General features: G+C 43.0%; 1 protein-coding gene across 1 annotated transcript; it reads right to left on the bottom strand.

Moving 5' to 3' along the window:
- Positions 1-47,686: 47,686 nt before the first annotated feature.
- LOC147420874 (spermidine copper dependent amine oxidase 1-like) lies at positions 47,687-60,111 on the bottom strand. Its single transcript, XM_086505154.1, has 13 exons — positions 59,962-60,111; positions 59,456-59,850; positions 59,260-59,369; positions 58,538-58,843; positions 58,312-58,424; positions 57,871-58,201; positions 57,568-57,783; positions 57,233-57,469; positions 56,953-57,138; positions 56,731-56,871; positions 56,393-56,661; positions 48,369-48,450; positions 47,687-48,275 (listed from the first exon to the last, which is right to left on the bottom strand). Exons 2-13 carry the CDS (start codon positions 59,754-59,756, stop codon positions 48,147-48,149), a joined length of 2,421 nt encoding a protein of 806 aa, XP_086361280.1. The 5' UTR covers positions 59,757-59,850; positions 59,962-60,111; the 3' UTR covers positions 47,687-48,146.
- Between the last annotated feature and the right edge of the window lie 11,978 nt (positions 60,112-72,089).

Below are 72,089 nucleotides of genomic sequence, written 5' to 3'. Positions count from 1 at the left end.
GGATATGTGCATCAGAAGGCATGTCCGGAGGGTAGCATGGCAAAAGGTTGGTTGGTATCAGAGTCCCTAGTTTACATTGGAGAGTGGCTAGACGGATTTGATAAATCCCAAGACATGCTATGGAGAACCATAGATGATGATCACATATCTGGGATTTTCATGTGCAATCTCGGTGTTGAGAAGAAGATGACTGAAGATCTAGAGGCTAAAATCAATCCATTTTGCATGCTTCACAATCCAGTGATGCAAAAGTGGATTTCACAATATGAGGATGCAAAGCAAGAGCAACAAAGGGCGCGGATCAAGTGGAGATGGGAAAGATAACCACCGATGCATTATCCGGCGGGTCTGGAGAGCCTACCAACATTCATGAGCTTAAGATGGTTGCACAACCGATTGAAAAGCACACAACAGTGCGGTGAAAAAGTGACTGAGGAGGAGTGGGAGTACTCTTTGGATTGCACGACCAAGGTAACTTTGCAATGTACGACTAGTGACTTTCTACATGTTTGAATGGCCACTCATAATCTTTGTTGGTTGTAGTATAAGTCATACACAGCAGCATGGTGTAATGGTCGACATTTTAGGGTGGAACAAATCGACAAAAAGCGTTTTACTCAAGATTGTGGAATCATGGCAAAATTTGAACAATTTAGTCGACGACGGTCCTCTGATGTAGATCCTGTGGTGGCAGAACTCACTTATTTCGGCATGCTTCAAGAGATTTTGAGGATCGATTATAGAGGACTTTTTGTCGACTTGTTCGACGTGCAATGGTTCAAGATAAACATGGAGGGTTGCAACGCTACTATGCGTAGAGGAGAGTCTGGTTTCCTTGAAGTGGATTGAACTAAAAAATGGACCGACCTAAGAGACACTTTCGTACTACTCGAGCATTGTGAACAAGTTATGTGCTTGGAAGCTATCCAATTTTAGAAGTTATGTGCTTGAAAGCTCTCATGTAAGTTATGTGGCTCTGGCAGGTGATATTTCATCCTACAAAGTCTGCATCAAACTGATGGTACGTCATAGAGGTAGCCCCTCGTAGTGCACGGACGTATGAGGGCTACCATGTGCCAATCACAACGTCATCAATGGAGGAGATTGGAGAAAATGCTCAGTCAGAAGTCGTTGAGGTGGTGCCAGACGAGCATCAAGCTGCTACTCTCTATGGGGTACATGCAGAGGATCTACAAAATGAAACGGACGACATCTGCCTAAACGGAGAGCTCTACATAGATATAGGGAGTTATGTTGAGCTATGCGAGGATGAGAGAGAGACCTCTTAAAGCCATAAACATTGTATTTGAACAATTTTTCTCCGTTTTATAATATATATTGTATTCACGTGGATATACTTGAGAAATTTAAATTGTGTTTAATCATCATTGCGTCCACTCCAAGTACGTATGTTCCACGTATGTTCTCACAAGCAGGGACACTCCTCACCGACGAGCACTGCGCTCCGAGTGCGATGGAGACTGAGGCTGCAATCGCGAAGGAGGTGATCCGTCTCTTCTTATGAGCAGAGACGGATCACCTGCTTCCCAATTGCAGCCTCAGTTTCCATCACACTCGGAGCACAGTACTTTTACAAGATACGTAGAATGCACACGGGAGACAAACTCACAAGATTTTCACAGGAATCTCTCTACACAGGAACCCCTCCCTCTTTATGAGTCCTCTCTCTCTCTCTCTCTCTCTCTCTCTCTCTCTCTCTCTCTCTCTCTCTCTCTCTCTCTCTCTCTCTCACTCCCTCTCTCTCTCTCTCTCTCTCTCTCTCTCTCTCTCTCTCTCTCTCTCTCTCTCTCTCTACTTGTCCATGTTTTCTTCTCTATTCAATATTAAGATTAAATGTTCGTGTGTTTAATGTAGGTATGGATGATGATCAGTTTCTTTCTTCTTTGTCACCCTGGCAGACATAGTGGTATGAGGATCGTCATCGCTCTGGAGCACCATCATGTCGTTCTACTCCTTCAGCGTCTCCCTCTGTTTTGGAGCATTCAATGCACTCCGAAGCTTCGATGTCGACGAGACGATCTTCACACTCATCTAGGCACCGACGCTCTAGTGGTGGCGGCGGCGATTTTTGTGAGGATGCCGCCACTGATGCCTTGACACCGCTTCGTGTTCAACAAGGCTCTTTATCTTTTCCTTCTTTGCCCTCCCCCACACTAGCCACAGCATCGCCATCTACGCTAGGTTCTGCGCGGCTGACGACCGTTCCTGGCTACACACCACTACCTACTCCGAGAGTCACCCCAGTGACACTCTTCGCTTCGGGGCCCAGACTCCAGTGGAGACACCTGACGTCCATACCCCCATTGACATGCCGCTAGAGACCCCTGTCAAGACACCCAGGTTCACGCGTCACAATCAAGAGGGCTTGCCTTACACCGTCAACTTCAGCTACGACATCATCTTGGATGATGAAGGCAAAAAGGTGATCTCGTGCATGCACGGTCTTTGCTCTTAGGTGTTTAGACAGTACATACTAAACACTTGGATTGAAGTACCAAGTGAATTAAAAGACAAAGTCATCAACATGCTGCATGACGAGTTTCTCGTGTCAACACGGGATGGCCGCTTCAATGAAGACCTGATGAAGGTTCGAATGCACGAATATTGCAAGCACAAGTGTTCTGAAGTGCAAAAAGCAATAAATAATGGGTTGAACAGACCGGATTGGCTGGCCAAAGAAGATTGGAAGAATGCGAAGCGATCAGTGTGCAAGAATCCTGACAAGTGGAAGCAACAAAAAGAGGCAACCAAAGTGCCAGTAGAGTCACGGAGCTCGCACCACTTGGGCAGCGGCGGGTGGGCATCATTTGAGGCCGATTTTGTAAGTATTTTCGTATTTCTCTTTAGGTTTGATAGTTTAGGGTTTAGGGGTTTTTATATTCTAACATAATGGATTCTTTGTATGTTTAGAACAGTGGTCGATGACAGGACGTGACCCCACACCGTACGAGCACGAGTACGCAAGCAAAAAGGGCTTAAATGCCCTGATGGACATTCTGAGTTCTCACTACGGCATGGTTAGTATCCCAGGGAAGTCACCTAATAAAAATGTAACGTATCACATGAGTTCAACAAAAGGGTATTTAAAGTTCTTGAAAGTTATAGAAATATATATACAGAAGGGCATTATTTTTTCAAATTTGAAAAAAACTTACAGATTTTAAGAGAAAAGGGTATATTATATTCCTAAAAAAATTCACAGATAAGGGGTTTTACAAACATGTCTTGAATGCACGTGATATGGTAGTTTTACACATAGTGAACCCCCCGAGGTTAGTATTAGGGTTTACTCTTTTCTATTTGTTGTATTGTTTTGTAAATTATATGTTTATACTTACAGAAAGCTATCTTTTTTTTTTTTTGCAAAATCCGACAGATACGCCGCTTGGACGCGATGAGACGTCTGATTAGTCAGTCTAGCCGTAGCTAGATAGCATTAGTTTCCTTTTGTCATAGCATATGTATCATGAGATGAAGTGTCTTTTTGTAACTATTAGAAAACCATGTATATTTTCTCAATAATGACAATGGTGTTGTAACTGTTACATTTGTAAAGCTTAACAATCAAGTGATTTTACCTATGATGTGTACAATTGTCATTGATTTACTTTCATCAATTTACTTTTGTCAATTTTGTATCTTTATTCTGCAAACAATACTATGGATGATGGAGTTAATGGTTATATTGTCTTGTGAGTGACTACTTTGGGTCTATACCTAAGCTTGCACTTTCTTTCAAAGGTGAATTTGGGCTTATCTTGGATTCATTAAGGTTTACTCTATTATTGAAACATTCAATATGGTTGATGGTTGATAATGCCCTGCCATCAAAAAATTTTACTCTCGGGCGTCGCTATAAGCATCGCTATATAAGGCTATGCAAAGTCGCTTTATCGACGGTCTTAGCGACGCTGGGGATTATAAAAACCCAATGTATTTACGTCACTAAAAACGTCACAAGTGCACACAACCTCTTGTAGTGCTTCGTTGCAAGCAAGGGGCTTCTTCTCTCTTGCCTTGTCCATTTTGCACTCGAGGGTACAAACCTAACTAACAAAAAGTACACAAGAACTTTGCAAAGGGTAGTTCAATGTTTCCATGGCAAGGGGATGGAGATGAAGGATTGGACAAACTTTTGATGTCGAAGATGAAGGCAAAGAATGAAAAGCGTCTGTTTTAAGATGTCTCATGCTCAATGCCCCAGATCGTGCACAAAAGGACCAGGCTTGGAATTCAATCTTTCCCTTTCCTCTATTGAATGTATATTTTTATACATTACATGCATTCATGCTCGTTTTTTATAGGCTATTGAAGCTCCACGTTGACTATGCTTTCACAATGAAGCCATTGGAAAAGTCTCAGGAAGCGATTGAAAGGGTGGAGGCACTCTTGATTTCCATTAGTTGTCACGGTGAAAATGTGCCAATTGTTGCTACAAAGAACACAGGGGAGGCCCATGAAACTTCCCAACAAGTGTCAATGAGTGGAAAAAAAAGCCAGACACTTTTTGAAGAAAGTAACCCAAGGTCTATATGATGCTCAAAACAGCTTTAATCACAAGGCAAGTAACCTTTGGGAACTCTGGAAGGAATTATTCAAATCCACTACTGACAATGATTCAAATGGCGGGCTTCCAAACAAGCGCAAGCAAGCTTGGGCAACTTGTGATAAAATGGTCAAGCTTATGGGCTTTACCAGCACAACAAAAGAACAACGCCAATTCAAGAAGTCTTGGCAGATTTCACCAAGGTCTTCACCCTTTCTTGGGTGAAAATAACATCACACATTACATGGTAAGCCATGTCACATACTGAACTTAATACAAGAGATTTTTTTCATTGGTGAACTTATTACAGGAGATTTTTTCATTTAATAATGTGCATTGTTTTCTCTGTGCATGGTGCATTTTTTATGCACAAATATGGTTCGCTTGAGATTTTCAGCACTCAAGGCATGGAGAAGTCCCATTATCGAGCAAGAGGGGTGTACTTTATAAATACTCAACATGCTGGTGGTATGGTGCAATCTAATTATTTGGAGGAGATGTTCAATTGGTTTTTTCGCATGACATTTGCTCGTAAGCTCACAATGTAGCATGCCTGACAATCCAAGATTGCTAGGAAAGTGCGCAAATTGAGTCGTCAATAGCACAACAACAAGTGACAAATGTCACAAGGCCCCACCAAGCATGCTGCATGGTGCCAATGAAGAGTGCGACAAGGGTCAAGGTGGATTCTGTGCGAGTGACTACATGTCAGCGCAGGGTCCAACTCTCCTTTACATATTATTTATATATACTTTGGGACACCCTTTTAAAAAATAATAGTTTTTATAAAAAAATTAGTGTGAACGGGCTCTTTTCAATTGGGCTCTTTTAAAAAGGGCCCTTATAATTATCAGATCCACTCATAAACCACTTATTTCTTCAGCACATGTGAGCTCTTACCATACCCAATGGCGTGCACCAAAAAAATCGCCAAAGACCATCCACCGCTGCCAACAAAAACACTCTCCAAGGATGTGAGAAGTCGGTGTGGCTTAAAGGCACAAGGAAACGATCACGAACACTTGGCCTTTCTAGGCACTTTTCAAGCAGTGGGCATGGTAGTCGAGCCCAAGAGTCATCGGGAAAGAAGATTCATCATGTGCACAGCACCAAACACCACGACGTAGAGTTAAGCAACACGTCGAGTGCTGGCGAGAAAAGGAGGACCCAAAATCATTGGATTTTGACAGGGAGCAGCTGCCACGCCACCAATTGTAAGCAGGACCATCTAGAGCTCAGGTGGTCCATACAGATATTGATTCAGAGACACAGCCACCATGAAAGCGTGCTGGGATACCATGCACACACCAGGTGCTAGTGGGGGGGAAGACCCTACCTTGTGGCCAGGGAGCTCTCCCCACAGCACAAGATTGAGAGACAAGGGGAGAGGAGGAGTCAGAAGAGGCAGTAGATCCAGCACCAAAGCATGTAAATAGATGCAAATCAAAAAAATTCAAGAAGCCCAAACGTCGTCCACCAGCAAACATGCAAGTGCCCTCTAGACAACCTCAAAGGCGTCGCAAAATAGCAAGGGCATTTGCAAAAATTGGCACTACCAAAGACAATCGAGCTGCTAATTCAACGAGCCCCCTTTACTTGCACGGAGAAGGAGGTGCTCCAGAGCTATGGCAATCAATACATAATGCAAGCAATGGTGTTGGAGGTAATTCAAGAAGCCTAAAGAGTCCCACATCATTCTCTGTGTTGGAAGATACCAACCTCTGCGCCATACATGCAAAGAGAGCAACGATACAACCAAAGGACATGCAGCTTGCATGCCAATTGTGGTGGGACTTTAAGCATTAGCCAAAGTTACACCTACCTTTATGTATCACCCACCCTGTTTTTCTACTCGGATGATTTTGCAATGAAAAAATGATTGAGTGTTTTGTATCTACTGTCTCCAAAATCATTTGCCTTTTTGGCTTTAATGTGTTTAAGTTAAGTAATATCTATGCATTGAATAAACTTTGAGTCCACGAGTGTGAAGGGGGAAGGGAGATTGTGCATGAACAGTTAGATTCAAACTTTTTGAACTTAAAATGACTATTTCTGGTGTCTTGGAGTGCAGACAAGGCCAAAAAGGCCAAAATAGAACCCCTGTCACGCCCTTATGGCCACCCCTCTTTTTGCCTTTTTTGGCCTTATCTGCACTCCAAGACACCAAAAATGGTCAGATATTCTATAAAATCAGGTGTTTATGCAGCAACACAATGTAAATTTGACAATTTCTTTTGTACTCATATGGTTTTGCAATGACAAAATGATTGAGAGTTTTGTATCTACAGTCTCCAAAATCATTTTCCTTTTTGGCTTCTTAATGTGTTTAAGTGATATCTATGCATAGAATAAACTTTGATTCCACAAGTGTGAAGGGAGTAGGGAGTGATTCTGTGCATGAACATTAAATTCAAACTTAATATGACCATTTATGATGTCCTGGAGTGCAGACAAGGCCAAAAAAGGCCAAAAAGGGGGTGGCCACAAGGACGCACAAAGCCCCCTTTTGGCCCCTTTCTGGCCTTGTCTGCAGAAAAGCACAAGTGTAGCTTCAATTCAATTGTCCAAGAATCATTTCAACCCCAACAACCCCTCCCCACCCCCTTGAGAGCGGCCCCACTTATACTAAGTTGTTATAGCAAAAAGGACACGGCTTATTAAATCACAACACTAAGTTCATTAATTTACAAGACTCAAAGATCACATTGAACAGAAAGTACAAGATAGAGAGGCAATTCAATATTTATTTTATTACTTTTGAATGTTTTTTTTTACATCATACATCTGAAGAGCTCATAATTTTCTTTGCCATTTCTTGGTGCCTCTCTTGTGCACAAGGCAACTCCCCGGCCAGGAGGGAGTGCGCTATCGCTTGAGGGTCAGATGAGCCAATGGAAGCATGTATCCCTATCTAGGCAAGAACTTTTCCATGAAAGAGAGTGCCAAATGTTGTGCATACAAGGGATCTACGCACTAGGAACACAAGATGCGCAGTTTGGGCAATGGTGCACAAACACAAAACCTTGCTCATAGCTTCAATGACCATGTCATGAAATGGCCTTGGGGAGTAGATTCATTGTGTACAATGGCAACATCATCGGGGGGGGGTGGAGTTCCCCTATGTAATGTGCAAGGGAAGGCTGAGGTCCAAAGGCCATCCGCTAACTACCCATCCATGCTACAAACTCGTCAACCTCCAGGACATCCTATCATAAACCAATCAAGGGTAAGAAAAAGACAATTAAGGTTAGTAAAAACAACCTGGAAAGTAGGGTAGAGTTTACCTCCTGCTCCTTGTCCTCCTCCTCCCTATTTCCCTTTCCACCCAAGTCAACGCTTGATTTCATCGCATCCACGAGCTTTGGCTCATCAAAGGGGGGTTTTGTAGTGGAGTAGGCATCCTAGCCACCACAACCTTAGCTTGCGTGGCCTCGAAAAATTCCTCGGTCACGTGAAACTGCTCTGCTTCCAGGACCTTCGCACACACAACTGCAATAGTATCAGTAAACAGGGTCACCAAGTGGCAATAGCTTTCTTTCAACGGCATATGGTGCACTTTTTCTAAGGGAAGTTGAGCACTGGTGCATAGCATGTTCAGGCACTCATCCATGCGTAGACTAAATGCTTTCTCCAAGTCATGCATAAAGACATACTCCTCCCTATCCACTACCACTGAGGACAAGTGACTGATTTCTACTTCTAGGATAGCCTCATCCGTTACTGGTGGATCCTCTAGAGTGTCACTAGTGCCAAGCACAACGATGGATTTTTCAACCACCTCATTGAGCCCCCTAAGGTACTCGATCCGAAGTGCCTCGCCTTTTGCTGCAGGGTTCATGGAGACACCGTCCTACTCCTTGGCGACCTTAATGAAGGACTTAACATGAAGGTGTGGCAAGAGAAGCTCCTCTAAATTAGGTTCCTCACTCACAAAGAACATGAATGTTGCCAACCGAGAAAGACACTCCACCCCCAATTCATGCTTCTTGAGCATTGGCACCCCTAATTGTCCAAGAAATGGCCTGTGTCCGTGGAAATTTCTTGGAACCATCTTGAGACTGCTTGGAGAATGGGCAATCACCTTTGTGTATGTAGCACAAGCGATCACAAGGCACCCAGATCCCCACATGGCACCCAGATCCCTACATGTGGGGAGATAGATACGGCAAATTTCTAATGTACTCCTCCATGAACATTGAAATCTCAGCAAATGCATCCGTGTGGAGGGAAATTGTGGCATCAAGGTCGGAGAGATGAGTGAAGAAGGTGTGGAGATCCAACTTCCCCTTGTAGTTGGTGTCCTTGAGGAAGAGGGTGAAGCATGACAAAGGGGTGGATGTGGGTGCAGATGTAGAGACTATGGAGGCATCCATATCTAGTCCGAGGTGTAGACAGACAGAGGAAGAGCTCAAGGGTTGCAAAAGTGAAAGGTTTGAATGGGTTATGCAGCCCCCCTTTTATAATGGTGCCTTTTTTAATGAAAGCACTTTTCCCCCCAAAAAAGGCACTTTTACTAAAAATAAACTTTTCATCTCAATTGACGGGTAGATTTCAATAATAACTAAAGATGGTTCTAAAACAAGTTGTAAGATGACCATTGTATAGAGAAAAATTATATTCAAAGTCTTAAATTTTTCAAAGCAAAGCAAATTGATTACAGAGGGGATTGTTTCCAAAAATACAAGAGTTGCAAAGCTATAGTATCGATAGCATAGTTGCATCTATGCCCCAATCCTCGTGGACCTTCGTTTGTTCTTCCATTCTCTTTCCAATGTAGACATTCTTAACAATAAGTAGGCAATGATCACCAAACTTTGATGGAGTGAAAATTTGGTGGAAGGATTCCCACCTTGTGACCTAGTAGACAAAATTGTGCTTGTTGAAGGTCCTCAAAACTCATCATAGCCAAATTTTCTCACACATTACTGAGAGTCCAATGCTTGTTCACTTGGATAGCCTCCAAAGCATCGTTGGGCATCCTCACTACAATGTCAAAGTTTGCAATAGCGCCATCTACACTCTGTAAGGGAGTCCAAACTCCAAGCTTGCACATCCAACGGTCATAGTGAAATCGTATGTACAAGGAGGTGTGGGATTTTAAATAGCATATCCCAATACCTGGTGCTCCAACCTTACAATGGTACATATTCCCATTGTGCATTCCCTCCACAAAACCCCATTCCTCTTCTAAAAGCCTATCAAAATCCTCATGATGCACACCTTTACATACAAGCATTGTGGTAGTCTCCACAAATCCAAACTCTTTGAAGATATGCACGAGACAGTGAATAGGCAAACACCAACTCAAGCCCACTGAACTAGAAGCTTTAGAATATCTATTATAATCTTTTTCGTGAAAGATGCTACCGACCACAAATCTGTTTGTGGCCACTCCATACCTTAATAAGAAAGATACTTTAATGGGTTCGAGCTTTCCATACCCTTGTGTAGAAGCAATGACAATATAGGAGTCAGAATAGAACAAAATCCTTCTTTGGAAATTGAGCTGGTTGTTGCAATTGCATGCTTGACATTGAGAAAACATGTTGCACAATGGCTACGGTCCCCTTGTCTTTGTGATTCTTGAAGCCAAGGAGATTTCCTTTCCAATGATGATCCAAGTTTGCACGATTGTGCACACGATGAGGACCAATAGCAGATGGCTGCATGTATACCCAAGCACCTTTGGTGAACTCTTGTGGCACCCACTTACCATCTATACCTCTTGTGTTGTGGCATGCAAGTGTTGTGACCTCATCCTTTGGCCGCCTTTGCGGAGTAAAGCTGGCCATGGGTGAACAAAGAAAATTAGGAGGAGGAGGAGGACCTTGCTTGTTGCTACAATGTAGGTGGGAGAAAGTGAATGACTTTTCTTGGTGTGCCAATGGGAGGTGGTAATGACAAAAGGGAGGAGGAGTGTGGTGGCAATGGAGATAGGAAAAGGTGGATGACCCTTGCTTGGTCTGGCAATGGGAGGTGCGAGGGGAGAAGAGAGGAGTTTCCTTGTTGCGGCAATGGAGATGGTGTAGAGAGAGTGTGTGTTGGAGTAGAGGGATAATGTAATGGTTGCAACCAAGGAGGGGTTGGAAAAGGGGTTTTAGAGAGAGAAAATTACTTTCTGACTGAGGAATAGTTTTGGAGGGGCTTTGGATAGTAAAAATGATGTTTCAAAAGTTTTTGAAAAAAAATTAAATTTTAGGGTTTTTTGGTGCACTTTTTGACTTTTGGAGGTCAAATTTTATTTTTTTGACCATAAAATAGGTTTAGGGGGGTTTTAAGAAGATAATATTTGATTTATGGAAAACCCCTAAAAAGCGCACCCCCCCCCCCCCCCCCCCCCCCCCCCCCCCGCCCCCCCACCTTTTCACTAGGTAAGAGGCCATTAAGAAGTGTATGACTACTTTGTCCCCTACTTTTTTGAGGGCATAGAGTGTGTTCACCACCCTCTTCTCATTGGTTGGCCTCTAACTAACCTTAAACCCAAAGGGTCCCTAGAGGGTTCATATTTTTCCTAATGTACATGGGGTGCCTGGTCGAAGCTGTGGGTGATCAATAGGTATATTGAACGGGGGATTAAAGGTCACGCCAACTAGTTTCTTTCATACCTGCCATCAACAACAATGAGTAAGGGCCCTCTTGTGTCTCCTTTTCTCTATGGAGCATGCCTATAGATGCCGCTTCTCATGACCCATGGGAGGGATCTCTCCCTCTTCCTTCTTGAGGTCTTTGGGGTGGTCCTAATATAGATGTTCTTCTCTCTCTCTCTCTCTTTCTTGGGGCAGCATATCGATGACCATCTCTCTCTCTCTCTCTCTCTCTCTCTCTCTCTCTCTCTCTCTCTCTCTCTCTCTCTCTCTCTCTCTCTCTCTTTTCCAGCTTTAAATTAGGTTCATATTACAAAGTCTTCTAACACCTGATAACGATCCCAAGACAATATGTTGTTTGGGAGACCATCGGCCACCTTTATATTTTGTTGGCCAATTTCTCAACAAGTCAAGCACCCTCTTCCCTCGACTCCCTCTTGACCCTCTTCAACACTTCCAAACTATTCACAATGGGCAAGAACAAATGAGGAGCAAGCTTCAGGCATATTAACAGTGTAGTAGTCCGGCACTCAAAATCGTCTTACGCTATATTTTCGGGTGGACTGTGATTGATAGTTGTGTCACCATTTCCGACAAGGAAAAAATTCCTTTCTCTACGAGCTAAGTCAATGGGACCAATGGTTATCTTGCGACCATGAAGGCGTTAATGATAGCTTGCCTATGATTTGTAACTAGCTTTCTACCAAGCTTGATGGTTAGAGATTTTGAGATTGAGTAGAAAATGTCAAAGATGGGTCAAAGTTCTCTCCAAATGAGGTATCGATAAGTAGGGATTCCACATGGTGGTCTAGTAGTCACGATGTATAAAGACGATGATTGCAAGGAATAATATCATAAAATCTAATATCTACCTATCCCAAATGATTTTCTCATATTGAATTGATCATTTAATATGGCAAGATAAATGGGAACAAGAGTTAAGATATGGATATGTGTTGCTAAACCCATTCTCAGCCGGGGCCAAGAAGAGATATAAGCTCATCTCAAAAAGGGTCCAAATGGAGTGAGGTCTACAAAAGAGCAATATAATGGAGATGTAAAAGACCTTAGGTTAAGCCTCATTAAAGCCTTCAAACGCTAGTGTTAAAAGTCCTTAGGCCTAGAACCTTTAGGTAAGATTTTGGCCAACTTTAAGTGATTAAGGTGCTTGAGGTGCTTGAGCACAAAATTCAATGCAAGTCCTAGAAAGGAGGGGGTGAGCCCTACAAGTAGGAGCATGAGAGAGAACACACACACACACACACATATGCCAAGAGTCACCCTTCCATAAGAGGGGCTGAGCCCTACAAGTAGGAGCATGAGAGAACACACACACACACACACACACACACCAAGAGTCCCTTCCACAAGAGGCATAAAGGACACATGGCAGGCCCCTAGCTAAGCTGCCCCCATTTAAGCATGAATTATATTGGATGGCTTATGGAAAGTTCCATTGAGAATTAAGCTTAAGCTTTATGGAAAACCCCCAAAAAGGACCAATAAGAATTAGGACCTACCTTATTCCTATTGAACAGTTTACCAAGGGGTCCAATGAGAATTGAGCACGCCTTGTGCAAGCTTAATTCCTATTGGCCAGCTGACCAAGAGAGCCAATAAGAATTTAGCATCAATTATTTACTAAATTAAGCTCTCTCTCTCAAAGGAGGAACGAAGGACACTTGTCTAAATTCTACTAACCTAGGCCTTCATTGGTTAGCCCCAGGCTTAGGCCAATGGGATTTGAGCTAGTGTTAGCAAGGAGAGTTGATTTCTCTCTCTCTCTCTCTCTCTCTCTCCACACGAGCCCACACACACATGCTCTCATTGTGTGTAAAGCAAGAATGGTCTCCTTATCCAAGCTTGAGAAGTAGAAAGCCTACACCAACACCTCTTGGCTATGAAATGCAAATCCAATCAAAATTCAAGCTTCAGAGCATGCTCATCATCTACTCAAATCTCCATTACTATGTTTAGCTATTCTCTAAGGGTAATGATATGTGAATAGGATAACTTTTTCTCGTATGTTACATCTTCTTCCTCTTCACTTTCCTCACTCCTTGCTAGCTCTCTTCACCTTTGAAGGTGTTTGAGGTCTTGGGATTGAGGCTAGGGACAAGTTTATGCGATTGTAAGTAAGTTTTTTTTTTTTTTGGGCATAATATTGGTGCATGAAGCTTTCCATCTTCATGGCATCAACAAGGTCTCAAGGAACACAAAGAATGTATTGTACCAAGTCTCTCTTTACGGGAGAACATATATGGAGGGGGGACCGGCTCCAAGTAAATCTGGTCTTCAACTGTTTTTAATTTCTCTTATTCTCTCTCTTTTACAAGTATTGTTCATGCCAAGCTAACTAAGTGTCATGTTTATATTTCTACCTTTAATCAAGTACTCCATCTTTATCTTCATTAGGAATTCTCTGAATGAAATGCTCACTATTGTCATTTTAATTCCGCTACAATCAATGTTATTAGCCTAATTCTATTACATTGGTATCGGAGCTATTGGTTTCTCTTTTCTTGTTTAAGAGGAGAGTTCCTAAAAGCTTTTCACGAGAGGTTTTTAAGTTACTAAAGAATAAGTTAGCATACACCTAAATTTTGTTAGCATAGCTGAGAATAATAAAGAGAGTAGAATGAATATTGATGACTTTGATTTTGCACATGAAGGTGCTAATAATGATGCCCCTATGCTTGTGAATTATCTTCTCACCAGGCTACAAGAAGCCATGGGAAACCTCGATCTACAAGGTGAAGTTGTCCAACAATTTTGCACCCATGGGATTCTCCAAACTCCCCAAGCAGAGAGACCACTTAGGAAGCCTCTTGATAAGACTTCCAAAAGAAGACTTTCTCCAGAGAGAAGAGGAGGAACCCTATGAAAGAGAAATAGGTGAGTAGCCAAACCCTTCGGAAGATGTGGCTCCACGATGACGGTGGTCACGAAGATCTCTGTAACATTTAATGGCCTAGTAACTTGTGTGTAGCGGAAAATAGCATGAACATAGTGAGCATTTCATTAGAATAGATTCCTAATGAGATTAACAAGAGTGCTTGGGTGGAGAGAGCAACAAAAAGCATAAGACCTAGTTAGATAGCATAAACAATACTTCAAAAGAGAGAGAAATTAAGCAATTGACAACATTTGAGGACCGGATTTTCATTGAGCCGGTCCCCCCTCCAAAAGGCTTTGTATTATGGTTTCTCCCATCAACAGAGACATTTTACAATACAATTCTTTGTGTTCCTTCAATACTAGCTAGTGCAATGAAGATGTAAACTTTATGCACTAAGCAAAACACTTATCAAACACAACATCAATTCCCTCATGGTCTTAGATCCAAGACCTCATACACCTTCGAAGATGGTGAGAGCTAGCAGGGTATGAGAGTAGATTGAGAGGAAGAAGGAGTATTCTTATGAGAAAGATGTACATCTCCTCACATAATCACTCATATTAGCATAGCTTAGCTTAGTAATTAGCATGGTAGAGAAGATGAGCATGCATTGAAGCTTGGCTCTTGGTTGGATTCGCATCACAAAGCCAAGAGTTGTTGGTGTAGACCTCCCTTCTCACAAGCTTGGAGTAGGTGGTAAGCTTTCCATTAAAGCTTGAGAAGGAGAGAGACTCTTCTTTGCTTCACACATGAAATTGTGTGAGTGTGTGTGTGTGTGTGTCACAAAGTGATGATGTGGCGGACAGCAAAACCCTAATTTCTACCAAAAACCCTAAAATTCCTGCAAACCATAATTTCTGTCAAAAACTCTAATTTCTAAAAATCGCGGAGGCTGGAAAAAAATAATAATAATAAATGATGAGTGACGCGAATTTTGCTTTTTTTTTTTTAAGCCAAAAGACTCTCTAAGAGAGAGAGAGAATTGATGCTTTTTATTTTAAAAGCTTTTGGGGCTCTGCTTTTGGGCATCCCTTGTATCTTTAAATAAGTGGTGAGGGCTTCACTTCTCAGAGCATCTGAACGCAGAGTCTGAGAGTGAAACCCTAGCCACTCTCTTGTACTTTGATCTGATTAATATAAAAAGAAATACCGAAAGGGACGCCAGTCTTTGGGGCCAATATCTCTAGGCACGGAACTCCGTCGGGCCAGTGCAAATCTATTGTGATCTGTGAAGTGTTTTGAAGTGGTTATTTGGTGTTGTCGTGGTTGATTCTTGACTTGGAGTGTCCAAGTCTGTTACAGTGGTATCAGAGCACGGCCGATTTCTCTTCTACGGGAAATCCGATCCCCGAATTTTGTTTTCCGTGGCACCTATGGCTTCAGGCAATGATCAGTCGACTCCCTCTGCATCTGGAGATGTGGGCAGGGATCACAACGAAGATTCCGGCACGGAGTATGGCCCACCTAGGCCTACTCAGGCGGAGCAACAAGAGATGGAGCGTCATCAATTGATTGGCGATGCAACAAAGATGATGCTCAATTTTGCCAAGCACTCGAAGATGGAAAAATATATGAACCAGACCTCTTTGGAAGAGGTACAGATGGAGTGGCAGAGAACCACAACACTACTCCCGAAACCCGCTCTCAAGAAACCTTCTGCCTCCAAGAAATATACGGAGAAGGAACTGGAGAACATGGTTGATGCACGGATTGCTTAGCTTTTCGACGTGCAAAAGAAAGACAAAAAGCACGGCAAAAAGAAGAAGAAAAGCACTGAATTTCCACGTTATTTGGGTCGTCAGTCGACTTTTGACAAGGCAAAGAAACAGAAGAAGCGTGTTCAATTTGAAGGAGTACCCAGTCCTTCTTCTTCTTCTTCTTCTTCTGACAGTTCTTCTAGCTCCTCGGATTTGAGCGAAGAATACAGAAAAGGTAAAAAGCGAAGCAAGAAACAAAGCTTCGGAAAGGGCAAGAAAAAGGCAAAGAAGGCTACATCTCGCCCAGAGACTGACAGTTCTACTGAGGACTCGTCTACTACAAACAGCTCAGATTCCGACGAAGGAAACTTTTATGCGAACAAGAAGAATTTTTTTACAAAGCTAACCAGTATGACTTTCTCGAAGATTAAAGAAAGAAAGTCCGAGATTTTAAGGAAGGTGGCCACTCGATCAAGTTTGATACTTTTTCAGGATACTCAGATGCTTCGAATGCTTTGTCTTTTATACGGCAGTTTGACATTGCTTTCGCAGAAGGCCGCTATTCAGAGCACTCCAAGATTCGGAGAGCTGCCTCTTACTTTAAGAGGAATGCTCGTACTTGGTGGTCCACGCTTATTTTAACAAGAGTGCGCCAGCTAAATGGCTGAAATTTAAGAAGCTTTTTATTTCTTCTTGGTTGACGCAAGAATATGAACGAGATGTACGAGCTGCTTGGAACCATCTTCTAATGACCAAGAAAGATACAATCAATGCTTATTGTGAAAGATTCTGGAGCTCTTTTCTACCCGCCTCTTCATTCAAGAAAATCTCGTTCAGAGAACAGATTGAGCAGTTTACCTTGGGTCTACCTACAGAGATCCGATATCACTGCTTGGAACAGAAGTCAGCTTCTATTCAGGAGTTGATGAGTCATGCGAAGCGGGGCTTTGCCATTCACTCTGGCAGTTTGACCTACCCCACAGATGAGGCCATAACACAACGAGTCGAACAGACTTCTGGGAATGAAAGTAGAAAGAAAAAGAGCAACCCAGAGAAAAAAGGATGCACGACCCAAGCTTACTCCTGAGGAGAGAGCTCGCTTCATTAGAGAGGCGAAGTGCTTTGGATGCGGGGAACATGGACATATCTCCGCGAAGTGCCCTAAAAAGGCACAAAAAGAACAGAATGATAAGAATGACGAGATAGGCCTGAGAGTTCGAGAGCAACTGAGGAACGTGGCAGAAAAGGCAGATAGAAAAGCAGAACTGGTACCACATGGCGTGGGACTTGCACCGAATCAAATGAATGAAAGTACAAACTTTGCCGCTTTTTGGGGCAAAGTGAAGGATCAGGAAGCTCTTTTGAAGGAGCCAAGGCCAACTTCTTTTCACTTGGAATTGGCGGCTCGATTTGGAATTACGCCTGACAGACTGACGCCACAGGCGGAGGTAGTTCGACCTGGCACTCGGATGGGATGTTGCCATTACACCGAGCATTGGCAAACTTTGTTTGCAATGACAGGGGTGTTCAAGGCACGTGAGTCACATTCTACTCGGGATCCCTTGGTACCACAAGGACTACTCCGTGGTTGACTACCGGGCCGAGAAAGCGACTTTGATAAATGAGGGGCTTAGAGATTGTACTTGATGAACTTCAGTGTCTTACTCATTCTTTTGGGAGAGAACTGAACGATGGATAAAGGTTGAATATGTTTTGACCTGATCAAAAGAACGCCAAGATTTTTCTCCACACTCATGCCGATTGCTTTTCAGAGGGCCTAAAGATCAGACCATTGATCTGATACCCGGAAGCACGCCACCGAATCGGCCACCTTACCGTGTGATCCGAGTACAGAATGAAAAGATTATGAACCCAATGAAAGACCTCTTGGAAAAGGGTCTTGTCCAGCCTAGTACTTCACCGTATTTCTCTCCAATGTTGTTGGTTTTGAAGAAAGACGGATATTGGAGAATGTGCATCGATTATAGCACTCTCAACGAAATCACCATCAAGAACAGATTTTCGATTCCTAGGATCGATGATATACTCGACAGGTTATAGGGATCCTCGTGCTTTAGCACGATTGACTTGAAGAGTGGATATCATCAGATCAGGATAGTGCCAGGAGATGTCTACAAGACAGCTTTTTCGACGGCTTTTGGATTATTTGAGTTTTTGGTGATGCCTTTTGGCTTAACCAATGCTCCTGCGACATTTAACCGGATGATGGACAGGATTTTTCAAGAGTACAAGCTATTTGTTGGCACTTTCTTTGACGACATCATTGTTTTCTCCAAGAATGAGGCAGAACACAGAGATCGTCTGCTTCAAGTCTTTCAGGCATTACGATATCACACGTTAGTGATTAATACAAAGAAAAGTGAATTTTTCCTACCAGACATACACTTTTTGGGACACATTGTGTCAGCACAGTAGGAGTACAAATGGATCCGGCCAAGATAGAGACTATCCGTGATTGACCCGATTTGAGTAATATCCATGAAGTTAGAAGCTTCTTGGGACTGTGTTCGTACTACACGCGGTTCGTACGAAAGTCTGCAGAGGTTGCTTCCCCTATGCATATCTTGACACAGAAAGGAGTACCTCTCTCGTGGGGATCCACAGAGGTGACTACCTTTCAGACCTTAAAAGAGAAATTGACTACAAGACCTGTTTTGACTTTGTCGGACTTGCAGAAGTCATTTGAAGTATATTGTGATGCTTGTGGTCGTAGTTTGGGTGCGGTCTTGATGCAAGAAGGCCATGTCATTGCTTACGAGAGCCGTTTGTTCTCTAGGCCGGAAATGACAGCACAGATTTATGAGAAAGAGCTATTGGCGGTTATCCATGCTCTTACTCAGTGGCGGCATTACCTACTCGGAGCGGATTTTACTGTCTTTACAGATCATCAGAGTTTGCGCTACTTCTTGTCACAGAAGCAGCTTTTGGAAAAGCACATGCAGTGGGTGAACATCTTGTCACGGTTCCACTTCCAGATTGTCCATGTGCAGGGACAAAAGAATGTGGTGGCAGATGCTTTGTGTCGGAAACCGTTGGTTCTGGCTATTTATGCGATACATCATAGCAACTTCGAGGATATGGTCGATCAGTATGCCATAGATACAGATTTTGTAGATATTTTCACACGGATACGGGATGGGGAGACAGTAGCTGGATACTCCCTTCGGGAAGGCTACATGATGAAAAAGACTATGTTGTGCGTTACACAGCCGTTGAGGGAAAAGGTTATGACTGAATGCCATTGTCCACCTTTTACAGGTCACCGCGGCATTGCTACCACCATGAAAGGGGTAGAGAGATACTTCTTTTGGCCGTGACTCAAAAAGGACGTGGAAGAGTTGTGCGCAGTATGCCAGAAGGTCAAGTTTGACAGGCATAAGCCACAGGGATTGTTACACCCTTTACCCATACCCACCTGCCCCTGGGAAAGTATCGAAATGGATTTCATTTTTGATCTCCCGAGAACACAGAATGATCACGATGATTTTCCAATTACATGGCACGTCTGAGACGATTGTCTTCAATAGAGACCCCAGATTTATGAGTTTGTTTTGGAAGGCAATTTGGGAGAACATTGGCACGCAGTTGCAATTCTCGTCATCGTTCCACTTGCAGATTGACAGGCAATCTGAGATTGCCAATTCAGTGGTTTTAGATTTATTGAAGTCTTGTATCTCGGATCAGAAGACTCAATGGGAAAAGAACTTACCTTTGGTGGAATTTTCCTACAATAACACGATACACTCGACGGGGAAGACGCCATGTGAGATTGTTGAAAGTGCTGCGAAGGTTCCATCCTTCTTGAGCACGAAAGATTAGATATTTGAAACGGATGAATATTTGTGAGATTTGGATACGGCTTTTGCCAAGGTTTGCGAGACTTTGCAGGAGTCTCAAGAACGACAAAAAAAGGCAGCGGATCGCCATCGTCGCGATTTGAAATTGAAGGAGGATGATTGGGTGCTCTTATGTTTTGAGAAGGCACACCTACGAAAGAAAAAGGGAAATTAGAGGCTTTTTCCAAAGCTTAGTATGCGATACTATGGACCTTTCCAGATTATTGAAAAGATAAATGATGTCTCCTTCCGATTGAAACTGTGAGATACTTGGAGGATTCACAATGCATTGCATGTGAGTCTCTTGAAACCTGTTAAGGGTGATGTCCCTGATGATGGGGAGCCTGATGAGCAACCCAAAGTGGAAGAAAACGAGGAGATCCTTGTTCCTAAACAGATTTTGGCATATAACGATACGAAGAAATGTAAATTCCGAAGGCGGGTTCTTGGTTAAGTTCAAGAACTTTCCTGCATTTGATGCGAAGTGGATGGAGGAGGAGGACCTAGCAGATACTCCTCGGATTGTGAAACTTTACCGCGATGTTTTGGTTTAGCATAGTCTACTCCAAACGGAACCCAGAATTCAACTTGGCACGAGATCTGGTGCAGTGGGATACACAAGAGGGGAGTCACTCCGCTCCTTTGTCAACAGTTGCCTCGATTTTGATACTAAAGTCACTGATGTCTCTTTGAGCTTCAGGGATACTGAGAGCTGACAGTATTCTGCTGGATGACTTTATGAAATGGAATTCCTGATTATGATACTGATTTGTTCTTGACTTCTTGTGAGTGCAGGAATTGATAGCCGAAATGACTGCAGCATTTTGGTCTGATTGATCTCGAATAGACATGGTTGAAATAGGGGTTGGTAATTCGGACATCGATGAGGTCCTGATTGGACCTAGATGTGATTGCTAGCTACATTGCCAATAAATCATGATCTAAGATCCGAATGAATGTTGAATGTCATGTGATGTCTAGTGATGTCCTGCGATGTGACTGTCGATTTTGTACATGTGCTAGATGTGTGTTCCTAGTACGTAGGTACTAATAGTCAGTGTCTGCTAAGACGGTTTATGGCTTTTGTCGATTTTGCAGGCGTAATCGCGGTCGATTACAATGCTTTCAAGAGGGGGGTATGTCAGAAAGTGATGACGTGGCGGATAGCAAAAACCCTAATTTTTGCCAAAAACCCTAAAATTCTTGCAAACCCTAATTTTCAAAAATCACGGAGGCTTGAAAAAAAATTTAAAAAAATGATGAGCAACGTGAATTTTGATTTTTTTATTTAAAAAATAGAGAAAAGACTCTGCAAGAGAGAGAGAACTAATGCTTTTCATTTTAAAAGCTTTTGGGGCTCTGCTTTTGGGCATCCCTTGTATCTTTAAATAAGTGGTGAGGGCTTCACTTCTTAGAGCATCTAGACGCAGAGTCTGAGAGTGAAACCCTAGCCACTCTCTTGTACTTTGATCTGATTAATATAAAAAGAAATACCGAAAGGGGCACCAGTCTTCGGGACCAATATCCCTAGGCACGGAACTCCGTCGGGCCAGTGCAAATCTATTGTGATCTGTGAATTGTTTTGAAGTGGTTATTTGGTGCTGTCGCGGTTGATTCTTGACTTGGAGTGTCCAATTCTGTTACAGTGCGTGTCATAATGCCGTGCAAAAATCAACCCCCTCTCTCTCTTGGTCGACCTCCCTTGCTATTACTCATGCTACAGCCCTATTGGACCTCCCCAGCCTCAGCCAATGGAAATTAAGCAGCATAAGTGATAGCCTTCTGACATGTGTCCCCCTTTCCCCTTTTGTGAGAGCTTTAGGTAATTAATAAATGCAACTAAACTCTCATTGGACCCCTTTGCCTCCTGGCCAATAGGAATCAGGCAAGCCATTGGGCTGCTGAATGCTCATTGGTCCCCTTGGGAGACTATCCAATAGTCTTCTAGAGAGCCTAATTCGTATTGGTTCTTTTATTAAGTGTTTTTAAATTAATTAAACTAGATTTAATCTAGCCTAATTCACATTGGTCCACCTCCATGGCCATCCAATAGGATTTAAGTACAACTTGTGGGCATCTGGCCTAGGGAGCTGACATGTGTCCCTCTTCCCCTTGTGTACAAATGAAGCTTGTGAGTGTGTGTGGGTGTTTCTCTCTCATCCCCTACTTCTTGGGCTCGGCCCCTCCTATGTAGGGCTTGACAAAGACTTTTTGGGACACACTCAAAGCATCCAATTCCCCTAAGGTTTGACCTTTGGACACAACCTATGAATTTTGGAACCTTAGCATTTTGGAAGCCTTAATGGGCTGAACCTTAGGGTCTTTTGAGCCCATTGTTGCACATAGCTCTTTTACAGATGGGCCCCCCTTTGGATCCCTATTTTCCTTCCTTTGAATCCCTACCGTGGCCGGTCTGCTAGCTTAACCAATATTCTAGCTTTTTCTCCCCTGGCACTTCCCCATATTAAATGATCTATTTAACATGAGAAAAACATTTAGGAGAATTAGATACTGATTATTATGACATTACCTCTCTCTTGAAATCATAGTCGTCCTTGACTATGGGGTAGAGAAGATAAAGCATATTCATTAGTCCTTTTCGTAGCGGGTAGAGGATCCCTATGTTACCCTACAACATCGTACCAGAATGGATGACTAGTCCATTTGGTGCTTGAGAGCCTAAGGTGCCGCAAGCATGTCTGCACATTAGTCCTATCAGTCTTCCATAGTAGAGTGACAAGCTCTACTTGGTGTTCGGGAGACGTCGTCTCCGCAAACTTGATCTAAGCATGCATACTACTTCACATTTGTGCACAATAAAGAAAAAGAGAGTCTTATAAGACAAACGTTGTTCATTTTAAACATTTGTACATTTGCTTACTCTAGGAAAGAATTGTAAGCATTGACAAGGTTTAGGTTATCCTTTAATTGTATGCCTTGCATCCATCTTGCATCTTCAAAAGGATAATTCTTAAACTTAATAAGATATCGTTAGATAGTCTTACCGCCTCTTAGTACCTTGTCTTCATGTCGGAGAATGGACTCGGGCTACAGCACCTCTTCTTCGTCCTCGATCTCCGGTGGGTCTTCAATATTTGGTTCTTGAGGTGGATCTCCTTTGTAAGGCTTTAGTAGGCTCACATGGAAAGCATTGTGTATGAGCCAATGACAGGGCAACTTGAGTTGATAGGCCATCTCATTGATTGGCCTAAGAATCTGGAAGGGACCATAGTACCTTTTTACTAACTTAGCATAGTACTTCTGGTATCCCGTAGGATTCTTGCATGTCGTGTGCCTTAATCGAGCCTTGGGATATTTTATTAAGACCCAATCATTTTCTTTAAAGTCTTGGGCTCTTCTGTGCTTATCAGCAGCAGCCTTTTCCTTTGCTGTGAGATAGAGATAGCATCCTTAATCTTTTGGAAATATTCTTGTAGGTCTCGGCTATACTCATCTGCAGCGAAGATCTGCCCGTGTACCTTAAGTAGAAAGGGACTTTTTGATCTTCCCTCAATTACCTCAAAAGGTGCTTTTCCCGTGGAAGTATGTACAGTGTTATTGTGGGCATACTCCACTAAGGGTAAGTACTTCTCCCATTGGGATCTTTGATCTACTTCCGTTACAAAGGCTTTTACTAGATCGAGAATTGTTAGGTTAGCTATTTCACTTTGGCCATCCGTTTGTGGGTGATAGGCCGAAGAGAAAATTAGCCTTGTTCCTAAATTCTCAAAGAGACCCTTCTAGAAATTATTGGTCATTCTAGGATCTCTATCCAACACTATGGACATTGGCAAGTCATGGTACTTGAAGATTTGTGAAATGAAGAGGGTTGCCATTTGATGGGCTTTGATAGTCTTTTTGACAGGTATAAAATGAGCTTGTTTATTGAACCCGTCTACTATTGTCCACATTCCCGTATTCCCATGGATAGACTTAGGCAATCCAAAGATAAAATCCATGGATATGCTCTCCCATGATGAATTAGGGATTGGCAAAGGTTGAAGCAATCCAAGTTGCTTCCCTCTATCAAACTTTGTCTGTTGGCATACCACACATTTAGAAACATACTCTTGTATGTTTGCTTTCATGGTAGGCCAATAGAAATATGTTTCAATCCCTATTAGGGTAGACTGAATCCCTCTATGCCCCGCATAACGAGGAGCATGAGATTCATACATTACTTTCTCACGTAGTGAGTTAGTAATGAATAGTCTATTGCCATAGAGAAGATAACCTTCTTGTAGAGTAAATGGTTCCTCTTTCTTCCCTAATGCAAGGGCTGAGATCACATCTCTAAAATTGGGATCAATAGTGTTACCACATACATGTGGTAGTGATGTGTGTGAACACACTAGGACCGCCGGGGCATTTTTTCCCTCTTTAGGAGGTTTTTTCCCCCGAGCATTGTATATACGCCCACCACTCTAGGGCTATCTAACTTTCCATTGCACACTAAGTAACACACTCTCTATTGTGTGCCTTGAGCTTCCTTCGTCTTCTCCAAGCTGTGTGTGTTTCTCTGCAACCCTAATTCCAACAATTGGTATCAGAGCAGGTCACGTCCTCCCAGGCTTAGTCGCCAGCTGCTCCAGCACACGCCTGCTCACTTTCTCCGATTTCAGCGAGCTTTGGCGAGCGTTCGCATTTCGGAATTTTGATTTGGGCTCATTTCGGCCTCCGTTTCCACTACAGGCAGTACTGCACAGGCTATTTCGTCATTTTGTGCAGAATTTTTTTCAGTGTCGTTATCTACATAACAGGTTCCTTATAGTCTTCTACGGTTTGTGCTATATAGCACATGTTGTCCCGCTCCGTTTCTCCTATTTTCGGGCAATTTTCACATCAGGTGCAGCATTTACCATGGCTGACAACAACAACACAGATGTGTTCAAGATGTTTGCTGCTGAGGACAGGTTGGATGGAGACCACTACCCTATGTGGGCTTATATGATGCAACATGTTCTTGTGTCAAAGGGTGTCTGGAACATTGTGCAGGGCATTGATGTACGTCCTAGTTCTGAAGATGTAGGCGATGTTGAGGATGTTGCAGGTCTTGTTGCAAGGATTGCAGCTGTTAGAGTTGTTTTGCCTACGGCAGAACAAGCTCATTGGGATGTTAAGGATGCGCAGGCTCATGCATTGATTGCGTTGTCTGTGACACGCACCATTGTTCCTCATATCCGTTCAGCAAAATTTGCAAAACAGGCTTGGGATATTCTAGCAGGTCTTTATGCAAGCCGCAATGAGGCTAAAATTGCTTTGCTGCGTAAAGAGCTGGAGTCGAAGATTATGCATGAGGAAGATGATATGGACACTTTCCTTGCTAGTATCAAGGATATCAATGAGAAACTTATTTCTGCAGGTGAAGTTATTTCAGATAGTTCCCTTGTGCAGACTGTTCTTGATGCCTTACCAGATTCTTACCAGACTTTTGCTAGTACTTGGAGACTTATGACCCAAGGAAATCCAGAAGTTGTCAAGTTTGATGCATTATGCACATTGCTGTTGCAAGAGTCACTTTCCAGAAAAAACAGGACTAGGCAGCGTGCAGTTGAACAGGCTTTTATTGCTTCTCAAAGAAAGGGTGGTAACAGTAATGCAGCCACTTCCTATGGTTCTGCTGTGAGTGGCAAAAATTTTGTTCCTAATGCTTCTGCAAGCAGCACTTCGTCTGGCAATTCTGGTGATAAGGGCAAAAAGAAGATGCGTTGCCATTATTGTAAAGCCAATGATCACTTGATCAAGTCGTGTCCTAAGTTGAAGGCCAAAGAGGCTAAGAAGACAGAGGGTGGTTCCACTGCAAATGCTGGTTCCACTACAAATGCAGCCATTGTTGAGTCTTCTCTGAAAGGAGACTGTGTTGCTAATGTTGATGCAGAATGGGCATTTAGCGCAGAGTGCACTTACAATCCTGCTGTCCATGATGCATGCTTGTCAGTTGCTGCAGATTCACATGTGTGGTATTTCGACAGTGGTGCTACAAAGCACATTACCTCACATCGTGAATTGTTTACCTCTCTCGAGTCTGTCCCTCATGGGAATTCAGTCACTTGTGCCAACAATGCCTCTTATCCAGTTCAGGGAGTTGGAAAGATTGTGCTCACTGCTGCTAATGGCAGTTCCTTCACACTTGTTGATGCACTTTATGTACCTGGGATCAAGAAGAATCTCTTGTCTGTATCCACACTTGCTAGACTTGGACTTGTAGTCAAATTTGTGGATGACAGATGTACAGTTCATGATCTCAGTTTTGGTGATGAAATTGTTGCATCTGGGCTTTTGTCCCGTGGGCTGTATAAGCTCACTTTGTATGACAAGTGTGGACAAAATTTTGCAAATGTTGTTGCAGATTCAAGGGCTATTTCAGATGCAAAACTTTGGCATGCACATTTTGGTCATCTGAATTTTGTCAGTTTGCTGCGTTTGCAGAAATCTGATATGGTTGCTTCTTTGTCGCCTCTTGAAGCACCTGTCAAACATGTTTGTGAAGGTTGTACTTTGGGTAAGATGCAGCGTTCTAAATTTCCAAAGGATGGTTCAGTTCGGGCCACATGCAGGTTGCGGCTTGTGCATAGTGATGTTTGTGGGTCCATGCAAACTCCGTCCTTGGGCAATTACCTGTACTTTGTGACTTTCATTGATGATTACTCCAGGCATACATGGGTATTTCCACTTAAAGCGAAGTCTGAAGTTTTTATGTGCTTCAAACAATTTCTGGCTATGGCTGAAAATGTCTTGAAATGTACTATGGGCACCCTTCGTTCCGATCGAGGGGGGGAGTATATGTCTCATAAATTTAATGCATTTCTGGCTAGTCGTGGGATAAAACACCAATGTACAATGCCTTATACGCCTCAGCAAAATGCTGTTGCTGAGAGGAAAAACAGGTCACTGAAGGAAATGGCACGATGTATGGTCAAAATTCAAGCTTTGCCGCATTCTTTTTGGCTTGAGGCCATCATGTGTGCCACTTATGTACTAAACAGGTCTCCTACAAAAGCTTTGCAGTCTATTACTCCATATGAACCATGGCATGATAGAAAGCCTTCTATTGAGCACATGCGTGTTTTTGGTTGTTTGGCATATGCTTTGGTGCCACAAGTGCAGCGCAGAAAATTGGATGATAAGGCTGTCAAATGTATTTTTGTTGGTTATAGTGCTGAAAGCAAAGGTTACAGGTTGTATCATCCGCAAACAAAACGTATTTTGGTTTCTCGGGATGTAATGTTTGTCGAACATTCTGTTCAGCCCTTGCTGTCATGTACTAGAGACAGTAATGTAAGCTCACATGACATTTATGACACTTTGTTGCCTCTTTTCAGTGGTGGAAATACGAATGTAAGTTCCAATGAGGCAAATGTACAGCCTATGGGGGTTTCTGAAAATGTTTTAGATCAGCCTATTACTGATGCAGATGTACATGATGTACTTGATGAGGAAAGGGCTGAAAATGAGCAGGCTAGAGGTATGCCAAAATAGCTAGTGCACACTTTATCTAGTCGTACTCGTTCAGGCTCTCGCCATGCATCTTATGCATCAGATTGTTATGCTTTGGCTGTGTCTAGTTTACATGATGTTGAGGAGCCTTTGTCTTTTGATGAAGCACAGAATTCAAAAAATTGGATGGCTGCCATGCAATTAGAATATGATGCACTTATAGAAAATGACACATGGACTTTATGTGATTTGCCTCCTAGCAAAAAGGCAATTGGTACGAAGTGGGTTTATAGGTTGAAACGCAAGCCGGATGGTGAGATCGATCGCCATAAGGCTCGATTTGTTGCAAAAGGTTATGCACAGCAAAAAGGCATAGACTATAAGGAGACTTTTGCTCCCACTTGTCGTATGACTACTGTGCGTTTTCTATGTGCATTGGCAGCTCATTTTGGTTGGGATGTACATCAATCAGACATTGTTACCGCTTTCTTGAATGCTGACATATTTGAAGAAGTTTATGTAACGCAGCCTCGCGGTTTTGTCATAAAAGGACAAGAGGACAAAGTGTGCAGATGTAAGAAGGCTTTGTATGGGTTGAAGCAATCTCCTCGTGCTTGGTATGAGAAAGCTGACAATCATTTGGTTAAACGAGGCTTTTGTTAGGAAATAAGACGTAGCTAAATAGATAATTGAGTAGATTACTTAATGGAGAGAGACAGATTTATATACACGAGATTATAGAGTAGAGAGAGAGAGAGAGAGAGTACACACGATATACGTGGTTCACCCAATGTGGGCTACGTCCACGGGAAAGCAGCCACTCAATAGCTTTAGTACTTCAAAACAAGAAGTAGTTTACAAAGGGATTATACCCTAAATGGAGCTCCCGCCTTGCTTCACTCTCACCACCTCACACTCACCTTGTTGCATCAACTTCACACTATGAAATGTGTGTAGAAATGGCCTCCTTTTATAGGCCCAAAGGGCTGCCCTCTCTAATGAGAGACAGCCATGTGTAGCCGCCCTTGTGCGAATAAGTCCAAATCGGACCCTCCAATCCGCCCATGTGTGGCCGCCCTTGAGAAGACAAGTCCGCTTTTGAATTAGGCCACCAGCCACCGGCCATTGACTTCCGACCATCGGCCACCGGCCATTGACTTCCGACCACCGGCCATCGGCCATTGACTACCGGCCACCGGCCAACCGATCGGTTGTTTTCCGACCACTTTCCGGCCGCCGGCCGGACATAATATTCCGGCAAAAAATAATATTCCGGCGAAAAAAAGTCTCAGGGGCGGAGGCCCCCGAGGCCTTTAAAGTTGCCCCTGATTCTTGTCTGTGAAAATTTTGGTTTCCGGTGAGTGATTTTCCTTCACGCACGATGGCTTCTCCTCATAGTGGGGGCCTTACAAATGTGCGCTTTTACCACTGAAAATTACAAGGGTAAATCAGGCTCCATACTTAACAATCTCCCACTTGGAGACTGATCTCCAAACCAAACCTGTGACTGCTTTCCATTATGGCTTCTTATCCTTGAATGCCGATTGAAGATGAGCAAAAGCTCAACTTCTCCTTGTTGACCACCTTTGTAAACATGTCTGCAGGATTTTCACTTGTATGCACCTTTCCTAGCTTTAGTTGTCCCTCTTCCAAAAGAGTGCGTATGAAGTGATATCTCACCTCAATGTGTTTTGTCCTTGAATGAAAGGCTGAGTTCTTCGCAAGATGGATAGCGCTTTGGCTATCACTGTACAAGATACAATTGTCTTGTTTGAATCTAAGCTCTTCTAAGAATCTGTGAAGCCACAGAATTTCTTTGCTTGCCTCCGTCATTGCTACATACTCTGCTTCCGTGGTAGAAAGTGAAACCACTTTCTGCAGCTTTGAAGCCCAGCTTACTGCTGTGCCTCCAACCGTGAACACATAGCCAGTAGTGCTCCTTCGAGTATCTTTGTCACCTGCCATATCTGCATCAGCATACCCTTCTAGAAAAATATCAGTTCCTCCACAATACAAAGCATTTGTTGTTGTCCCTTTTAGATACCTAAGTATCCACTTCACAGCTTGCCAATGCTCTTTACCTGGGTTGTCCATGAACCTACTCACAACTCCCACTGCATGTGCAATGTCTGGCCTTGTCCAGATCATAGCATACATTAGAGAACCTACCGCTGCAGCTTATGGAACTTTAGACATATAGGCTATCTCCTCTTGTGTCTTTGGACACATATCCTTCGTTAGTTTAAAATGACCAGCCAAAGGTGTAGAAACTGGTTTTGCATTTTGCATTGCAAACCTTTCTAGTACCTTCTTGATGTAATCTTCTTGAGATAGCTTTATTGTCTTCTTCGTTCTGTCCCTTGATATTTTCATACCAAGTATCCTCTTTGCAGCACCTAAATCTTTCATTGAAAAAGATTTGGACAGCTCCTCTTTTAGGTCTTTGATGTCCTGCATGTTAGCACTTGCAATCATGTCATCAACATACAACATTAGGATGATGAATTTCCCATCTCCCAAATTCTCCGTGTAGACGCAGTGATCCGAGTTGCATCTTGTGAATCCATGATCCAACATCCATCGATCAAACTTCAAGTACCATTGTCTTGATGCTTGCTTTAAACCATACAAGCTCTTCTTTAATCTGCAAACCATTTTCTCCTTACCTTTTACTTCATACCCCTTTGGTTGAAGCATGTAGATTTCCTCCTCTAAGTCACCGTGAGGGAATGCCGTATTTACATCCATTTGCTCGAGATTTAGATCATGAGCAGCCACAAGGCTTAAGACAAGCCTAATTGAGTTCATTTTTACAACAGGAGAAATTATTTCATTGAAGTCAATACCTTTCTTTTGAGAAAAACCTTTTACCACAAGCCTAGACTTGTACCTTTTCTTCCCACCTTCTTCTTCCTTTAGATTGTACACCCATTTGTTTTGAAGTGCCCGCTTACCTTTAGGCAACTCAACCAACTCTCATGTTTGGTTGCGATGTAGTGAGTCTATCTCCACTTGCATGCTCTTCGTCCATTCTTCTTTGGATTCATGTTGCATAGCTTCTTCATATGATTCCGGCTCTCCAGAATCTGAGATCAAGAGATGGTTGAAGGCAGGAAAAAACCTTTCTGGAGGTCTACTTGCTCTTGTAGATCTTCGGGGAATAGGTTGAGGCTCCTCATTTGGTTGACGTTGTTGCACATTGTCACCGTTTGCAGTCCTTGAGTCTTCACCGTCCTCAAGCTCCATGTACTCATAACCTGTTTCTTTTGTTTGTTTTCTTTCCAAGTAATCTTTGTACATATTTTGTTCGTTAAAAATTACATCCCTACTCCTTAAGATTTTACCATCTTCAGGATTCCATAGGCGATACCCAAAGTCTCCTTCTCCATAGCCAATGAAGAAACACTTTTTGGACTTTGCATCTAACTTTGATCTTAGGCTTCTATCTATGTGCATGAAAGCCTCACACCCAAACACTTTGAGAAATGCATAATTCACCGGTTTACCTGTCCATGCCTCTTCTGGAACTCCCCCATCCAATGCCGTTGAGGGTGACCGATTGATTAAGTACACAGACGTACTTACAGCTTCCGCCCAAAGCTCAAGCGGTAGGCCTGCATGTAGCTGCATGCTTCGTGCTCGTTCCATGATTGTCCTGTTCATCCTTTCCGAAATCCCATTTTGTTGAGGTGTCCTTGGGGTTGTCCTTTGCCTCCGAATGCCATTGCTAGCACAAAAGCTTTCAAAAGCTTGGCTGCAATATTCGCCTCCATTGTCGGATCTGAGGCATTTAACCTTGGTACCTGTTTCATTCTCCACAAAGGCTTTCCACCTTTGAAATATGGAAAATACATCGGATTTATTCTTCATGACATAAACCCATGTTTTTCTAGTCGCATCGTCTATGAATGTTACATAGTACAATGAGCCACCAAGTGATGGTGTACTTGCAGGACCCCAAACATCAGAATGAACCAACTCAAGTTTTTTATTTTTTCTTTCATTTCTTGATTTTGGAAATTTTACCCTCTTTTGTTTACCATAAACACAATCTTCACAGAACTCTAAGTCCACTTCTTTCAAACCTGGTAGAAGCTTCTTTGTTTGAAGGATTTGCATTCCTTTGGCACTCATATGCCCAAGTCGGTAGTGCCACACCGCACTGTCAACTTCTGTAGTTGCTGCACAAGCTGAAGGTTGCGTGCTAACAGTACACAAGTAAAGTGTACCGACTTTTTCACCCTTGGCAACCACCAAAGATCCCTTTGAGATCTTCCACCGTTTGTTTCCGAATGCAATGTTGTGACCTTCATCGTCCAATTGTCCTGTAGAGATCAAATTTTTGCGAAGAGAAGGAACATGCCTAACATCTTTGAATGGAAATTACCTTTGGTGTAGTCTTGGAAATGTTGCTTGTGTGGTGTCGCATGGAATGAAGTCCCGGAATCTACTATCCAGGAATTAGACACATTGTCTAATGAGAGAATTAGAGCATCTTGCTCTACTTTACCTGCCACATTGGCCTCCGATGTTGGCTTGTTGTCTTGAGAATCTGTCTCCTTCTTCTTCTTGGACCAGCAATCCTTCTTGACGTGGCCCTTCTTGCCACAGTTTCAACATTCAAGAACTGACTTTGTGCGTGACTTGCTCCGCCTTGAGCGATCATGACCCTTTTGGTTTTTGAACCTCTCCTTAAGCCTTCCTCTTGTTTCCACTGATAGTGCATCACTTGATGATTCTCCTGTGCTTCTCCTTCGCATTTCCTCGCTTAGGAGAACACCCACAACATCATCAAACTTAAGAGTATTTGTGCCAGAGATAGAATTACTTACAGCCATCACAAGGCTGTCCCAACTATCCGATAGAGATGATAGTATAAGGAGAGCTCGCACTTCGTCATCGAAATTGATTTTCACTGATCGAAGTTGACTTATTTTTGTGTTAAAGTCATTTAGGTGTTCTGCAACTGAACCATTCTCTGCCATCTTTAGATTGAACAAGCGCTTCATAAGAAATACCTTATTGGATGCCGATGGTTTCTCGTAGAAGTCGTCAAGTGACTTCATCAAGTCCTCCGTGGTCTTCACCTCCGAAACATTGAAGGCCACCGTTGATGCCAAGCTTAACCGGATTGTTCCCAGTGCCTTTCGATCAAGGACAATCCATGCTTCATCTGCCATTGTTGCGGGCTTCTTCGCAAGACCGCCTAGTGGCAAATAGAGGTCCTTCTCGTAGAGATAGTCTTCAATCTGCATCTTCCAATGTTGGTAGTTTTTGCCATTGAACTTCTCAATCTTGAGCTTCCCTTCCTCCGCCATAACTCCCACTCAATTCAAGGAATCCTTTCCTTGAGATAATTTAGCTACGAGCAAACCTTGCTCTGATACCAGTTGTTAGGAACTAAGACGTAGCTAAATAGATAATTGAGTAGATTACTTAATGGAGAGAGACAGATTTATATACACGAGATTATAGAGTAGAGAGAGAGAGAGAGAGAGAGTACACACGATATACGTGGTTCACCCAATGTGGGCTACGTCCACGGGAAAGCAGCCACTCAATAGCTTTAGTACTTCAAAACAAGAAGTAGTTTACAAAGGGATTATACCCTTAATGGAGCTCCCGCCTTGCTTCACTCTCACCACCTCACACTCACCTTGTTGCATCAACTTCACACTATGAAATGTGTGTAGAAATGGCCTCCTTTTATAGGCCAAAAGGGCTGCCCTCTTTAATGAGAGATAGCCATGTGTAGCCGCCCTTGTGCGAATAAGTCTAAATCGGACCCTCCAATCCGCCCATGTGTGGCCGCCCTTGAGAAGACAAGTCCGCTTTTGAATTCGGCCACCGGCCACCGGCCATTGACTTCCGACCACCGACCATCGGCCATTGACTACCGGCCACCGGCCAACCGACCGGTTGTTTTCCGACCACTTTCCGGCCGCCGTCCGGCCATAATATTCCGGCGAAAAAGAATATTCCGACTGATTCTTGTCCGTGAAAATTTTGGTTTCCGGTGAGTGATTTTCCTTCATGCACGATGGCTTCTCCTCATAATGGGGGCCTTACAAATGTGCGCTTTTACCACAGAAAATTACAAGGGTAAATCAGGCTCCATACTTAACAGCTTTCGTAATAGTCCAACAGAAAGCACATTGTATGTAAAGTGTGAGATGATGTATTTCTCATTATGGTTCTTTATGTTGATGATTTGCTGATCACTGGACCAAATGAGAGACATATTGCTGAATTTAAGGCTGATTTGAATGCTACTTTCAAGATGAAAGATTTGGGACTGTTGCATCATTACTTGCGTATACAGTTTAAGCAGTGTGATGATGGTATTGCCGTGTGTCAGAAAAGTTACATAGAGACATTGCTATGTAAGTTTGGACTTGAGGATTGCAAACCTATTGTCACTCCCATGGAAACAGGTTTGAAGTTGAGTCTACATGATGTTGGCGATCCTGTTGATATCACTCTTTACCAAACTGCTATTGGCTGCCTCATTTATGTATGCAACACGAGGCCAGATATTCAGTTTGCAGTCTCACAGGTCAACAGATTTATGCATAGCCCAGGGTCTAAGCGTTGGCAGGCTGTCAAGAGGATTTTCCGCTACCTTAGTGGCATTTTACATCTTGGCTTGTTTTATCCCAAGGGGGGATCATTGCCGCCAGACTTACATGCTTTTTCGGACTCAGATTGGGCTGGTTGTTTTGACACGCGAGTGTCCACAAGTGGTTTTTGTTTCATGCTTGGCAGTTCATGTATATCATGGTTGAGCAAGAAACAACCTACTGTGGCCACTTTGAGTTGTGAGGCTGAGTACAGGGCAGTCTTCACAGCTATGGTTGAGTGTGTATGGCTCAGATGCCTTATGGCTGATTTGGGTGTTGGACAGGACACTGCCAACACTATCTACACTGACAGTCAGAGTGCATTGGCAGTTGCGAGGAACCCAGTTTTTCATGCTCGCACAAAGCACATTGAGGTGCATTACCACTATGTCAGGGAGAGGCTCTCAGCAGGAGAGATCAGCTTGGCTTATGTGCCAACACAGGACAACCTTGCAGATCTTTTCACAAAGGCATTTTCTCGTGAGAAGATTGAAGCTTTCCGCAAAGCTTTGGGCTTACTCCCCTTTGTGGACTGATCCTGTCCTCAGGGCATGGCACTTCCCTTTACTCATGTGCCAGCTCTCGTTCACCGCATCACTCCAGGGGGGATTTGTTACCATATACATGTGGTACTGATGTGTGTGAACACACTAGGACCGCCGGGACATTTTTTCCCTCTTTAGGAGGTTTTTTCCCCCGAGCATTGTATATACGCCCATCACACTAGGGCTATGTAACTTTCCATTGCACACTAAGTGACACACTCTCTATTGTGTGCCTTGAGCTTCCTTCGTCTTCTCCAAGCTGTGTGCGTTTCTCTGCAACCTTAATTCCAACAAATAGCATACTCATCTATCATAGAAGATAGATCATTGTGAGTTGCTATGGAAACCGCATTCACTCTCAGCCGTCTTGAGAGTACATCAGCTACTTGATTATGCTTGCCAGCAATGCGAGAAATATTAAAATGAAATTGCAAAAGGAAATTTGTCCACCTCATTTGTTTGTCGAAGAGCTTGGTCTGCGTCATGAAGTACTTAAGACTTTGGTGATCCGTTCACAGAATGAAAGGAGTCCCCAATAAATAGTGCTTCCATGAGTCTAAGGCATGTAGAATTGCAAGGAGTTCCTTTTCATATATGCCTAGAGCTTGCTCAACAAGGTCGAGCCTTCGACTTTCATAGCCTATAGTGTGCCCTTCTTGAAGCAAAACAGCTCCAAGGCAATCACCACAAGCCTCACATTGGACCTCAAATGGCTTTGAGAGATCTGGTAGTGTAAGCACAGGTTGAGAGATAAGCTTTTCTTTAAGATTTTCGAAAGCATTGTTCTCCTTGGCATACCATGTGTCCCTAACGTTTTTTTTTATTAGGTCATGTAATGGTCCTGCTATTAGTGAGAACTTTTCTATGAAGCGTCTATAGTATGCACACATACCTATAAATCTTCTTAACTCATGAAGATTCCTTGGTTTAGGCCATCCTTTTATTACCTCTAACTTTGATGGATCCATTTGGATGCCATCTTGAGAGATAATGTGACCTGAATACCGAATCTCTTGTAAGAAAAATTCGCTTTTCTTTCGATTAACATAAAGTTTATTCTCTCTTAGAACTTGAAATATTACCTGGAGGTGTTGCTTGTGTTTGTCTAATGAATTAGAGTAGATGATGATATCATCAAAGAACACTCCAGTAAAGGTTCGGTGAGGCCTGAATAGCTTCTCCATCAAGCGGTTGAATGTGGTTGATGCATTGGTCAAGCCAAAAGGCATGACAATGTATTCGTAAAGACCAAACATAGTGTGAAATGCGGTCTTTACAATGTCTTGATCAACTATCCTTATTTGATGATAGCCACTTTTTAGGTCGATCCTACTAAAGTAGGTGTAGCTTATCAAATTGGTCTTCTACCCGTGGAGCGAGAAACCTATTTTTGATAGTGATCTTATTTAGTGCTCTATAGTCGACACACATACGATATGTGCCGTCTTTCTTTTGCACTAGTAGCATAGGAGAAAAAAATGGAGATGAGCTAGGCCTAACCATGCCCTTCTCAACTAACTCATGCACTTGCCGCATAATCTCCTCTTGTTGAGCTTGAGAAACTCTATAAGGAGGTTTGTTAGGCGGTGAACTTGATGGAAGAAGTTCAATTGCATGGTCATCATTGCCTCGTTTAGGAGGTAGCTCACAAGGGATGTCATCAATAAAGACATCTTGAAACCCCTTGAGAAAATTGGATAACTCTAATTCCTTTTGATTGTGTATATTTTCTTTTGCTAAAACATTAGATTCATTTTGAGAATCTTTAACAAAAATCATGATTGACTTGTCGAAAGCTTGTGTATGTACAATGGGTATAGTGTTACCCATTTCCTTAGCATCTATATACATATCTTTTTCCCTGAACTTAAAGGAGATTTTCCTTTCAAGGAATTTAACATTGGCAGCCATGCGATCAAACCATGGTTCCCCTAGGATTACATTCTCATGCTTGAGAGGAGAGATAAAGAAGTCCTCTTTGTCCACATAGCTTTGGACATGGAGCCTCAATTTCCTGATTAAGGGAGTGACTGAAGCTTCTTGCCTCTTGGAAGCACCGTCTGTGGGTAGGACATCTCCCATCTCGTAGGCTTGTATGCCTAGCTTGGTGGCCAACTCTATAGATATAAAATTGTGAGTAGAACCAGGGTCAAAGAGAATAAAAGCATCATGTTCTTTTACCTTTCCCCAAGCATGGCATAGAGGAGATCTTTTGTGGTGAATTTTCTCCTCTTGGATTTCGACCAAGGTAGCTCTAGGAGGTTCATGGCAGGTGTTCTTTTGGGGACAAGCGCGGTACGCATGCCCTTGCTCATCACACTTGAAACAGCGGTTATCCTTGCGATAATGCTCGAGCTCTTTAGGAGAGAGTTTACTTTTGCCTTTATAAACTCTCTTCTCTTTAGCTTTGTTGGGGTTGCCCTTATGAAACTTTTGGACATTGTCCTTCCCCTTAGGCTCATTGGAACCCTTGTTTTCCGTGGGCTTAATATTTCTTTTAGCCCCCGTTTGGAAATTGATTCGAGAGGCCACCATAGTATGGTGTATAACCACCGATATGGTGCATGGCCTTTGGGAGTTGACATACTCCGCCATTTCTTCAGTTAAGCCCGCACAAGATTATTGCTTTTACTCTCCAAAATCCAACTTTTTGAAGACAGTGGCTTTGAGTTGTAGGTCCCAAAACTTGTCTACATATTTGTGAATGGATTCGTAAGGAGAGAGCTTTAAGGTTCACCATTTGGTGAGTACTTTGTCTTTGGCATCGGTGGCCAAAAACTGCTTCATAATGGAGGCTCTTAAAGCTTTCCATGTTCGTGGAGCTTCACCGTTGGCATGTAGGCTAGACCACCATTGCCTGGCGGACTTTTGAAAGTGCATAGCTACATGGCGTAGCTTAGAGGACTCCGTGAAGCCCTCATCTCCAAACGTCGCATCGAATTGTTGGATAAAGGCCAAGACTTTGTCCGCAGCACCAAAAGTGCCATCGTAGGTAAGGAAAGAGATGCTCTTCCCTCCCCCTTTGAACTTCTTGAGCTTGGATGACCTCTTCCACGCGGCATAGGATTTCCTATGGCCTCTTCTTTTTTATGGTTCAAAGGTTGCACCATCACTTTTTTCAGAAGATGAAGAATTTGAGGAAGATGGAGAAGAGGGTGACCTCTTTCTCGCCTTTTTCTTGCCTTGATCTTCGTTGTCTTCACCATCACTTTCATAAGAAGAAGAGGATGAAGAAGATGGAGAAGAGGGTGTCCTCTTTCTCGCCTTTTTCTTCTCTTTCTTTTTGTCATCCCTCTTTGAAGTATGGTGTGGAGAAGTATGCGATCGTCTTCTCCGTTTTGGAGGCGATGGAGAGCGTATAGCCCGTCATCTTCGTGGAGCCATCTCCGTCAAGGTGGTGGGAGACTCAATTCTTTCTCGTTCCTTCGGTGGAGGCTCTTGAGTTCTCCTTTGAGAAGGAGATGCGTCATCAAGGAGCAAATTTCTGAGCCCTTCATAGGGATCCTCTTCTTCTTCCCGAATTGGAGAGAGACCTCTTTTGGAAGTCTCGCAAGGAGGCTTCCTAGGTGTTCTCTCGTCATGGTGGGGAGCTTGGAGAATCCCATGAGCACAAAGCTGTTGTTGCACTTCACTTTGGAGGGATGGATTGTCCATGGCTTGTTGAAGCCTAGAAACAAGATAGTTAACAAGCATCGGGGCATCATTAGTAGCTTGCTCATCAGCAAAATCAAAGTTATCAACATTAATTTCACTCTCTTTACTATTGTCAACCATTCTAACAACTTTTAGGTGTAAACTTTTTAGGTGTACTTTGGCACTTCAAGCCCTAGTTGCTACTCCTCTTTACCCCTTTAGAAAAAGCACTCAAGCTACTGTACCCATGGCTTGAATACCATTACTTGCAAGGAATAGAAGAGAGGGTTGTTCAACACAAAATAGCACCGGCTCTTGTCAAGCTTCTAATAGCTCAATAGTGGTTAAGCCGTAGGCAAGCCCCGTAGGACTCCACTATTAAGACCATAGCTATCGACGGTGATGCCCCGTTAACTGCACAAAGGCAGGCGCACTGCAAGGCTGAAAAATCCCTATTCTACTTACTCACATGCAATTAATAGTACCAACCATTTATAGCTAGCTTGAGGACCTCCCTTCTTGAGCAAGAAAAGAGAAACCTTGTGCTCTGATACCAATGTAACATTTAATGGCCTAGTAACTTGTGTGTAGAGGAAATTAGCATGAACATAGTGAGCATTTCATTAGAATAGATTCCTAATGAGATTAACAAGAGTGCTTGGGTGGAGAGAGCAACAAAAAGCATAACACCTAGTTAGATAGCATGAACAATACTTCAAAAGAGAGAGAAATTAAGCAATTGACAACATTTGAGGACCTGATTTGCATGGAGCTGGTCCCCCCTCCAAAAGGCTTTGTATTATGGTTTCTCCCATCAACAGAGACATTTTACAATACAATTCTTGTGTTCCTTCAATACTAGCTAGTACAATGAAGATGGAAACTTCGTGCACTAAGAAAAACACTTAGAAAACACAACATGAAGATGGACCCAAGACCTCACACACCTTCAAAGATGGTGAAAGCTAGCGGGGTATGAGAGTAGATTGAGAGGAACAAGGAGTATTCTTACGAGAAAGATGTACATCTCCTCACATAATCACTCATATTAGCATAGCTTAGCTTAGTAATTAGCATGGTAGAGAAGATGAGCATGCATTGAAGCTTGGCTCTTGGTTGGATTTGCATCACAAAGCCAAGAGTTGTTGGTGTAGGCCTCCCTTCTCACAAGCTTGGAGTAGGTGGTAAGCTTTCCATTAAAGCTTGAGAAGGAGAGAGAGTCTTCTTTGCTTCACACATGAAATTGTGTGAGTGTGTGTGTCATAATTCCTTGCAAAAATCAACCCCCTCTCTCTCTTGGTCGACCTCCCTTGCTAATTACTCATGCTACAGCCCTATTGGACCTCCCCAGCCTCAGCCAATGGAAATTAAGTAGCATAAGTGATAGCCTTCTGACATGTGTCCCCCTTTCCCCTTTTGTGAGAGCTTTAGGTAATTAATAAATGCAACTAAACTCTCATTGGATCCCTTTGCCTCTTGGCCAATAGGAATCAAGCAAGCCATTGGGCTGTTGAATGCTCATTGGTCCCCTTGGGATACTGTCCAATAGTCTTCTAGAGAGCTTAATTCTTATTGGTTCTTTTATTAAGTGTTTTTAAATTAATTAAACTAGATTTACTCTAGCCTAATTCTCATTGGTCCACCTCCATGGCCATCCAATAGGATTTGAGTACACCTTGTGGGCATCTAGCCTAGGGAGCTGACATGTGTCCCTCTTTCCCCTTGTGTACAAATGAAGCTTGTGAGTGTGTGTGGGTGTTTCTCTCTCATCCCCTACTTCTTGGGCACGCCCCCTCCTATGTAGGGCTTGACAAAGACTTTTTGGGACACACTCAAAGCATCCAATTCCCTTAATGTTTGACCTTTGGACACAACCTTTGAATTTTGGAAGTCTTAATGGGCTGAACCTTAGGGTCTTTTGAGCCCATTGTTGCACATAGCTCTTTTGCAAATGGCCCCCCCTTTGGATCCATGTTTTCCCTCCTTTGGATCCCTGCTGTGGCCGGTCTGCTAGCTTAACCAATATTCTAGCTTTTTCTCCCCTGGCACTTCCCCATATTAAATGATCAGTTTAACATGAGAAAATCATTTAGGAGAATTAGATATTGATTATTATGACATCTACAACTCCTTCTAAGAGGAAAATATCATCACGTAGTCCCTCTCCTCAAAATCCCAAGATAGAAGAGAGGAACCAAAAGAAGAAAAAGGAGACAAAGAGGTCACCCTCTTCTCCATCTTCATCGTCTTTTTCCTCGAAGAGAAAGAGGTCACCCTCTTCTTCATTCACATCACCTTCCTCGTCTTCCAATGAAAGTAGTGGCTTATCCCCTAAAGAGCCTAGAAGGAGAGGGAATCAGAAGTCTTATGGCGCTTGGAAAAGGTCCAGCAATCTCAAGAAGTTCAAGGAGGGAGGAAAGAACATCTATTGTCTCACCTATGATGGCACCTTTGGTGCTACGGACACTACAAGCTAATGGAAAAGCTCCAAGGGCGTGGAATGCCCTAAGAGCTTCCATAGTGAAGCAGTTTCTTGCAAGAGATGCCAAAGACAAATTTCTTATCGAATGGAAAAGTTTGAAGCTGTCTCCCTACAAGTCTATCCACAAGTATGTGGACAAGTTTTGGTATTTGCATCTCAAAGCCACTGTCTACAAAAAGATAGACTATGGAAAACAAAAACAACAGTTTTGTGTTGGGCTATTTGAAGACATGGCCAAATACTTCAATCCTCAAAGGCCTAGGACCATCTCTGCAGTCATACATCATACTATGGTCTCTTCACAAATTGATTTTGAGCAAGGGGCTAACAGGAATTCCAAGCCTATGGAAACTAAAGACCGAAATGAGCCTAAAGAGAAGAACCAAGCTCAAAATTCTTCTAAAGGAAACTCTAGCAACAACAACAAAAAATCTAAGGAGAAAGGAGTCTACAAAGGTAAGAATAGACTTTCCCTTGAAGAGCTAGAGCATTTTCGCAAAGAGAACAAGTGCTTCAAGTGCGGAGATCAAGGACATGGCTATCGCACTTACCCCCAAAGAAATGCGTGCAATGAGCCGCCTAGAGCTTCTATGATTGAAACTCCAAAAGGGGATGCTCATTGCAAAGGATCGCCCCTTTTCTATGCTTGGAAAAAGGTGAGAGAGCATGATGCCTTTATCCTTTTTGACCCTAGACCCTGGCTCAACTCACAACTTTATATCAACGGAGTTGGTTACCAAGTTAGGCATACAAGTTTTTGAGATGGAGACATGTTGACTACTGATGGGGATTTCAAGGGACAAAACACCTCCGTTACTCCCTTGATTGGGAAATTGAGGCTTCATGCCCAAAGCTACGTCAACAAAGAGGACTTTTTCATCTCCTCTCTCCAGCATGAGGATGTTATCCTAAGGGCATCATGGTTCCATCGCATGGCTGTCGATATGAGGTTCCCTGAAAGGAGAATATATTTCAAGTACAGGGAAAAGAACATGTACATAGATGCTAATGATTCAGGTAACACCTTACCTCTTGTAAATACGTCTACTTTTGATAAGTTAATGAAAAGCTCAATTTTTGCGTACATGAATCTTGTTAAGGTATCTTTAAATGATCCTAATGTTTTACTAAATAAAAATAGTCACAATCAAGAAGAATTAGAGTTATCTACTTTCCTAAGTAAATTCCAAGATTTTTTTATTGATAATATCTCTAGAGAGTTACCTCCAAAACGAGGGGATGATGATCATGCAATAGAGATTCTACCAGGACGCTCACCACCTAATAAGCCTCCTTATCAATTTTCACAAGCTCTTCAAGAGGAGATCATGAGGCAAGTCCATGAACTTATAGAAAAAGGGATGGTGAGGTCTAGCTCTTCACCATTTTGTTCACCAGTCCTCTTAGTCCAAAAGAAAGACGGCACATATCATATGTGTGTCTACTATAGAGCACTAAATAGAATCACTATCAAAAATAGATTTTCCGTGCCACGGGTAGAAGATATATTTGATAAATTACAAGGGTCTACCTACTTCACTAGGATTGACCTTAAAATTGGCTATCATCGGATAAGGGTAGTCAATGAAGATATTGTAAAGACCATTTTCCACACTACATTTGGTCTCTATGAATATCTTGTCATGCCTTTTGGCTTTACAAATGCTCCAGTAACATTCAACCGCTTAGTGGAAAAAATCTTTAGGCCCTACTGCAAGTAAATTGGAGTATTCTTTAATGATATCATTATCTACTCCAATTCTCTTGAGGAGCATAAGCAGCATCTCCAGGTAATCTTTCAAGTTTTGAGAGAGAATAAACTTTTCATCGATCACAAAAAAAGGGAATTTTTCTACAAGAGATTCAATACTTAGGTCACATTATCTAGCTAGAGGTAATAAAAGGATGGCATAATCCAAGGAATCTAAACAAGCTTACAAAGATTTATTGGTATGTGTGCATACTATAGACACTTCATAGAGAAATTCTCTCTAATAGTAGGACCATTACATGACTTAACGAAAAATAACGTTAAGTATACGTGGCCTCAAAAGAGCAAAAATCTTTTGACAAGCTCAAAGAGAATCTTATCTCTCAACATGTGCTTACACTATCGGATCTCTCAAAGCCATTTGAGGTCCAATGTGATGCTTGTGGCGATTGCCTTGGAGCAGTTTTGTTTCAAGAAGGGCATGCCATAGCATATGAGAGTTGAAGACTTAACTTCAATGAGCGAGTATTGGGTATATATGAGAAGAAGCTATTAGCTATTCTACATGCCCTGGACTCATGGAAGCACTATCTTTTGGGGACTCCATTCATCCTACGTACGGATCACCAAAGCCTCAATTATTTTATGATGCAAACCAAGCTCTGTGGAAAACAAATGAGGTGGCCATGTTTTCTTTCGCAATTTAATTTTCATATTGCTCACATTGGTGGCAAACACAATCAAGTGGCCGATGCACTATCATGACGGCAAAGAGCAAATGCGGTACCTACAGCAACTCACAATGATCTATCTTTTATGATAGATGAGTATGCTCTAACCTCGATTTCAAGGATGTGATTTCAACCCTTGCATTAGGAAAGAAAGAGGAACCAGTTACCTTGCAGAATGGTTATCTTCTCTATGGAAATAGGCTGTGTGTTACTAACTCAATTCGTGAGAAAGTAATGTATGAATCACATGCTCCTCTTTATGCAGAGCATAGAGGGATACAACCTACTCTTTGGGAGTAGAGATCTACTTCTGTTGGTCCACTATGAAAGTAGAGATACAAGAGTATGTTTCAAAATGTGTGGTATGCCAAAAGACGAAATATAATAGAGGGAAGCAACCTGGATTACTCCAGTCATTGCCAATTCTTAATTCACCATGGGGAGAGCATATCAATGGATTTTATCTTTGGATTTCCCAAGTCTATCCATAGGAATATAGGAATATGGACAATAGTCGACATGTTTAGCAAACAAGCACATTTTATGCATGTCAAAAAGACTATTAAGGCACACAAAATGGCAACCCTCTTCATATCTTAGATTTTCAATACCATGGCTTACCAACATCTATAAGATCCTAGAATGACCAGTAATTCCTGAAAGGGTCTCTTTGAGAACCTAAGCACAAGGTTAAATTTCTCTTCGGCCTATCACCCACAAACGGATGGCCAAAGTGAGATAGCTAACCTTACGATTCTAGATCTACTAAAAACCTATGTCACGAAATTAGATCAACGTTCACAATGAGAAAAGTACTTACCCCTTGTAGAGTATGCGTTAAATAACACCGTACACACTTCTCTCTCACCTACTGCAAGCTAATTGTGAACTCAATTCTACTGCTATGAAGACTTAGTTTATGTGATTAGAAAGGATAGATTGATATAGCATTCATGGCATAAGCATGGTCAGAGAGATTAGGTTAGAGCTTAAATTAGGACTCAACACACAAGAGTGATGCACAATAGCTTGATTAATTATGTATACAGATGTGTGCATAGTGTTCTTTTAAGTAGAGCCCAAAGAGAGAGAACCTAGGCGTCATATCCTCATAACATTGCAGAATAGCTTAATTGATTCCACATACAAATGTGTACATCTAAGTGTCATATCCTCACAGCATTTAGGTGTCATATGCTTTGCTCTCCACCTCATAGGCTGACTAGACTCTTTGCACATCATACTTCCACACCACATTATTCACATGGCTTGACACATAATATATCTAGGCAGAGACGGTGTTCATCCAAGGTGCAACAAAGCCCACATCAGCATGATCAATGTCAAAAATCATGATTTTTGGCAATTTTGACTATTCCACATGCTTGTTCTTGAAGAGTTATGATGGATTTGGATCATAATTTTCCTAGTTTTTGTCAATTTTGGAAATAGGGATCTCAAATTTCATTTGTCGGCACTAATTTGTATGTTTAGAGATCCAGTTGAGCTCCGATGTGGCCCAAAGACTAACAATAACATGAGTTTATACAATATGATGTTAGAAGTACGTACTGTGTTTAGATTGATATTAGCAATATTGTTGACTCTTGAGGCAAAAACGAGCAATGAATCTTCTAACATCCAAAAGAGACCCCAAGGTGTTTGGACTCTCTCAATTCTCTCAAGAGCCTAAAATCTCTTTGAAACTATCACCTACAAATAAAATGAACATGTGTGTGGTCTTAAGGTACACACAGAACTAAAGCTCCACAAGGTACATGTGTGTGGTCTTAAGGTACACATAGAAGTAAAGCTCCTCATGAGGCCATGAGGGTCAAGTGAGACACACAAATTGTTGCAAGTTTTGAGCCTAAGAGGTAGACTTCTGCAATTATGTACGGAGTTGCAATTATCTCCATCAACACTCACAAGAAGTATTGGACAAATTCTCACAATAATTCCCACATTGTGACTTACCTCAACATCATGAGCTTCTGCGAGGGAGGCATTGCATACCTAGCTAGGTGCGATTGGGGGCAGGGGACCGCCGGTCCAGTGTTGGGGTGGGGGGGCAACGGTCCACTACCCCCAATCGTACCTAGCTATGTATGTAGTGCGTCTAGAGCGGAAGTTTATGATATGCATTGTATGAAAAACACTGAAAAAGACTCCGCTTTCCTACATTAGAAAATTTCTAAATCTTCTTGTGACTTATTATCAACAAATATTTATATAGGAAGCCCAGAGACAAGGGTGAATATGCTGTATTATCCTCTTGTCAATGGTTGGTCGATGCAATGCCTTCTCCTTCCATGGCGCGGCCTGCTAGGAAGCAAATGACCAACACTCCATCGTCGAAGCATGCAGGCTCCCTTCATAGCCTGTTTGCCCTTGGTGAGTGGTTTTGCCTTTGGTGGCTTCCCTGTTTGCGCTTTGGTCTAATTTAGCGGCTTTGCTTGGAGGGTGTCATATTTGTGGGTTGGTTGCCCTTCACCTGAGGGACATCTCTGATTCAGCTGTTGGGATCCCTACCGATTGAGGATGCTGGTTGGCTTCGCTCCTCTGCCTGAGGTGTTATAAGCTTTGTAATCTCTCAGGGTTGTGGCTCCTTGTAAAAGCCAAGATAGATGTATGTTTTTTCCTTTTAATTTCAACAAGCATTGCTATGTTTAGAGAAAAACACTCTCACCTTCACCAAAATTTTGGCATTTAAGCAAGAAAAGAAGGAGATGGTGAGGCAATGCATAGAAAGGATGAAGACCTTTATCCAATGAGGAGATACCATCATTTCTTGCTTCTTAGAAGTATTGAGGAGTAAATAGATGCAAATTCACCTCTTTGGAAGGGGGCACACATCCTTTGTATTCAATTTTTCGACGATGCTGAGAAGTAATTGGGAAATTGTGACCTATCAAGAGCATCTAATGATACGACCCTTTTACAGATCCATCCCTACTGGTCGAAATGAGAATTTTAAGGCTCACACCGAATATGATCATACGATGCATGTGACAAGAGGTCCAGAACAATGTGCCCCATAGGTTGGGTAACCCTTATCCACCTTATGTATGTGGTATTTGAGGAGAAAACCACCCAACTGGAAGTTGTGAAGTGGCTATCGATTCGGGAATATGCTGCAATATATGTATTCTAGGGCCAACATAGAACCACCAGTTGCTATTTCCAAAATAAACCTCCAAGGGACTCGACTAGGTATTAGCCATGCCAACAAGGTTGAGCTAAAAGGATAACAACCTCTTACGACAGAGGGAAATGTTGGACCATCCTTGTTCAGCTGATCGACATCATCGAGGCTAGTGGATGTACAAGAAGAGCAACCAGGTAACTAAATAGTGTGTACAACACCCCATCGCAAAAGTGCTGGATTAATGTCCTACTACCAAGGCTATGACGTTTGCCCATGAAAATTTGAGGCCACATATCACAAGAAGAGTAATGAGACACTATGCAAAATGCAGATCACACATTGTCCATGATTACCACACAAATGAGGAAAAACCTTGTAAAATCCAAAGATGAGTGTAGGATTCATTGAGCACTTCCCACCTTCCATATGAATATATGTGCCTTTTGTCGAAAAATAATTATATATTTATAGAATCCCTTTTGTAAGAACATTGAAAACGACTTAGAGCGCCCTTGGCAAGTTCTTCTGGGCATATTCTCCTCAAAGAAACTACTTCTAGTACACTCAAAGCGACTCCTTCCAGAAAGAAAGCCTCACTCTACATTTGTTGAAATCAATTCATAGCTTCTTGGCCCAATGCAAATCCAAAAACTATCCTTGCTGGGATCACTCTGAGTTGATTTTCCAACTTCTCAAAGAATTTTCTGATTTGTGGATGCTTGATCTCCCTCACTACAAATTCCAAAACATTCCCCTCCCAACATCCAATAGCTATATCTTTAAAGGATTTCAAGCACCTTTCTTACTCGAGTTACCACCATAATGCCACACGTGTTCAACATGCAAGCATAAGTGATCGCATGTGAAGAGAAGAGCTCACTTGAAACCCGCCAAAACAGACCACAGCTACGTGACCCAAATCCATTGTGGCCTATCCCATTGACAATGTCCAACAATCAATTCATTCCAAGAGACCACATACTAGAGAAGAAGCTCGTCAAGGACTTGTGGGTTGAAAGTATGCCACTTGGTACAAATGTCATCCAAAGCTTTGATGCGCATAACATTTTGTGGTTAACAACCCTTGACTAGGAAACTCATCATGAACCCACCCAAATGTTCATGAGTGTTCCATGCCTTACAAAGTTGCAATCATGGGTGTTCTTGGTATCATCATTAACTCGTGCTTTCGAAAGTACCACACTTCACAGAAGTGCCAATGATTGCAATGACATTTTTCTCAACGTTCCTTGCTTGCAATCTCATTTTGAAATTCTTTGCACACCTTACCCTTCATGCATAGTGCCACATTCAATCAAAATGCAAGCGCACATGACCACACTCAAAGAGAATCCCTAGCTCTAAACAGCCATTAACTTTTTGGCCCTACCCCAATGCATACATTATGCAATCAATGCATTCCAAGAGACCACATCCACAATAAGAAAGCTCATGGAGTATCTTTTTGTACTGTACACTTTACTAAAAGTTACATCATACTTGGCATACTTCACATCCATGGATGTCTCCTTGTTTCAAGGATTCTCGAATAACATCGTCATAAAGGATTGGTTGAGCAATGTCAACATCCTGCATAATTCCACATGCTTCCTTGCTAGAAAAACAGCTACTGCTCATGGACTTCCTTTGCTCTTGTTGATGCATTAGTATTGTGATCCTGACTCCAAGCCCAAAAACACAAAATCTAATGCTGCCAAGAGGCATGCACACCGGAAATTTCAAAACATTGCAAGTTTCAAACGAAGGCTTTAAACTAACCAGAAAAGAGAGAGAGATCTTTACTATTCTTTCGACCCACATGGCAAGGTTTGAGAAAAGCATGCCCTTTTTACATGGCATTGACACTCCCTTTCGAGATGCCAACAAAGCGAACAGGTATCCAAGCAACACCACTTTTCTTAAAGCTTCGCAGTCAAAGTGACCTGTATTTGGGGTACCTGGATAGAGTATGCTCCTTACAGAAAATGCTTGTGTGTTGTTCCTTTAAAGAAATGAGCTTGTATAAGAAACCAAAAGACCTATGAATAGGCATATTAGCCTTGAGTAAGATCCTGTGAGCTGCTGCTGTACAAACTAACTAAGAATAGTAGCCAATATTGGCCAAAAAGAATTGCTTTTGGAAGAAAGAATATGGATGCAAAATGATGGTATTATACTGCAAATCGGTAACACCATCAAGGAGCATCACCATGGCAGTCGCAACAGCCTTTCCCTTCAAAGTTTGGACAGCAAGCTGTGGGTAGGGCTCTGCATGCCATTCTTTGTCCCATTGCTCCATTTACTGTCCGACTCAATACTAGGCGGCACATCAACAGCTGGTGAGCAGTTGAAAAACCCATGGGGCTGCAGCAGACATCAAACAAGTGAATCTTTATGAACTGGACAAGTCGCTTCAGAGTTTGAAGAGCGGAGTAATGGCAAAATCAAAATACTTACCATAAGGATGAATCCAATTCTCTCAACTGGCATGACAGGCCAGTCTTCTAACCTGGGCACATGCGTAACTCCAAACACGTACCTGAGAGATATGTGAGCTCTCTCTCTCTCTCTCTCTCTCTCTCTCTCTCTCTCTCTCTCTCTCTCTCTCGTCGGATAGATCTCTGAATCTTCTTCTTCTTCTCTGGCTACCAGGAGGACATGGATAGAGCCGCCACAGGAGTTGGGCACGAAGATGGCTTTCTATAGAGAGCATCTTCTCCACCTCACAGGAGATGGGTTTGTGATTCAACCCAGCTACATGGACACACATATGTCTCATGGTTTGCGGTGTGCCATTGGTCAGATACGCACATCCTCACATCAGGTGGAGATTGAGACTGGTAGATTTAGAGGAATACCAGCAGACAGCAGGATATGCCGCTTATGCCAGTTAGAGCCAGAGACAGAGCTACATTACATAGGTCATTGCACACTGTACTATGAGATACGGGCCATTTCCATTGCTTATTCAGAGAGGGTTTCGGACCTCGGTCCTTTCTCTAGGGTCATGAGTTATGAGGATCAGAGATGTCTGGGCTATATCTACTTGAGTTACACGGATATAGAGACACTCTACTGGGGGGGGGGGGGGGGGGGGGGGGGGGGGGGGGGGGGGGGGGGGAGAGAGAGAGAGAGAGAGACGGTCCCAGAGACAGATTACAGATTTCTTTTCACTAGATATGGGACAGCCAGAGGAGCAATCATCATTGCAGAGCTTGGCCCACACTCATTCAACCACTACCAGCACTCTCATCGACCGAGCACTCGAGTTACGGAGATCCACACGGCCACGATTGAGGAGAGGGGCTACACAGTATCGACGGAGACTACAGCAGAGGATTCGAGCCATCCTCTCTCGATATCCAGAGTGCGGATGAGGATGGATTCTAGTAGTAGTATCTAGTTCTTTTGTACCCAGACATGGTATTAGATTCACCATTTTGTAACAGATTGGTTTCATAGGTCATTTTGGCCTTTTGAAGACGTTAATATTTCATCTCTCTCTCTCTCTCTCTCTCTCTCTCTCTCTCTCTCAATAACCTAACCCCTCGCAACACCCAAATGGTTTTGATGACTGAAATACATAGCAGGCCCGAAGGCGACATCCAAAAAAACATCTATACCTAGCCACAGGGGCAAAAACTGAAAAACTGGAGGAACTGAAAAGGCAAGAAGAGCCTTGGCCATCTAGGGAAGAGAAAGGATGACAGCTGCCTCTGAAAGATACTCTCTACGACGACTGTAGTCTGTGCTCCATAATCCCAAGATAACCAGTCATATCAGCCAGAAAGGAACTTGCTGCCAATGACAGCCACTCAATGTCGGCCACTAACTAGGAACATCTCCAACCATGGAGTTGAAATGGCCTTGACAGACTCTAACGAGTGGAGGACCTTGAAAGACTCTGGTGAGTGGAGGACAGGTTTGATCTTGACGGACTCTAAGGAGTGAAAATTCTATGGTTTGACCTCAGGTAGTTTGCTCGAGTAGCTAGGTCCTAGGGGACCATGACGGCTTCTTTGGCAAACAAGATCCTCATGTGAGGACCTCCGTTATCTCAGCTTTTTAGCATGTCAAGTTTACCTATGGTGTGATAGTACCTGGGTCTTGAGTTCCATGAAACTCAAGTTATGCTAGCCAATTGCAAAGGAAGCAGTTCTACTCCAAATGGTCTTATATTTCTCTTTGGGGGCTGTAAGAGGAGGGCACCATGTGCCAAGTGAAAAGAACAGACTAGAACAGACTTTTAGCACTTCCAAACAACTAAACAGAGCAAGGGAGAGAGAATCAATGAGACGGACAAAAGAGTGGCAGAGTTCCACTCCCAAAGTGCACTAGCCCCAAAACCCTGGCACCCCTTTCAGTATTTCTTTATTTTACTTCCACGGGTGACAAGTGTTAGGCTCCTTGTAATGTGCACGTTTAACCTTATTGGAATTAGGATATTTAAATTTGTACACTTCACTATAAAAGTTGTGCACTTCACTATAAAAGTTAGGAACTGTAGATCTATTGGAACTGATAAAAAACATCAGGAACAGACAATTTTGATGTGTCATATGATGGGTGACATTAAGCATTGTGAAGAAGTTGTTCTGTAAGTTCCATGGGAGAGACCAGGGAAATGGGTATTACCGATGCATCACATGATGGGTGACGGGAGCATCGAATAGGGAGTATACCATTAGTCTGGGAGGAAATCTGAATTGGATAGAGAATTACGCGTAAAGACGCAGGCTGTCACAAACTGGTGACGTGGTTGGCCCCCGGACACACTCACACCCCCTGCTGACGTGGCAACAGCCCGAAAATTGCACCGACATGCTGATGTGGCACTGTAAGGACAGTCGCAACATGCGTTGACATGCTGATGTGGCAGCGTACAAACTTCCGTGATTTATGCCGACAGCACGGACTTTCGCAAATCGCGCTGCCAGCTTTTGGGGATTAATGCTTTTGAGTTGAGAAGCTTTTGAGGGATCAATTGCTTTTATTTTTAACTGATTTTGGGGCTCTGCTTTTGGGCAACCCTTGTAACAATAAATAGCTCTCTTGGGTTTCATTACTCCGAGCATTTGGACGCAAAGTCGGAGTGTGAGATCCCAAAGCCTCCCTTGTACTTTGCACACAGATTAATATTAAAAAAAATACCGAAAGGAGCGCCAATCTTTGGGGCCAATACCTCTTGACACAGAACTACGTTGGACTGTGTCGTCTTTTGTGAATTGTTTTGAAGTGAATCTCTACTGTGTCACGGTAGAATCTAGACTTGGGGTGTCCAAGTTTGTTACAGGCACAAGAATAAAGATGGGTTCTAAGAAGGTTTTTTTACAAAGCAAGATATTTCTAAGTGCTTTTCGGGAAAGAAGATGCTTTCCCCTATGCCTGCATTGCATCTGTGTATGAGATTGCATCCAAGGATGCTTGGAAGTGCTACGTAGCAACAAGTTTCAGCTCACAAAGTTTTTATTCAGTTTTTGAACAGGTTCACATTATTTTTAAAAAGTGATCAACTTCCCATTTATTGAGTTTTCTTAAAAGGTTCACATTATTTTAAAAAAGTGACCAACTGTCCACTTAATAATAAAGCATAAAATAGGAAGCGCCCCTTCTACATGGTAAAAACAACGATCTCTCTCTCTCCCCTCTCTTGAAAGTTGTCGTCACATCTCTCCCCCCTTCCTGCTATTCCAACACTCCCTTGCCCTGCTATTCCTGAAAGAGTTCTACCAATTATTCTTGTCGGCGCCAAAGGCCTATAAAAGCAATGGAGCGCCCCGGCCCCCCTCTTTGGTGCCAGTTTTGCCAGCACTAGCGCAAGGAAATTCTGCCACCCGGAATCTACAAGTGATCGCAAGAAGTCGACATACAAAGGTCGCTTTTCCGTACTTGGAGCGACAGGTAATGTCACAAACTAATGACGTGGCAACTATACGAAAGTCCCAGATTTCGCTTTTCGTGCTGACATGCTGCATGGCAACAGTACGGATTTTTGCAATAAGCGTTGGTAGCTTTTGACGCTAGTGCTTTTGGACGAGTTGCTTTTGAGTTTGAAGCTTTTCATGTAACTGCTTTTCATAGGCCAAGGGCCTTTAAATATGAGCCAAGGGCTCATTCTCTGGCATGCTTCTGTGTGAAGGTGCAGAGGATGGAGTATCGACAATGTATTGAGTTCAAGAAATATAAAGAAATACCGAAAGGGGCGCCAAAGTTTGGGGCCAGTACTCTCTTGGGATAGAACTCCGCCACTCTCCGTCTCGTGTGTCTCTCTCTCTCTCTCTCTCTCTCTCTCTCTCTCTCTCTCTCTCTCTCTCTCTCTCTCTCTCTCTCTCTCTTTCAATGCATTGTTATTTGAGAGTGTTTAAAGTTGTTCAATATGTTCATTTCCATTCGCACGTGGTGCCCGTCCTCGTGTCCTGGTATCAGAGCTTCAGGGGTGTGCTTTCTTCAAAGCATACCAATCCTACCAAAGAGGAAACAGAGCAAACTGACGCTTCGAAAATTCTATAAAGAATCTTCACATCCGAGCCCCTGACTTATAAGCGATTCCTACCCTTACTTCATCGCACATCGGACGCGCTCCCGCCTTCATCGCTCTACCTTTAGAGAGCATAAGCCATAAGAAATTCAAGATCACTTGCAAGAGACAAAGGAGTTCGTTTTTGCCCTAAAAAACTCTAAAAACATGCTTTTTGATACTTTTCTGTGTTGCAGAGACTTTAAAAAATCTCTTCAACGGTTGAGAATTTGGATATGCAACAGAAGGCAACGTTGATCCTCTCAACAAGCTCTATGCATTGACACAAACGGATTTTATATCCAACACCTTTGGAAAATTAGGGTTTGTGCAGAAAATTTCAGCATGTGTGGAATTTCTGAAATAATGCTTTTTGGAAGATCTTATTGCTTGTGTACGAATAACAAATAATAGGAGCGAGGAACTTGCATCTGTAAGCATTGGGAAGTAGGGAGCTCGACATCCACTCTTTGCAACGAGGTTCACCTTGAAATTTTGCACGTTTTGCAAGTGAAATCGAGGATGAGATGGTGAGGAATTTGCATATGAAAGCAATTGGGAGCAATGACGGCTCAAATTTGAAACCCAATCACGATTCAAGATAAGAATCATGAATTTTATTTGAAATTTGAATGAATGATGATAATGATGAATGATGAAATAAGATTCTAGTACATCAAGATTCCCAAATAAATGAGTTAACGGATATTGTGGTGAGCGCATCAAAAGTTCCAGAAAGATGAGATGGCTACACAAGGATCTAGGTGCATCAAGACTTCCGGACGGATGAGATGACTAGACTAAACGATTGAAACATTGTGAACTAAGTGTGTGATTTGTGAGCTGCATGTTCAATGAATGTACGTTGTTGTGGGCTGTAGTACATGAGTACATAGAGTCAATGTCTACTGAAGAAAGTTTCTGTCTTATAGTTGTTTTGCAGGTGTAATCGAGGATGATTACTTTCTTTCAAAAAGTCACAAACTAATGACGTGGCAGTTGTACGGAAGTCCCGGATTTTGGGTTGACATACTGGTGTGGCAACTCTACGGATTTCCGCGATACGCGCTGGCATTTCTTTAAATATAATGCTTGAACTCATTACAACTCCCATGACTCTACTTTGCCTCCCCTGCAGATAGACTGCCAAGTGAGAGCCCATGGATCATATTTAAAGGCCCTTGGCCTCTAAAAACAGTTTACATGAAAAGCACTCATACTCAAAGACTTATGGTTCAAAAGCAGACAGCACCAATTGCGGAAATCCGTACAGCTACCACGTCAATACTTGCAACGTAAAACGCGGAATTCCATATTGTTTGCAACGTCAACATGTCAACGCAATTGCGGGGTTTCGTACAGCTGTCACATCATCAACTTCTACGCAAGAGATTGTATGTGTGTGTGATCCTCCTTTAATTTAATGCCTTTAGGATACTTAGCCCCCATCGAACACGGTACCATAAGTTAGCAAGAACTCCTCTTTAAAAATAGGCCTTGTTATGTTGCTTCTTCTTAGGGTTTAGGCCCCTCAGCCGGGATCTATATGTTGGCTCCGTTCTTCAGTGGCTTGACACGTTAGCAGTTTGTGACATCTTCCCTTGAAAGAAAATTTTGGAGTCATTCCGAGGGACATTCCAAGGGACAATCAGTCTTCTCGTTCCAAATTAGAAATGAGAGCTCTTGATGTCCTGGGTCGTTGGCTTCCCAAAAGTCTCATCCAACAGGAAGTATATTCTCATTCCAGATTGGAACTCTTGATATCTTAGGTCGTTGGTTTCCCAGAAAAATCTCATCCGATAAGAAATATTCAGTGATTGGCACATCACAATGCAACACAAATGCTCACATATGCATGTTACAAGAAATAGAAACAGAAAGTCACTGATGAAGACTCCCCCTTCAAATAACCATCCACGTCCACGCCATGAGTTGTTCAACAACTCCCTCATCACTCCTCTCGCATAACCTAAAAAGGTCCGAGCCAGAAGATATAGAGGCCTTTTACAACCAAACGCCCCCCAAACCGCAGTCTGCGCCGTTTGAAGGTTCAAGCATACAAAGGATCCCCAGGACATCCCGTCTGCGTCGTTATGAGGTTCAAACAAACCAAAAAACAGCTCTCGCTACTCCACCCAGAAGTAAATCACCAAGCATTGAAACCAGTATTAAACCAACGTCAAACAGGATCACCAAACAAGTTCTTAAACTTGAAAAGCAATCTCGACATCAGTGGAGCTCGAAAAAAACGGCTCGAAAAAAACGACTGGTCTTCCAACTTGAAACCTGCACCAAATTTAGGGTTAGATTTCTTCCATAAGGTTATAGCCAACTGCAACATGGGTCCATAAGCTCTTGAACAATCGAAACAAGCCTCGACAGACAATGTTCTTGTGGTAATGACGATAGCCCCAAATATTCATCACACTAGACCTCCAAGGTTATCGGTTTGAGAAGAGACACCTAGTAAGAGAAGTCCAAAACTTTCAAGTCGTAATCTGCTAGGGTTTCCGTGTGGCAAGCATTTCAGGATACCCACTCTGCCAGAAGCTACACTCTAAAGGAAGATGTTTGAAGGCACATAACTTCGAGCAAAAAAATTTCTTAAAAGCTTAACACGTCCTTGGAGTGTGGCTTGGTAGCTGTAGACATCCACCACTACATGGCACTACCTCTGAGAAAAACAATGGCTTGAAAAATCCTTGATCCTTCTCTTGCAAGTGATCTTTATGGCTTATGCCCTATAAGATAGAGCGATGAAGATGGGAGCGCGCACGATGCGCAATGAAGGGTGCAAGTGGCTAATAAGTCCGGGGTCGGGACACGAAGATTCTAAAATAAAATTTGATGTAAGCTTGAAAGCGCATCTTGCTCTATCTGCTCTTTGGTAGGACCGGTATGCTTTCAAAAAAGCATACGCATGAAGCTCTAATACCACCGTCGCGCGACAGGCACCACATGCCAACGGAAAAGAACAGACTGAACAACTTTAAGCACTTCAAATAACAACTAATCCGAAAGAGATGCACGACACGAAACGGGAGTGGTGGAGTTCCACCCCAAGAAAGCACTGGCCCCCAACGTTGGCACCCCGGTATTCCTTCATATTACTTGTACTCAATACAACTCCCATGGCTCTGCTCTGCATCCCCCATGGGTAGATTGTCAGAGTGAGAGCCCATGGGTCATATTTAAACGCCCTTGACCTCTAAAAATAGTTTACATGAAAAGCAGTCAAACTCAAAAGGCTTATGGTCCGAAAGCAGCCAACGCCAATTGCGGAAATTCGTACAACTGCCACATCAGCACTACAGCATAAAATGCGGAATTCCGTATTGTTTGCCACGTCAACATGTGGCGCAAATTGTGGGGGTTCCGTATAGCTTCTACGCAAGAGATTGTGTGCGCGTGTGATCGTGCTTAAGTTTAACCCATCAAACGATGTCCCATAAATTAGCAAGAACTCCTCTTTAAAAATAGGCGGCTCGGCAAGACTTTGCAAGTCGGTAAAACTTCTTCTGTTGCTTCTTAGGGTTAGGCCCCTCGGCCGGCGTTTGGCCCCTCGGCCGGCGTTTGTATGTTGGCTCCGTTCTTCAGTGGCTTGGCACGTCAGCAGTTTGTGACACACGTGGTGACCGTCCCCGTGACGAGTAAAGCTTGTGAATACGCTCTACAAGTTGTGGTTTTCGTGTTTGTGCTTTGTAGCATGCAAGTTAAGACACAGAGCAAGAGCTTACACAGAGCAAGAGCTTGGTGGATGCACGCTGAAGAATTCAAGAAAAACACCTTAGGGCTTGAACAGCTCAAAGTACAACCAAAGAGAAAACGGAATGCTTTAAGTCTCATTACACAGAATTGCATACAGAAGACAAGCGAGACTCAAGGAGCATGCATCTTCAAGACAAGACACTCACAGGGAGTTTTTCAAGCAGCAGACAATAGCGGTGAGAAATTGTAGACTTACCATAGCACGATATCTGCTTCCTCTAGTTTTCTATCCTGTAAAACCCACGTCGCAAGGCCTTCCCCAGTGCGTGGATTTTGATTAGGAAACTCTCCAGCAGGAAACTTTTCTTGACTGTTGTATTGTGTGACCCAAAGGTTGTGCCTCAAAAATTCAGCTCTTCTAAACAACATTGCATTTGGACCAGCCAACGGCAGGCAATTCGAACCTGGAACCAGTCTGTAACCTGTTAACTGTCCCGTTCGATTGACACTCCGTGTGTTTCTCACCTGCCATAAAAACTTACATGAGCTTTTATTCACCACCAGAAAGGGTACAGATACAAAATCAGCTCTTACAATCCAATGTCTGGCTGCAAGTGGATTGCAATCCCTCACAGCTTGTAGCTCAGACTGAAGTAGCTTCTCCTCTGCATAAAACGCATTATTGTGCACGTTATTGGGGCCTGGCTCCTCAACTTTCACATCTACCTCCACTACCTGCAACAACATGTGTCAAATAACCTCAAGGACGAGCAATGATTACATCATAGGAAAATACAAGAGTGTGCCCCTTCCGACCTGATTCAAAGCCTCTCCAGGCCTGCAGTCCACAGCCATATTTAGACGGGCAACAAAGAAATGTTGATGGACAGGAGCATATAGCCCCGGGGCAATTACAGTCCCATGCTTCCGAATTTCACCTGGCTTCAAAGCTCCTAAGCTAAGTATTCCAGTCAGCTTAACTTCAGCCTCTACTTTCCCATCCTGGCATTTTGTAAAGTTAGCAGGTTAAAACCATATAAATCACTTGACTGCTAACAAACCAAGTAAAATTAAACAAGCTCCATATTCAATCTACCTGATAGAAGTGCCAAAAAAAACCATATTCGTAATTTGCCACAGTGCAGAAAAAAGAAATGGTTAGTCGCCTTGATCGTCGAACTTCGGACAGACCTGTCCGCCAATCCTGATGCTTCCAAAGCACTCCAAAGTCCTCCTCATGTAAACAAACACAATTCTCTATGGTTTCCACTCCTCCTGTGAAGTTTGTGAAATGAACGTCAAAGTATTTTATATGCCCTAAGCAATCGCAACCCTACCAACAATCAAAGAAAAAGAGCTTCAGTTAAACTACTGAATTCAAGGTCCTAGGCAAGATACAATTTTTGGTTAAAAACCATAGAAGAAACCAACCCTCTTCAAAGAATGTGCATTCTTGCCAAGGCCATCTTCCCCAGCATCGAAGGCATTCTTTCTGTAATGAGGCTCTTTCGGATCACCATAGGGAACAACCATTTCCACAAAGCTCAAACGATGTGCAATAGAACGTCGTCCGAGACTACCGTCATTGTAAGCCACACAATGAATCACCAATCCTTCCTTGGGTGTAAACCCAATTCGAAAATTCCACTGCAAAATTAAGAGCATGTTCAGACACAGCAATGCTGCCTTAAATTTGCAACTGTAGCTACTAATGACGATTGAAATCAGACCAACCTTCTGCCATTCAACAGCATATCCATTGACACGGAAACTGGGTCCCTCTGGCTGTAGAATATGCAATGGCTTTACATCACTCCGATCAACTCCTCCCCGCGTCTCAGCTGCAGTGTAGTTTCGAAGAGGATCAGGAGGAGGAAGTGGAATCAACTTGCTGTCTTCAAACTCAATAATCTTCATGTGTTGCAAGTCAACAAGGACATGTATCCCCTCCACAGGTCGGGCGTAGCCATTTTCCATGGGACAGTCACTTTCAGTCCTACAGAAAATAAGGGGTCTTGCAAGCCTTCGGCTTGGAGCATCTTCTTCCTTATAATACCCGACACACCTAACCACAAGCAAACCAGTCAACTTCAACTTTCTGAGCAGAAATTCCTCCACAAACATACAAGCAGCAGCCTACTTCATAGACCTCATATAAACAGTCATAACTCTTACCATGCATCGACCATGACAAGGTCCATATCGTTGATACCCCTTCTCTTCATAGCGTCCACAAATGGAGGAAAAGCCTTCACTGTAGCCTCACAGCCAGCATACTCCATGGCATCCTGGTGAACATAAAGGACAGTTTACCAAAATATGGCAAGTGTTGATTTTCATGCAGCCATAAGATTTGGGGAAGCCCGCAATAAGGAAATCAACAATTCTCAGAAAATCTTACGATCGCTGGTTGCACATCAGGTATGACTTCAGATGATATAACCTTCCCTCGGTGATGACCACCTCGGGCAGCAGCATAGACCTCTGTCAGCTCAACAATCCAGACACTGGTTTCATTTGTAAGTTTATTGTACACAATAAGCCTTGCCTGTCGAGGAGGCAGTTGCTTGGGAATTACTGGGCCCCCTTTACCCACAGGAAGGATAGAAGGTTGGAAAGGGGGGAAAAAGTAAGCATCAGCCAGAGCAACAATATGTTTATCTGGTTCTTTCAGGACTATCTCCACAAAACGCATTCCATCACGCACCTGAAAAAAAGCAAACATATCAAGTAGCAGAACCAGAGCTCTCTGAATTTCAAAATTTCAGCTTAAGTGTTAGTGGTATCTCAATGGAAAAGCTGTAAAGAATGGTGTGCAATCTAAACAGACAACCCATAAACCAAATATGCAGTTATAAGCTGGCAATTTGCGACCTTGATGAAAGTTTAAGTCTGAAGTTGAGCTGGCCAAAGACAAAAGCACCATCCACACTTCTTTAGTTTGGGCTCTGAAAGAGCACATAATGCACCAGAAAAGCCTTGAATTTGATGCCATGCAGAAAATGGTACATGATATTGTTCAAGTAAAGTCTCTCTCTCTCTCTCTCTCTCTCTCTCTCTCTCTCTCTCTCTCTCTCTCTCTCTCTCAGAGCACATGCATGTGAGCGCATTTGCTGGTGTTACCTCTGGAGTGGCGCCTGCTGCCCTCACTGTGGCCACGGCAACAGCAATCTCAGCTGGAACAAGCGGATCCAAGGGATGAATTGACTGAGGGAGCGGCACAGTTACAATTCCTGCGGCACGCAAGATGAAGGAATAAATGATTATACCATATAAGTGCCAACGGAAATACAATAGAATGAACGACATCTCCATCTACCTTTGGCCGATGGCTTAGCAGCTCCATCGGGCTTGAGGATGGCGATTGCAGCTCCATCAGGCTTTATGAGGGTCAGAGGAGGATTGACAATGGCAATGGGGGCATCATTAGTGGGTGTCGGCAACCTCCAATTTGGGCTTGTGTTGAGGCATGCAGAAGCTGTTGCTCGTGTAAGGAGGGCCCGCTTGTCTACGGATTGACTATCAACAGCAGCAGCTTGAGAGGCTGAGTCAGGAGAGGATGGTCGTGAAGTGGGGGAGGCCTTGCAGCAAACCGTCGCCTGTTTCGAATGTGGGGCCATGACGCTGGATTTGCGAGCGATAGGGGAAGGAGGCCGTGCTGCTCAAGACCAGCCAGGAAGTGGTAGCACTGCTGCATACGGCAAGCGGAGAGACCTGCAGAGAAGACCAGAGAAGAGAGGTGGAGGAGAGCGACTTGGCGAAAATGAACATAAAGGGAAGACATGAATCATTAATGGAGAAGAATAGTGCTACGCGGGAGCTTACCTGGCTAGCACAAGCAGCTGCCTGTGGGCCGAGCGGGGGAGGGGGGGGCAGGGGGAGGCGAAAGAAGAGAAAGGACTCGAGGACGGAATTTGGCGTGTGCTGGCTATGGCGTCATGCGATACCCTGAAAACCTAAAAAGGCAAAAAGAGGGGTTTGCGCGAGCGGGACCGACGAGCTAGCATGTCGCCGAGAAGGTGGGAGGCTTGTGTATTGGAGGAAAGCAAATTCCCTGCTTTTCGAACTGATTGATTTTATTATTTAATTTCTGCTTTTCTCATTGGATAGTGCCAAGGGTAGTGTACACGTGGCAGTTCCTGCCTTTCTTTGTTTAAAAGGCAAGTTTCATTATAGTGGGGTAGCTGCCTCTTATTTGGAAAGTGCACGCACTTTTCAATCTCTCTTGTTGAGGCAAGAGGTTACCCAAAGTTGCCACACAGTCCACCCACAGTCCTTTTGATGTTGGGGAACGAAGGTTTATGGATATACCACTGTGGAATATGTGGAGGTGCTCCTCCATGTGGCATTGTTAGTGTTAGTGAGAAAAAATCAATTTCACAAAAGTTACAAATTCCCTTTCGAGTAGATTCAAAGAGGAATTTTTCTCAATTATTTGGCACTTTTTCCAATTTAGCACTGTTTTCTTCAATTTTTAAAGCTGATTTTCTCCTTTTCTCCGTTCTTTCAACTGGTTGTTTATGATTTTTCAACCGGCCCAAGGATAAGCGGAGACACACTTTTCTTGAACATTGGTTAGTGCCATAGACTCCAAGCCTTAGGGTGTAGTCAGACTGTGCGCTACATCCAGTGCCCTTTTCCACCAGGAAGCAGCGAAGACGCATGCATTGTCCATTGTGGTGTTCACACATAGGTGCAAAAAAGCACATTGTTGAAGTATGCAGGGTTGTTTGATTGGTTGTAGCGGGTGAGCACAAGCCATGTGTGGGGCGGGTCGGTCGGAATATCAGCTAGGCCTCCTGGACGTGAGCGAGCATGCCAACCAAGCATGGCTAAGAGCAGTGGATGTGCAATTTAAACCACTTCACATTAGGCGCACTACGTTGTTGGTCCAGCTAGGCAACGTATGATCTCATCCATGTTCAAGTTCAAGTCTACATTTTCCTTATGAGCTCAAAAGAATTGCAGAACTCTGCCTATTCTAGGGTAAGGGGCCCAGTAAAAAGATGGGCCCTTGTTTAGGAACCCATCAACCCCCTATAATATAAACATTTTGGGACCAGTTCAGAGCCACAACAAAGCCAATGCTTGTGTGGCTAGCGGGATTGAGAGTAGATCTTGCGTGGGATTTGAGCTCAAGCTTTGTTGGACTCGTGCCTCTCTCTCTCTCTCTCTCTCTCTCTCTCTCTCTCTCTCTCTCTCTCTCTCTCTCTCTCTCTCTCTCTCTCTCTCTCTCTCTCTCTCCAAGTCTTCCTTTTGGCACCCACTTTTGTTACAAAGAAAATGGAAAGCTACATCGTTCTTCATTGTACTACTATCGATTGTGCTCAAGTTATAGCTGCATAGAGTCGTTGGACAAATCTACATTTTGCACCCCTCCACGCGCCAAATGGTGTAGTAGATCAATGGGAATTTGGTGCTCAACTTGAACACCTCTAAAGTGGCTCCCTTACCCTATAAAAGAAATCTTTCGTGAACCACTATATCTTGTTCAGAGGTCACTTTCCTAGCAAAAAATGGGGCACTAAACTTCTAACATTTTACTTTAAATTCTAACATTTTACTTTAGAGAAAGACATCTGATGAGAGAGGACTGCTTAAAGTTGTAAGTTTTTTTTTTTTACTGAACTGGAAATTTGAATTAAAGGAAAAAAGAAATACAACTGCACCTCTCATAATGGGAGAGAGGCATCCTCACACAACAGAAAAAAGGTTACAAAGAAAAGCAAGCAGAGGCCGTAATGTGCCTTTGCTTTGAATAAAATCTGAGTAGTGTGGCTTTCCACTTTTGCCATCTGATTAACTTCTGTAGTTCACTAGCTGACAGTGTGGAAATTTCCTTTATCTGGTTTAGACAATGAGCAGAGAGCTTTTTGAGTTCCAGCTTGAAGGGAATCAGATTATTCGAAACAATGTTGTTGAAGATGGCTTCATTTCTCTGTGTCCAACAAGCCCAAAGGTATGCAAATCTCCACAGGTTCCAAATGAAATATCCAATCTGATGCACTCTCCTAGCAAGACCTCTTTAATAGTGAAGGGCTGAGGGTGAGAGTCCTTACAACAGAAATGTAGTGCTTCAAACTTTTCCTTATTGTAGGGGCAATCTATAAACAGGTGCTTGATGTCTTCTTGAGAGTTGCATCTCTTGCACCTTCCATCTCCAACCTTAGCTTTCATGGCTCTATGGGTTGTCCAGATCCCCTTATGAATGATCAGCCAAGCCAGGAAACTATGCTTCACAGGTATAGCGAAGCTCCAAATGCATTTGAACCTGTACTCCCATTGTTTTGAATTCCAGCTACACCCCCATCTTTCATTGAGCTTTGCCTTGAGACCTCTGTCAAATTTTTCCAGTTTATTGAAGCAAGTGTATCCTTTCCATGCTAAATCTTGCAGGGTCCATTCTTTCCTGTGTTGGATACAGTGTCCTGCAATTCTAAGGCAGCCTTCATCCTGTATAAGACCTCAGAAGTACAACCAGAAGTCAACTGAAACGTTAATGTGATATGTTGTTGGGTCATCCAGTTACCATTGATTTGTAGGTCCTACCATGTCCTTATCCAGCTTTAAAGCACTTGTGGGCTCTTATGGATAAACGTAGTTTTGTTGTTTTAGAAACCCAGCCAATCCATACAGAGTCCTACAAAAGAAAATGATTAGAGAGGACAATGCGTTTAGGTAAATGTAGCTTCCTTTTCATTGTGAACCATGCTTTCCACAGGTTGACAGTAAGTTGACTGCCCACATGCTTGATGTTCCGGGAAGAGTTGATCATATCCAAGATGTTCAAGTTGGACCAGGCTCTGTAATCCTTGAGGTGGAATCTTGTGAGGTCTCTTTTGATGAGGCAAGCCCAAAAATCATCACTGGAAGCTACCCTGACTATCCATTTCCCTGCCATTTTGTTAGCTATGTATTCCAGGTTGAGCACTCTCAATCCTCCTTTAGTCTTATGCATACAACAGATGTGCCAGGCCACTTTGGGTACTTTCTGAATAATTTCTGCCAAGCCTTCTTGCCAGCAAAAATCTTCTTGTCAGCCTGGCAACTTGCTTCAATTGTACACTTGTAGGTTTCCAGCAAGATAAAAAAAAGATTAGGGAAGGTAGTAAGTAATGATTCAGAACAAAAGTCCTAGATGCTAAGGAGGGCTGCATGGATTGCCACATAAACACCTTTCTCCTAAAGTTGGATAGGACCCATTCCCATCTCTGTGACATTGACACTTTAAATCCCATAGGTATTCCTAGCAGTCTGAAGATCTAGCCATCAGGAAATTTTGCGTATCCAGCAGCTTCAACAGTAGTAGGGATCAGACCATTGGATGCTTTGAAACCTGTTTTATGATGATTGATCTGTGAACCACTTGCAAGACAAAAAAGTCTCAAACATTCCATAAAGGTGTCAGCAGAAGACTAGTCTGCATTACATAAGGCATTTGTATCATCCGCAAACATCTGTAGACATAGATCTTCACTAGAACTTGCAATCTTGATGCCCTGTATTTTGCCTTCCTACATCTATGTTTAACAAGCCAACCCAAAGCATCAGATGTTATTGCAAACAGTAGCGGGGCCAATGGGCATCCCTGTCTGATGGATCTCATGAGGCCTATTGCATGTGTTAGTTCACCATTTAAGGCAACTCTGGCAAAAGCATTTCCAAAAAGCACATGTACAAATCTGATAAATCTTTTGCCCAATCCCATATCATACATAGACTGCAAAATAAATTCCCACTCCATTCTATCATTGGCCTTGTCAAAGTCAACTTTGAAGAAAAAAACTCCTGACCAGTTTCCAAAGCATGCTCCATACCCTCCCAAAGAGTAATAATGGCATCTAAAATGAACCTTCCTTTTATGAAGCCCTTCTGCTCTTTCAAAATGAAAATGTCCATTAGTGGACTAAGTCTTCTAGCTAAAATCAAAGCAAAGATTTTATAAATTGAAGTCAGACAGGTTATGGGTCTCCAATCACTGAGCTCCTCCTTGGAACCTCTTTTGTGAATGAGTTAACAACTCCAGTGTTGATGCAAGCAGATAGAGCTCCTTTCCTAACAGCTTCTTGCCACACTATTAGAATATAGGGGACAATAAAGTCCTTGCATATAGAAAAAAATTCATTGGGAATACCATCTATTCCAGGGGATTTGGCAGCCTTGAGTTTACCAATACTTTCTTTGATTTCCCCCTCAGAGATGGGATGGAAGTGAGCTAAGTCAGGAACTACAGTCTTCCTTCTGACTTGGGCAATGTGAGCCCTAGCTTTTTGAATGTCACCATCCCTCTTGGGTTTACCAGAGAAAATCTTGGTAAAGAACTCATGAGCTATATGCAAATTTTCTTTATGAGATTTAGCCAGGATACCATTCTCATCTTTAAGCAAAGGAATGAAATTTTTAGATTTTTTCTTCTTAAGCAAGTCAAACATACTCTTGTTAGGCTTATCTATCCTACCACCCAAAATTCCCTAGTGAAAGCAAGGGCACTGCTAGATTCAAGAAGCTGTTCCTGCCTGAGGGAGTCCCTAAGCTCAACAAGTTTTGAAGGAGGAGGGTCAGAATTGGAAAGAGAAGCTTCAATTTGAAGTATCTCCCCAGATATCATGATCCTTCTCTTAGCTCTGATATCTTTAGCTAGTTTTTTGTAGTCAGTAAGGACAATCTGTACTCTCTTGACCGCTTTCTCCCAAGCAACGCTAGGAGAATGGTGCTCCTTAAAGAAGTCACTAAAAATGACTTCCACTGTCTTCCTGATACACTTCAAGTCCAATAAACTCTAATCGAGATGAGGCCAGCCAGCCCTATACATGTTTTTAGATTTATGTAAATTAAACAGTAAAGTTTTATGGTCAGACAAAAGCAATGAGGAGTCTGTTCTGCACTTAACCAACCAATGTTCTTGAAGCACCTGTACATCCATATACATCCTGTCTAATCTAGCAGATCTGTAGCAGTTACCTGTTTGTTTATTACTCCAAGTACAACCAGAATCTTCTGAGATGTCCACTAAGTTGAGTGTTTCCATCACGTCTGTCCATTGTTGTTTCTCAGTCCCAGAAACCACTTGGCCTTGAGAGTTCAACCTGTCTGCAATGTTTTCAACCATGTTAAAATCACCAGCAATGACCACATTCTTGGGCAGCTTAATAAGTTCCTGCCAACAAAAAGTTCTCTCTGAAATAGCATTAGGCATATAGACTGACTAGTGTGTAGTTAAAAGGTTCAAAGAGAGAAACTGCAACCCACATCCCTTTTTCAGAATGGTAAACGTCTGTTATATTGCTGGCCCATTCGCAGGACACCCCTAGGCAGCCCCACCTCTGCCTGGACTATGCTTGGTGTAGTGGAATACAAAACCAGAGCCAAGTCTGTTGAGATTGTTCTCCAAATCCTTACCAGCTATCTTGAGCTCTTAAAGACATATAAAATCTGGATGTATTGTCAAATCATGCATCCACTTTTTGATGGCCATTGGCCTGGCTGGGTCTGTAATCCCCTTGCAGTTCAAAGAAAAACCAGACATATTAGGACAATTCATTTCTTAGAATTTTTATTAGGTTTGGCCATGGCAACAGAAGTGGTTTGTTAGGATCTGTAGACTTCTCTACTTTTTTTTTTGCCTTAGATACCTGCATGTTTGGTAAACTCTCCTCCTCGGCTTGGGTTATCAGAATGTCTACTGATGGAATAGGTGAGGAGGCCACTGCCAGCTTGGACTGAGAATCTATGTTGTCCAGTTCCTTTGCGGACTACAAAACGTCATCATGTGGGAGCTGAGAATTTTGTTGGGTGTTTCTGGTGCACTCTTCTTCTTCATCTGAGTCTGAAAGACCTCTAGTCTTCTCATTCGGGTTGTCTGGAGGCACTTGGGGCTCTTGTACCATATTGATAGGGCTAGTAGCTTTCAATTCATTCTCTTGCTTATTCTCATTCTGCATAATAGGAGCAGAGGCTATAGAGTAGGGATCAAATACATCTTCAAGCAGGACATCAAAGTAATTAAAGTTCACATTCTGACCAGGTTTCCTTTTTTGAGCCTTAGGGATAGTCCTCTTATTTACCTACTAGAAGGATTTCTGAGGGTTTTGTTGAAGAGATTTGGCAGCTGCTTTTTGATGTTTTGGCTGGTTCAAGACTGGGAAATCTTTAATGAGATGCCCTTGTTGAAAGCAATGAAAACATGACTTGGGAAGGTTTTTGTAGATCACCTTCTGTTCATGAAGGAGATTGCCTGAACAGTCCTTGATAGGGACATTGGTTTTAGGGACATTGTTTAGGTCAACCTCTATGAGGAGCTGGGGGTCCCATTTGGGATTGATACCCCCTCTAGATTTTTGCCCCGGGACTTTGCAGAGCACACCTCCTATACTTATAAGCCAAGGGTAGTATTCCACTGGCAAGTCTGGGAAGTCTACCCATACAGGAGCCTTAGAAGGTTTTTCTCCTCTAGGATTAAAGCCATTGCACCACTTAAAAAAGGAGATGGGAGTGTTTTTAATAAGCCATTGTCCTTCTGTCATGACTTGCAGCACACTGTTAGCATCCTCAAAAAAAAAAGATAATAGTTGTTGGGAAATATTGGATCAATTGGGGGAAAAGGTTTCTGTTTTCCCAATTGAAAGCAACCCCATTTTTTAGGGCTTCTAGAGATGGCCTAGGACCATGGCAGAGCCCAATAACTACACTATCCATAAGTTGAGTATGCCAAGCCTCTAGATCACTCTTATTTATGGTGACAGCTGCACTGTCTGATTCTACAGCATTGTCCTCAATGTGGTGATCATCTATGTTAGGGATATGGACATGCTGAGCACTAATAGGACCTCTGTCAGGCATCTCTTCAGTCCTTTCATGAGCTTTATGACTATTTTGATGTTGAAAAACAGAGATAGGGATACCTGCTTGAGATTGAGCCTCATTTATCAGGGGACCAGGGACGACGACATTAACTCTCTGTGAATGTCCCTCAAACATAATATTGTTCCAATTGTTGTGAGGGAGAACATGGTGGATGGGATTCATACTTGGTTCCCCTTGAAAGGGAGGCCTGTAGAGAGGGTTGAAGAACCTTTCATGGGGGCTTCTGATCGTTTCAACATACAACATTGGGGGAAGTTGGTTTTGGAGCAAATGTAACGCCTGAGGAATAGTCCCTCCCATAAAGGGGCTGTAGTTGTCAATTCTCTGTTGAGGGGCTTGAGATGACTCTGCATGTAGTCTACCTTGATACTGTGTATTCACTACAACTGTCCCACCAACACTAGGTTGAGAGGGTTGTGCGGACTGCACCATAACTGTACTGGTCATGGGGGCTATAGATGCATTCGGTGCAGAGAGACCATTGAGGAGGGCGTCCCTGAGGGCCATGGTGGCCTCCCCCAGAGGGGAAGGCGACGTAGGGTACTTTCAGCAGAAAAACAGTTAAAGTCTCACGATGTAGATTAGGCGAGTAGAGGGGTGAGGAGGACTGCGCATTGTGTTCATAGGGCTCAGGCACCCGACATTCTCAACTCCAAGCTCCACATGTTCTTAGAGAGAGAGAGAGTTTTCTTTTGTATGGACCACCTCTTTCCCTACCTTTGAGGCTTGTGCTTGTACTCTCTCTCTCTCTCTCTCTCTCTCTCTCTCTCTCTCTCTCTCTCTCTCTCTCTCTCTCTCTCTCTCTCTCTCTCTCTCTCTCTCTCTCTTTTTGGCATGCACCAAAGGGGTGAGCCTTGAGGCATTAGTGATGCATCACCTTTCTGCTAATGAAAAAGGGGAGGTTATTTTTTAAAAATGCAAAATTTTCTATTAGATGGTGCAGAATGTTGTCACTTGCATGAGTAAGTGGGTTCATCATTGAAGCAAGGTTTTTCAAGAGGCTTTTTGGGGCGTGTTGCTCACCAAACAGGGAGATTACATTGGAAAGAGCTCTCACTCTCTCTCTCTCTCTCTCTCTCTCTCTCTCTCTCTCTCTCTCGTCTCATTTTGATTTTTGTGAGGGATAATCTTGAAGGCCTACAGAAGGGCCAAGCAACATTGCAGTTGTCCTCAGTAATGCAATCTATTAATTCTAGTGGGATGCCTATTTCGTGGATTGCAAAGGATGGGGATGCTATCAATACGTCAACATTTGCGTTGTCCATTAATGCTGCCTCATAGGTCCGCCCCGATAATGATGACATTGGGTTGCACATCACATTTGTGTAGCTCGATGATTTTGCAGGGTCCAAAATCGGATAGCCACTCACCAAAGGTCCACAAGTTATGCGTGCCTTACATTGAATCCACATAAAGGGGTTTGCGGTGTTCAAGATACGCAAGGGGCATTGCAGGAGAACCAATGTGGAGCATGGCAAAAAATTGGTTTTGCTTCCTCTGATCCAAAAATCGAATCACTAGGGAGAGGTTATGTGGGGCTATTAATGTGTCGAAGTCCGTAACCGTATTCGAACTGTCGGTAAAGGTCAATACTGTTGACACGCAAAACACCAAGAGCTTCTGCAACCATGAAGGGCTCAAAGACCCCTCCCACAACGCTCTCTAATTATTCTCTTACCACACCGACAGAATCCCATCAAACAAATGGAGTGAATATGGGTCCATTTGCAAAATTTACAAGCAAGCGCAAATCTAAGCAGACACAAAAGCCTAAAAATCACGTGGGGTCCGTCTTGCTTGCTTCGTTATTTAAAAAAAGAAATAAAATCAAGAGATCTACCTAGAGGGTAAAATTTAAATGGTGATCATAAATATTTTCAATTGATGGTTCAAAGAAACACATACCTTGTTTGTAAATGTGGGTGTCGAGGTAGTTTAGGGCTATATAAGTATTGGGCACCCATTTTGCTAATGAAAAACAAGTGGTTATTTTTTTTAAATGAAGAATATTTCTATTGGACAACACAAAATGTTGTCTTTCACATGAGTAACTAGGTTCACCATTAAAGCAAGACGTCTTATGAGAACTAAGGGGCTTTCTCGGGCATGTTACAATAACCTATTGAATAATGTTTGAAACATTTAATTTGGGTAGTCACCTCATTTGGTGAGTGAGCATTAGGGTGCCAACAACTTCAAAATTGCGTTGGGAAGAGCTCTCTCTCTCTCTCTCTCATAAGTCTCCACCAATATTTCTTTGGGTAGGTCGAAGTACGCATAGCCAAGAGCTCCACATGACTACTTTGCTCATTTTCTTCACACAGGAGACAATAGCAATGGGCTCTAAGAATGGAGTTCCCCTGATGGATCCCTAACCAAGTAGATGGGACAGACTGTTAGGTAAAGGAAGTGTGCCTCACCGTGCTTTGCCCGTGTTTGTCGGCCAGTGTCCGACCGCCCACATTTATCTTCTTATTCTTTATATGTATAAAGAATAAGGAGCTCTCATTCTCATTCTCACATTGTGCTCATACAGTGAGATTTAGGAGCTCCAACCCACATCCTTTGTACTCTCTCTCTCTCTCTCTCTCTCTCTCTCTCTCTCTCTCTCTCTCTCTCTCTCTCTCTCTCTCTCTCCTTCTCACTCTCCACACACGCACCGCATTCACGCACTCACAATTGGTATCAGAGCTTTGGCGACGCGTGTGACGGCTTCCCGACGAGACAGAAGATGGAGCTCGGCTATGGCGGCTTGAGCTCGGCGGAGGTGGATACGGCTCGATGGTGTCAGATCTCAACTTAGGCATGTATATTCAGCTTGTGTAGAGCTTGTGTAGCAAGCCACTGCTGAATTTTGCAAAAAAAGAGCAAGACCAAGAAGTGTTGCAGCTCGTTTTTGTTGTTTTTGGCTCCTGAAGCAGTGTTTTTTGCATATCTCCGTCACATGGAGATGGATGGATATGATCCAAGAGTCTAAGTTGGGTTTTGGCATATTCTAAAACGCAATGGTGATATCCATTCTCTAAAATTCTGCTTTGAATTACAACAGGTGCAACAACAACAAGTTTATGCAGCGTTTTTTGATCGAAACGGGGTTTTTTGGCATATCTCTCACACCCGGACTCGGATACATGTGATTCAGGAGTCTACCCCGAGGTTTTGGAACGTTCCAGACGTGTTGGTCATATCAAAATTTTGAAATTTTGAGTGCTGAATTTTTTGCAACAGCCTGTCAACAATCTCAACATATCGAGGTTTTGCAGTTTGATTCCTACAGTGCAGAGAGTGATGCGCTTTGCATTTTTTGCTATGTATGGCACGCTGTGGTGCTATTTGAGAGAGAATTCACCTTTTCTTTGCATTTGCAAGTGATACTTGGGATGTGACTTTCGGATTGTCACACATCCGGATGCAGTATCATGTGCATTGTTTAACTGTGTGTGGCTATGGTGTGTGTGTGTGTGTGTGTGTGTGTGTGTGTGTGTGTGTGTGTGTGTGTGTGTGAGTGTGTGCGTGCGTGCGTGTGTATTCCTCTTCCGTTGTGCTCCTAGCTCCTCCCATTAATTTGGTATTAGATCTTTGACATAAAGAAGTTTGATAGTACTAATTTTCAGCTTTGGAAGAACTAAATGCATGATGTGCTTGTCCAAAAGAAACAAAAGTTGCCTATTGCCTATGCGACTAGAACTGAAGATGTGTACATGAACCAGTTTCAGTGGGAGGAGCTTGATGAGCTATACAGGTATACAATTAGATTGCACCTTGGTGAGTCGGTGTACTTTTCAGTGTTAGAATGTGAGACTGCTCATGCTTTATGGTAGAAATTATGTGACGGGGATGTCACTTTTGAGTCTAGCTTGCCTTCAAACTACATTGTGTTTTGGGATAGCACATTTTCTACTAAATGAGCATGCGATTTTTCATGTAATGCCGCGTCGTGATTTATTTTTCTCTTTCTCTAGTGGGAGACTTGGTTGTGTGCAATTTGCTGATGGTTCATCATATGACATAGAGGGTGTTGGAGCTGTACGCATGTCTATACCTAGCAGTGCATTGCTTACGCTACGAGATGTACATTGAGTACTAGGACAACCAGAGTCTCATTGCAGTGCATCAGTTGCAGAGTAGTGGCCATCGTGTACTGCTTGGAGAGCAGTCTTTTCATATGCATAGGGCATCACCGGTGATAGCCAGAGGTGCTAGGAGTGGTCTGGTATACCCTTTGCATATTTCTGAGACGGGAGGCTGTGTAGTCTCTGTGTATTTGCAGTCATGTTTGGAGCGAGAGACGAGGCGTGTCTCTTTTGCGGATGTGCTGCATGGAGAGTAGGTTGTGCACTTGTCTTGTGGTGACGTTCACATAAACAATGGTATCTTTGGGGATGCACAACTTGGTCATCAATTGAGGTGACATCACTTGAGCTAGAGATCGATGCATTGTTCTATGATGAGTTTGATACATTTGAGGGCAACAATGTCCTTCAGACAGCTGTGTGTGAGTGCAGTGGTGCTAATTTTTCAAATTTGCAGTCATTCTCAGTACATATGCCTTTGCCAGACGATGTTGACATGGCAGGTGGTTCCCGATGAGGATGCATATGGCACTGAGGTTGCTGACAGGGATAGGTTGGCACACATAGTGCGTGTTTTGTCGGCTTTCGGGTCTCTCATGTCTGACCTTTTGGTCTCGAGGCCTGATCTTGCTTATGCGGTTGGTGCATTTGCAGTGGGAGTTGTCAGTCGTGCGATGATTGACACTGGCATTGTGCATTGTGGAGCCATGCAGGTCGTCACTCGATACATGCATGAGGAGTGTCATCATGGCTCTAGCCCTAGTTGAAAGACCCTCGAAACTGTCATGAACGATCATCCGTCCAACCACCCTTTTTATAGCCCCTTGGCTTGCAGGATCCCTTCTCCACTGGGCAGCCGGCCCTTGGCCAGGTCCTTGACCTCCAGGGTGGCCCTTGGCCTTACAATACTCCCCCCTTGGAGAAGTGTTTTCATCCTCAAAAACAAAAGTGGGCTACTTCTTTCTAAGAACACTAATGTTTTCTCAAGTGGCCCTTCTTCAGCTCAAGTCAATCCTC

The sequence above is a fragment of the Adiantum capillus-veneris genome, chromosome 28 (genome assembly GCF_014529385.1).
Source record: "Adiantum capillus-veneris isolate H3 chromosome 28, ASM1452938v2, whole genome shotgun sequence".
Lineage (NCBI taxonomy): Eukaryota > Viridiplantae > Streptophyta > Polypodiopsida > Polypodiales > Pteridaceae > Adiantum > Adiantum capillus-veneris.
Note: the sequence above shows the minus strand (reverse complement) of the source record. Positions and strands in the feature narration are given on the sequence as shown.

Coding starts and splice junctions, on each gene's coding strand:
- LOC147420874 (XM_086505154.1), bottom strand. CDS start 59,756: ATGGCCCCACATTCGAAACAGGCGACGGTTTGCTGCAAGGCCTCCCCC. Junction 56,662..56,730: donor TTGCAGCCAGACATTGGATT/GTAAGAGCTGAT, acceptor TTTTTATGGCAG/GTGAGAAACACACGGAGTGT. Junction 48,276..48,368: donor GAATTGGATTCATCCTTATG/GTAAGTATTTTG, acceptor TGTCTGCTGCAG/CCCCATGGGTTTTTCAACTG.